This window comes from Mobula birostris, chromosome 1, assembly GCF_030028105.1.
Source record: "Mobula birostris isolate sMobBir1 chromosome 1, sMobBir1.hap1, whole genome shotgun sequence".
NCBI lineage: Eukaryota > Metazoa > Chordata > Chondrichthyes > Myliobatiformes > Myliobatidae > Mobula > Mobula birostris.
Window position 1 is genome coordinate 80,487,713 of NC_092370.1, and position 52,437 is coordinate 80,540,149.

Genomic DNA, 52,437 nt, shown 5'->3' on the forward strand with positions numbered 1-52,437 from the left:
TTCCATCTCTCCCTCCTTCCCATTTGAGAACAGATGCTGTAAAGTCTCTATATTGCACTGAAACTTTTACTTAGCACAACTCTATGCCAAGACACAAGGAGTCATCAAATCAAATTACTGGATTAAGTGAATCTCAAGGGGAATGCACCTTCAATAAATGTGTTGACTTTCCTGTGAAAATCCCAAGTGTAAACTTGGAGCACGCTATTAAAAACTTGAAACAGTTTTGTCTTTTTACTGAACGCCTTTATTTGTAAAATATTTCAGTGTCATAAGCAATTTATTTCTCACTGATCTGTTCCGGCATACTTCTGATGATGTCAGAATCACCTGAAAGAAAAGAACCATTAAATGGCAAATTAATTTCACCGTTCTCTATCAGCTAAGCAGGTAATTATACAGAGGGAAAAAAAGCATAGCAAGCAACTCAAGCCCATTTACATTTGTTTGATTCCTTTTGCAACTAAAGCTTTTGCCCCATAGACCAGACAGTTTCATGGCATAATGCAATAAACCAAGTTGTCGCTGGCAAATATTACAACAGAACTTGGTGAACAGTTCTGTGGACTATAAACACAGCATTAATCTAGCGAATGACTAGCCTGACTTGACTAGAAATCAAAATCAAGCCAGCGAGAATATTCGCAATAACACAGTAACTAATAATTAACTGTGCAAGAGCTATTACCACATGCAGTTTTAACACACTGAATTACAGAATTCAGATCCAATCACATGCATCTGAATGTAGTCTTAGTATTGTATAATTACCTGGATCAATGATGGCCAGTGTGCACACCCTGTAGTATTTACCACAAGCGGTACCCAGCTCAATATTGTTGCCACTATAATGATGTACACCAGTCTTAGCTAACATGGCATAGTACTCAATTTCTGATTTCCTGCAACAAATATAATACACCATCAAAACAGTAAGAAATACAACCTTCTATCAATACAAGACTGCCAATTAGCCCAATGGAAAGCAAAAAGCAAAATGTACCAACTACACGTGAATGACAAATTGACCAGGCTTTATATCTGAAGTTAATTTCTTCATTTGAAATATTTTAACATGATATTACATAACGGAAGCAAAGACATCAATCTGCCTTGTTGGTATAAATTACATACCAACATATGCAGGTAGAGTTGCTTACCACGAAGTCATGATAATGTACCATTTGTAACTTATACCATGAATGCTAAAATTAACACCGAAGTGCAACAAAACAGAAATTTTAAGTCAATTCCCCACAACAGCCAAATCAGTGGAGGTCTTTCCATACTACCAATTTCTGAATTCTAAACTGAACTTTATTAATGAACTATTTACAATCAATATTAAAGACTCAAGTGCACAAGAAACTGGGTGCACTGCAGTCAAATTTGCTGGTGACACCAAGTAATTGTGAAGGCCAAGTAATGTTGGCCTTTACTAGAGTATGGAGTATAAAATTAAGGAGGTTTTAATACTACTTTACAGAATGCAGGCAAGACTGCACTGGCATTACCGCATTCAGGCTTATTCTCTATAATCAAAGAATATAGGCTTCTCCCGCTATCCGAATATAGAGCGTTCACGTGAAACCGTTCATAAGCCAAAATGGCATAAAGCGAAGAAGCAATTACCATTAATTTATATGGGAAATTTTTTGAGCATTCCCAGACCCAAAAAATAGCCTACCAAATAGCACATAAAATCTAAAATCACTAACATATAGTAAAAGCAGGAATGATATGATAAATACACAGCCTATATAAAGTAGAAATAAGGTATGTACAGTGTAGTTTCACTTAACAGAATCAGGAAGCTTGAGCCAAAATCAATTTGTCACAGTCATAGTCATACTTTATTGATTCCAAGGGAAATTGGTTTTCGTTACAGTTGCACCATAAATAATTAAATAGTAATATGTAAATTATGCCAGGAAATAAGTCCAGGACCAGCCTACTGGCTCAGGGTGTCTGACCCTCCAAGGGAGGAGTTGTAAAGTTTGATGGCCACAGGCAGGAATGACTTCCTATGACGCTCTGTGTTGCATCTCGGTGGAATGAGTCTCTGGCTGAATGTACTCCTGTGCCCACCCAGTACATTATGTAGTGGATGGGAGACATTGTCCAAGATGGCATGCAACTTGGACAGCATCCTCTTTTCAGACACCACCTTCAGAGTCCAGTTCCATCCCCACATCATCACTGGCCTTACGAATTGTCCAAAAAAAAAAAAAAATCCACAAGTACACACATGTGCACACACCTGTTCACGCAAGGCTTCATGGTCATGGTAGTCTTTCTCCGGGTAAACACAAGTTTAAAGCAAGCGTCTTTTTTCATAAAAGCGAAATGTCATAAAGAGAATGTTCGGAAAGCGAGGGACACCTGTATATCTGAATCCACAGAGTCTCGAGAAAGCATTCAGCCCCAACTATTTTCACAATTTACTGTCTCATTTTCTAAATTTAAAATTTATGTAAGTAGGATTTGTTTGAGCTAATTGATAAGACATTGTGCATCATGTTAAGTCAAAAGAAAAAATTCAAAGCCTGTCAACAATTTACTAAAGTTTAAAAACCATAATTGTGAGGTCCTTTTGTAATCCTTTCTGCAATTATGCCAACTTTCCTCAGGTGCAATATACAGTATTACCTTACCAACTTGTTGAAGTAGAAAATTGGAGCATCACCTGCTTTCAATGAATTCATAAGACTAAACAACACCCCCCCCCCCCCCACAAAAAAGGTATAACAGTATGGTAAATTTTCAACAGACGAAACCAAAAAGACAAAACAGCATTCAAGACAAGTCAAGGAAATGATTAAGAGAAGTAGAAATCTGGAAAGGGTACAAGACCATCTTAAAGGCACTGAACATACCTCGCAGCTCAGTGCAGTGCATCATGAAAAAAAAATGGAAAATATATGAAACCACGGCCACACTACCTAGGTCAGGCCACTCCTCTAAACTTCAGTCTCCAAGGAGGAATGGCATTTATAAGTCAGGCTACTGTGATGCCAACACTCATTCAGTGAGCTGCAGAAGTCAGTGGCTGCAACTGGAGATGAAGTTCATGGCTCCACAATCTCTAAAGCCTTGCACAAAAACAGAACAGTGGCAAGGAAGAAGCCCTGGCTTAAAAAAAGCACATCCTTACCCATAAAGATTTTGCAAAGCATCTCTTAGAAGATACTGTAAAGATGCAGAAAAAGATCTTATAGTCAGATGAAACCAAAGTGGAACCACGTGGTCTCAACTCAAGGCAGTATGTGTGGCACAAATCTAATCAGCCAGGGAACACCATCCCTACTGTAAAGTATGGTGGAGGTAGCACCATGTTATGGGGATCCTCTTCAGCAGCAGGGACTGGAAATCCAGTCATAGAGTTGATGGGAAGATGAATACTGCTAAATACAGAGATCTTAATCTTTAAAAGAGTATCTTTTATCTTTGAAATGTTCCTGCTGATCCTCTCTCAGATGCTGCTAGATAAGCACTTTTTAATTTCAGTAACTCATGGGTCTTTTCCTCTTTTTACCTCTACCATTTTCCCCTTTTCTAGTAACTTGAGAATTTGTACTCTTCCATGTACTGTTCTTGCAGTGAGGCCTTTTATTATCCCCATAACACCACTTGACTGAGCATTACCACTATTCAATCTTCCCAGATCTTCATCCTATCACAGGCACCTTGTTCTTGTTCTACTTCACCTCCCTCTCCACAGTTTTAAATAATTTATTTGTGACTTTTGAAAGTTCAGTGGGCATTCAACATGTATTTCCCACTCCAAGTGCTGAGAATTTTGTTTTTGTTTCTAAATTGCAACAATGTCAAAAATGAGACAAAAACAACTAACATATGATATATTGTGTTATTCATCTCAAAATGCTGTAACTCACCTCAAGGCTGCACAGTTGTTAGCAAGAATAACCAGCTTGGCTTTGCCTTGACGAATCATTTTCAACGTCTGTTTGTAACCGAGCACATATTTACCACTCTTCATTACCAGCTGAAGCCTGGAATTGATGGATTCCAAAGACTTTTTCTGCATTTAAAAAAAATGTCACTTTAACTACCAAAACAATCAAAAATGCAAAACAGAATGCTCAACCAACTCCAAGGCACCTGAAGTACTTCAATGGTTTGATGGCCGATATCGGTCAAAATTCAGAGATGAAATCTAATAAGTTACTGTCCTCAGATATACATCCAATTTCAAACAGAACTTTAGGAAATGTCATTATTTTTAGTCTATACTGCTATTTTACATGACTTAATTGCTCCAAATGCTAGTTATTTTAAAACTACAATGCCTTCTGGTGTGCAAAACCACCAACTTTTCCACCTTTCTAAGCTTAACAAATAAGTGCCTGCAGCAGGGCCTTAATATTACCCCACAAGGATCTTGTTGCTGGACAAGGTTACGAACAGCCAGAGATGGGCCTTTTGCCAGATGTGCCAACACTATGAACAGTAACTATGGCTTATTAAGATCCTAGCCAGTATGTTTAATACACACACACAAAAAAAACGATTCCTTACATCATTGGACCCATCGTGCCTGGAAAGAAATTGATAGGGAAGCCACTAACCCAGCTCCCTCATACCCTAAACATACAGGTAACTTCTGCAGTTATCAAACTCTCAATCACCACTTCTGTATCTATTTTGGATGTCCTAACCCTATTAATGTACTGGGCTAGAAAGATTGATGCATCTGATTTCTCGAACAAATGGGGTGACTTGAAGCAATGTACATCCACCGTAACTTGCAAGAAAGACGGATTATTGAAACAAGAACTCAAGGGCTGTTAATAGCGTGAATTGTGAGAAGCTGTCTCCTCAGCAGAGGTTTCAGAATTTGGTAGCATTATTTCAGAATAAGCACTGCCTGGTTAATACAGATGAGCAGGAATTTCTTTCCTTGAAGATTAATGAAACTTTGGAATTCTCTATACCATAAAACTGAGGAGGAAAAATCATTAGAGTATCTTCAATGAACAGTTTAACAGAAATGTGAACTACAAAGTGAAGGTGCCTGGGAAGAGCATGATGAAGTGTTGTCAAGGATGTGACTGAGAGGTGACTTGAAGGATTTGGCTACTCCTGCTGTCTGTCACCACCCATACTTACACTAGTTTTACAGGCAGCCCAACTCAATTCACAACAGGTGAGGCAAAACAGCTAGGATTGGCCCTTCACCACCAGCCTTGGCTACATCAATAGTCCTTTTCCCTTCAAACTAAACACCACAATGGTCCATGATCATTCTAGTCCATAAAGACTGCTTTCTTCACTAGTAACCATCACAAGCATCACCCTCACTTTCAAAGAGCTGTCTCATTTTCAAACTGCCCCAATTACCATGTTCAGGCCTCTGTTCAGAATTCTCATACAAAGTACCAAATTAACTCTCAATGTTACAATTAGCAAACCATGCAATTAAGAGAACAGTAATGTGTCATACTCATTCTTCCTTCTGGATATTTCCCCATTTCTAACTTCCATTTTCCTCTTGCCAATCAGAGCCACAAAGTAGCCTGCAATTACTTTACTTCGTGTCATTACTACAGGTGACCTGTAAAGATTTATCTTGGCCTTCATTTTTCACTTGTGCTTACCAAATATGTGGTTTCAGATAGACAATAAGTTTCAATTCCTTTCATGACCCTTCCACTAACAGTTTCCTGTTAAGTCACAATTTCAAGTTCCTGGGTGTCAAGATCTCTGAGAATCTAACCTGGTCCCAACATATCAATGCAGCAATAAAGAAGTCAAGCCAGCAGCTTACTTCATTAGGAGTTTGAAGAGATTTGGTTTGTCAATTAATACACTAAGACTTCTACAGAGGTACCAGGTCCACTTACTCTGATGAGGCTGCAACACCATCTGGTATGGGGGAGGGGGCTACTGCACAGGACCAAAAGAAGCTACAAAATGATGTAAAATCAGTCAACATCTAAGACATCTTCAAGGAATGGTGCCTCAGAAAGGCAACGTCAATTATTAAGGATCCATCACCCAGGACATGCCCTCTTCTCACTGTTACTGTCAGGAAGGAGGTACAGAAGACTGAAGGCACACACACTCAACAATTCAGGAACAGCTTCTTCCCCTCTGCCATCAGATTCCTAAATGGACATTGAACCCATGAACACTAACTCATTTTAAAAATATTATTTGTTTTGCACTATTTTTTCATCTAATTATTTAATACACATATACATTTACAGTAATTGATTTACCTTTTTCTTTATATTACTAAGTATTGCATTGTACTGCTGCTGCATTAATCTTCATGACACATGCCAGTGACAATAAAACTGATTCTGATTAAGTTAATGACATCTGCTCCCTTAGCTTCTGTACAACCAAACTTACGATAACTTTACTGTATGAGCCAAAGATTAACTATTTTACACCAATACCTCATGAAGAACCACCTATGTTAATTGAGCCTATCCTACTTAGAAATACCTATTTATACAAGTTCTGGCTAGACTACCACCTTATTCGATCTTATATTTTCTTCTTCATCCATCTATTTTCTTTGTTGACCTACCTGACTAAGCAACAACCTATTTTAAAGTTCACACCCTTGATTTCAAGAAGTCCACAGAACCCAAATGTAACAAACTGGATTCAAAGCTGACTCAGGAATAATATGCAAAGGAAGATGATCAACAAACATTTTGATGATGGAGTGTTGTGGATTGCAGAGTTGTGCCAGGTTCCTCAAATTTTGTGATGTATCAATTATTTGGCCAAATGCAGGGTGCCACAATTATGAAGCATGCAGACAATAAAGTGCATTTCAATAACAGAGAGGAAAAAAGTTAAACAATTCAGAATAATCCAAGAGTGCTGCATTCACCAGCAACTTTTGTGTGTTGCTTCAAATTCCAGCATCTGCAGATTTCCTCGTGTTTGCAAAAGAGTAATTAAACGGGCATAAAACAATAAAATCAAAAAATTGGAAATACTTCAGCTATGCAACCTTAGTGAACAGATGATGCTTTTGGTCAACAGGCTTAATTCAAAAATTTCAAGCATCTGCATGACTTTGCTCTCAAAAACAGATCACTATGATTTTAGGACATGGATAGAAAAGGTTGCTGGGTTAACAGGAAATAGATGGATTGTTTACTGGTTGTGGAGAGGTGCTACTGAGATCAGCACAGGCAAACTAAATTTTTATATTTCATATAAATGATTTGAAGGCACCAAAAAATAAAATGAACACGATATCAAGTAAAATAAACACGATATCTAAACGAGAGATTGGGATCTGGGAACGTGGTGGAAGTAAACAGTAGATTCATCACTAATTTCTCCAATACAGGACTAATGACCTTACTGACTCTTCATGGGGCTGCAAGGTGAAGCATAAGTACTTGTCACTCTCAACTTGCTTTGTTGCATTATCACTGTTGTATATAGCACAAAACGTGTTTTGTGGCAGTAGTACAGTGCAGACATATTACCTTGGACCTTTTCCTGCATTCCTACCGATGGATGAAGATTAGCCTTTTAGACAAGTTTCAGGGAAGCCATGGGAGAAACACTGCACACTTTGATGTAGGTAAGAAACAACTTCTATTTGGGATTCAGAAGAGAAGCCTCAAGCTCACCTCACTAGCCTCAAACAAGGTTAGCACTTTTTGTGAAGGTCTAACAAGGAAAATCAGTACCAGTTTTCCAAGATCCCTGGTTAAATTCAGTCTGAAGGTCAATGACCAAACAAAGTAATAAAAAAATCACCCAATTTAAACCACATAAATATTTTTGTCAAATCTACTAATACATTTTGCACCAAAAAACACCTCTATGCATAAATTAATGCTCACATGCTTGAGACTACCTCAATAAATATATTCTGCACCAGTAGAGGCCTTGGACAAAATTCAGCAGAGTCTTTGGTTAGTGATATGCAAAGTACCGCGACGACTACGGCAGTGGGACTCCCATCCTGGATCTCAAGTATTAATGCCAGTTATACAGCATAGAAGCAGGCCTTTTGACCCAACTCCATAATGCCAAGCAATATCAAATACTAAAGGAAATGCACTTAAGTTGTGAGTGGTGAAGTTTAAAATTGTGCAGAGCAAGCTTTTTTTTTGAAGAGACTGATAGTAACGGACTGCCAGAGAAGGAGATTTGCTAATGGCGTTAAAGACCTTATAAATATGTAGATTATGGCAGAATATGTATGGTGTACAAGCATAAAACATTTCCTTTTTCTTGGCATCATATTCAGTGCAGACGTTGTAGGCAGAACTCATACCTGTGCTAAAATGTTTCATGTTCTGAAATATTTTTAAATGCTAAAGGAACGATGGACATGGTCACAGCCAGAACAATCATCCTTTATGGATCCAGTACTGATCCGACTCACTGTCCCCTCACAGCCCCACCTTCCCAGGGTCCCAGGATTCTTCAGGCACAAACGCAGAGCCGACTGCCTATGTAGGGACAGATGGGCGAGATCCGATTCCCGGGCCCTGGAGCGCGCCACCGCCTCTCCACGTGAACCAGGCCCGAGGCCAACGAACCCACGGTCGGGGAGGGACTCACCGTCTTCTTTGCCGCCACCATCGTATCCGCTGTGGTTCCCGCCTGAACCCTCCGGCGATTAGATCAACGTAAAGTGCGAGTGTGAGTCGAGGGAGCGCGGCGGGAAGCTAGGGAGTGACCCGCGAGGCGGAGGGAGCCGAACGGCGAGCTAACCCCAATATGGCTGGAGAGAGAAAGGAAGGGCCTCCCACAATCCCTTGCCTTTCAGCCGGCGGCCATCGCGAGACTTGGCAAGAGACTTGCGCATGGGCGAATGGGGGGGGAGGGGTGAAGAATCATATGTTACACCGCGCTCCATGGTAACCACAAGTCAAGGCCCAAATTTTAACCTTAACGTACTTTTAAATGTTTTATTTATATTTCCTCTTCATAGTTTGATGTTCCTTGGTTTTAAGGTTTAATTTTGTTACAAAGTACACCAATGCTACTCGCGCACATTTAATTTTACTTTTAAGTAAAATGTGTTGACTGAATTTATCAAGAACAAGGTGCAAAGCAACACACAAAAAGCTGGAAGCATCATCTGTGGAAAAGAGTAAACAGTCAACGTTTCGGGCCGATACCCTTCATCAGGTCTGCTAAAGTAGATCTGCATATGAGGACAGCCAGGACACTTCAAAGTGCATATTGGTACACGTATGCACAGGTACAATGTAAAACTTATTTGCAGCAGAATCACAGGTACATAGCATCACATAAGCAGCATTCACAAGATAACTGTAAATTATATAATCGTATGCGTTCCTAGTCCAATCCAGATGGTACTGCAAACCAAGAATTGTGAACTTGCTGCAGAGTTGTGGACACAGGCCAATCCATCATAAAAACAAGCCTCCCCTCCATGGACTCCATCTTATACCATCAGGCTCAAGGACGACTTCTATCCCATCATAGATAGGAGCAGAATTAGACCAGTCTTCATATTGAGTCATCCCGCCACTCGATCATGGTTGATTCATTTTCATTCTCAGTCTTATTCTCCTGCATTCTCCCCATAATCTTTGATGCCCTTACTAATTAAGAACCTATCAAACTCCACTTTAAATATTCCACAAATTCACCACCGTCCGGCTAATGCAAATCTTCTCTATTCTAAAAGAACTTACTTGTATTCTGATGCCCTTTGATCCTAAACTCTCCCACTATTGTAAACATCCTCTGCATGTCCAGACCCTTCAATATTCGGTAGGTTTCAAACTCCTGTAAGACCAATATATATAGGAATGGAATTAAGCCATTCAGCCCATTGAGTCTGCTCCACCATTTCATCATGGCTAATCCGATTTTCCTCTCAACCCCAATCTCCTGCCTTCTCCCCATATCCCTTCATGCCCAGACCAATCAAGATCTATCAACCTCTGCCTTAAATATACACAAAGACTTGGCCTCCACAGATGCCTGTGGCAAAGAATTCCACAGATTCACCAAGCTCTGGCTAAAGAAATTCTTCTTCATCTCCATTCTAAAAGGACACCCCTCTGTTCTGAGGCTGTGTCTTCTGGTCTTAGACTCTTCCACCTTAGGAAACATCCTCTCCACATCTACTCTATCAAGGCCTTTCACCATTTGATAGGTTTCAATGAGGTCACCCCTTATTCTCCTGAATTCTAGTGAATATAGGCCTATAGCCATCAAAGTTCTTCATATGACAAGCTATTCAATCCTGGAATCGTTTTTGTAAACCTCCTCTGAACGATCTTCAGTTTCAGCACATCCTTTCTAAAATATGGGGCCCAAAACTGCTCACAATACTCAGACATCCCACCTCTCCCGGAAGTTCCAGGAGTCTCCCACATATTGATAGTGGCTCCCTGACGTCTGGAAATGATATACAATATCCTGGAAATCGATTTTTTTGAGAGCGAGAGCGAGCATCCTGATTGGTCTCTCTTCGTGCTAAGTAGACCTATCAGTTTTCTCTGTGGGCGGGCTTTACAGTCGACCTCAAAAATAATAACAGTGTTGCTCGCTGCACTGTTTGCAACGGTGACTTTTCTATTGCCCACGGTGGGTTAAGGTGTAAAAGACATGTTCAGGTGAGTTTAACAGGTGTCATTCATTCATTAGCATAGCTAACGTTATTTAAACTAGCTGGCTGGCTGCTAAGGAGCTATGCTATTGATGTCAAACAAGATGAGGCCAAACTCCCTGTAGACTTGCTTAAAGTTGTAACAGAATAAAAAAAATGACTCCATGATAATATAAGTACGTATTTTAATGTGGCATTTTCTGTATATACTCAACTTGGTTTACAGATTAGATAAAATCACGAAACAAAAGTATTACATACACCCTTGGAAGTTGACCAGTGGGGGGGGGATATGGGGTTGTGGGGGGCGGGGATGCTACCTCCCTGAAATGAGTTTTTGCAGGGTGGGATGTCTGCAACACTCCAAGTGAGGCCTCACCAATGCTCTATAAAGTCTCAACATCATATCCTTGCTTTTATATTCTAGTCCTCTTGAACTGAATGCTAACTTTGCATTTGCCTTACTCACCACAGATTCAACCTGCAAATTAACCTGTAGGGAATCCTGCATGACTCCCAAGTCCCCTTGCACCTCAGGTTTTTTGTATTTTCTTTCCATTTAGAAAATCAGAATCAGGTTTATTATCACCAGCATGTGTCGTGAAGTTTGTTAACTTAGCAGCAGCAGTTCAATGCAATACATACTATAGAAGAAGAAAAAATGAAATAATAAATAAATAGATAAATTACAGTATATGTAAACACAAAATACTCTGCAGATGCTGCAGTCATAGCAACATGCTCAACACGCTGGAGGAACTCAGCAAGTCGGGCAGCATCCGTGGAAACGAACAGTCAACATTTCGGGCCGAGACCCTTCGTCAGGACTGAAGAGGGAGGGGGCAGGGGCCCTATAAAGAAGGTGGGGGGAGGGTGGGAAGGAGAAGGCTGGTAGGTGCCAGGTGAAAAACCAGTAAGGGGAGCTGGTTTCACCTTTCCTGCCTATCCCCTCCCCCACCCCTTGATCTTTCCCCTTACTGGTTTTCCCCTTGACCAGATTTACAGCCTTCTGCAGGCTATTTATTCTATTAGTTATTGTTTGTCAACATTTTTTATTGACTACCTTTGTGGGGTGATTAGCCAGGGATATGAGCAGATCTGTATTAACATGCCAGGATCTTTCATTTGTAAATGTAAAGAAGGATTCATCCTCAACACGAATCAGATCTTGACACCCAGGAACTTGAAACAGCTCATTTTCTCCACTTCTGCTCCCTCTATGAGGATTGGTATGTGATCCTTCATCTTACCCTTCCTGAAGTCCACAATCAGCTCTTTTGTCTTACTGATGTTGAATGCCAGGTTGTTGCTGTGAAAGTTCCTGTCCATTCCCCTACCTGACGAATTTCCTATCATCACAGTGTCTGTTCTCCCCACTTTCTTTCTACATCACAGAGGCAGACTCAGTGCAGGAGACCCGACCACTTGACTTTCCTTTTTTATGTCATACCCCCTGACAGTACCCAAAGTTATAAACTTGTAGTTGAAGGGGATGGCCACAGGGGTACTCTGCACTGGCTCCTTTCCCCTTCCTGACTGTCACCCAGTCTCCTGTGTCCTGCACCTTGGGTGTTACTACCTCTCTATATGTCCTAACTACCACCCCCTTGGCCTCCGGAATGATCCGGAGCTCATCCAGTTCCACCTCCAGCTCCTTAACGCAGTTTGTTAGAAGCTGCAGCTGGATTCACTTCTCACAGTTGTAGTTGTCAAGGATACTGGGAGTCTCCCTGTTCTCTCACATCCTGCAGAAGCCTCAAAGAGCTAAAGCCACAAGATCACCACCCTGACTCTGTCCTCCCGGACGATGGCCACTGCGCTTGCCCCCGCCTTCCTTTCATTTGCTCTTGTTAATCAATTGTAAACGTTGAATGGCCACTGGTCAAAGCACTTTCTCACTTTCTCACCCACTGCTGCCTTTTGTACTCGAGCAGAGGAACTGACTGAAGTACCCTTATCTCAAAACTTCTGATGTCCGTGTATGAAGAATGAACTAGCAGACCTCTTGTACAAACAAAATGAACTCTTGACCTCACAATCTACCTCCTCAAGACCACTGCATGCTGCTTTCCTATTTGCACTGCCCTCTGCAAATATAACACTACATTCTACATTCCATTATATTTTTCCTTTTTATATTAACTCAGCCAAGGTGTGTCACCACTGCCACAACACCTTAAAGCTGAGAGAAAATAAGGGTTTTGTACATATGTAGTTTATCACAGGGGTGTATGGAGTGTCCAAGGAGGGGTAGCACCTCTGGTGAGGGGGCTTGTTGTGTCCATTCCGGGGCAGCTCACTCATCTTTGGTCCCCACTGGACACTCAGCTTTCGTCTGTGGGTGCAAGTAACTGTTTGCGTAGGGCAGGGGCCACACCCTTCCACGGGCAGGCTAAACCAGGTGAGGATAGCCAGTGGCCTCACACCCTGGTGAGATAGGGACATTTCTGTCCCACCATGCGAAGTCAGCTCTGGCAGACTGGGCGGATGAGATCCACAGTGAGAAGGCAGCACTGCAATACTCCGTTGAGAGTGAAGGGCATGACAAAACACAGAAAATGTCATGGTCATCCCCTGCAGCCAAAGAAGACCCCTGTTTGTGACGTTTGTTTGTACCTCTGGACCCAGACTTTTGAGGTCGAGAGAGTGGAACTTCCCCTGTGCAATGGCTTTTCCACTTTAAAAAACACTCCACACAGGTTTCCTGTCATCATCAGATACAATCAACAACCACCACAGCTTCATACAGAAATCCTGAAGTCCCTGTCACTGGATCTGCACTGTAATCTTCAACTGACATGAATCTGGAGTATTTCTAAACCGGATTCACGATAAAACACTCCAAAAATCTCGTAGCACAGCTTGAGTTTTTAATGGCATTGCAAGCCTTAATTAGTGCTCAACAAAGTATGCAGTGGTAAAATTTCATGTTTATTTAATGTAATTTCTACAGTGAATATATAAGGTTTTATATGGTTCTAGAGAGGAGTATTTTATTCTGGCAGACCGGAGGTTTGGGGTTGTTCTTCCAGAAAGGAAGATGAGAGGAGATTAGAATACATGATAGGTTTTATGGAGGACTTTTTTTGTGTTTTGAGATTTATGATTACTAGTATATCATAGGGATCTTTGCTGAGATCCTTGCTGTTTATTATATGATACAAGGTATACGTTACCAATGTGGATAGAAGTGAAGAAGATATGAGTAGTAAGGTTGCAGGTGACACCAAAACAATGCTATTTTGCTATGTCACCAAAGATTCTAGCAAATTTCTATGTATACTGTGGAGTGCATTCTGACTGATTACACCACTGTCTTGTATGGAGACATCAACACACAGGATTAGGAAGAGCTGCAGAGGATTATAGAGTCATCTAGCTCTCGCCATTGAGGATAACTTCAAAAGGCAATGCCTCAAGAAGGTGGCATCTATCACTATCCAGGACATACCCCCTCTTCATTAATACCGTCAGGAAAGAGGTACAGGAACCTGAAGACACACCATTCAATACTTTAGAAACAGCCTCTTCCCCTCTACTATTAAATTTCTGAACGGACTAAACCCATGTACAGCATCTCACTATTTTGCTCTCTTGTTTCACTACTTTATTTATTTTTTATATTTCTTGATGAAGGGTTTCAACCCGAAATTTCAACTGTGCATTTCTCTCCACAGATGCTACTTGACCTGTTGGGTTCCTCCAGTAGTTTGTGTGTTGCTCCAGGTTCCAGTATCTGTTGTTTCTTGAGTCTCGAGAACGAATATAATGAATGGTAGAGCCCTGGGGAATAGTCATGAACAGAGGACTCATGGAGACAAAACCAAAGATCCCTGAAGGTGGCAGCACAGGTAGATAAAGTGGTCAGCCTGATGGCATGAACTTTGATTTCTCCCACCACCAGTGATTTCTTTCCTCCTCTCCTATCAGATTCCTTCTTCTTCAGCCCTTTACCTTTTCCGCCTATCACCTCCCAGCTTCTTACCATCTCCCTTCCCCCACCCACCTGGCTTCACCTATCACCTTCTAGTTTGTACTTCTTATTCTGGCTTCTTCCTACTTCCTTTCCGGCCTGATGAAGGGTCTCAGCCCAAAATGTCGACTGGTTATTCCTTTCCATAGATGCTGCCTCATCTGCTGCACTTTGTGGTGTTACTCTGGAATTCCGGCATCTGCAGAATTTCTTGTGTTCACAATCTTGTCATTATCACTTTGTGGAAGTTTATTAGATTTCCTGCTAAATAAAATTATCTACACTTATTACAAGATAATAGATGTTTTAGACATTAGACACTCAGCAGATGCTGGAAATCGGGAGCAACACATGTAAAATGCTGGAGGAACTCAGTAAGTCAGGCAGCATCTATGGAGGGGAACAAATAGTTGACATTTCGGGCCAAGACCCTTCATCAAGGCCTAATGAAGGGTCTTGGCAAAAGTATCGTATGGATGTCTTGGGGTGTCTAAAAATCTTGAAAGATGGTATATAGCTGCAAGCATTTAGTTTGTTAAGCATTTCTACAAGTCAGAGACTAAATACCCCTGCTAACAAAGTACAGTAGAAGTAATTAGCTTTGTCATTAATTATCCATCCATGTTAACTCGTTGATAATGGTTATGAACCTCTAATGTCATAGCATTTCAATCATAATGTGTAATTTCAGAGCTCAGCTGATTGGTCTGACAACTTAATGTGAAAAGCAGGGTGTTTGCTACATTCAATGTTTCTCGCCTGGGATATTAGAAGTGACAACCTTTGTTGGTAGGCAGTGAAAAAGCTCAGAAGTTAATGTGAATAAATAACGTATCCTGTCAGAAAAAAAGCAATGAGATTAATGACAAAATAGTTGCTTCAGAATATGTTCAGTGCAGAAAAATCTCACGGACTTCTTACTTCCCACATCATTTGGATAATCCTGATTTGCTTCTTTAGTGGGTGTAAAATATTTTGTTGAACTTTTCAAGGAGTCATCAGTGGGTCTCACCATCTGGGACATGTCCACTTCTTGTAACTGTCATTGGTGAGGAGGTACAGGAGCCTAAGGTCCCACACTCAATGATTCAGAAATAGCTTCTTCCCCTGTTTCTGAATAGTTTCTGAACAGGGGTGGATGGGTGGTTTGTTAGGTGGTCTATGACACATCTGCCAGACACCATTGTGTTCTGGGTTGATGACCTCCAAGTTCTCAATATGACCCTGAATGTTCCTTCTCCTTAGATTAGAGATCAATACAGTACTCAATCAGGAGTTGCTCTCACTGCAGCATTCCCTGGGTACATCTCCAACAGTACAATACTCTGTCAGTATGACTCTGTCATTAGAATACTCTCTGAGTACATAGAACACACGTAGAATAGTACAGGCCTTTTATCATCTTATACACCTCTATCAAGTCAACTCTCATCCTCCTTAGCCCCAAAGAGAAAAGCTCTAGCTCACTCAGCCTATCCTCATAAGACATGCTCTCTAATCCTGGCAGCATCCTGGTAGATTTTCTCTGCACCCTCTTTAAAGGTTCCCCATCCTTCCTATAATGAGGCGACCAGAACTGAACACAGTACTCCAAGTATGATCTAACATTACCTCACTTCTCTTGAATTCAATCCCATGACTAATGAAGGCCAACACACCATACGCCTTCTAAACCATCCTATCAACCCGCATGGCAACTTTGAGGGATCTACTGTCATGGACCTCAAGATCTCTCCATTCCTCCCCACTTCTAAGAACCTTACTGCACTTTTCTGGATTGAACAACTCCAACAGTACAGTGCACCGACAGTATAACCCTCTGTCACTGGAACGCTCAGTGGATACAACTCCAACAATGCAGCACTCTTTTAATATTGCTCATCTGACTGAGCAATGTTCTCTCAGTACAGCAATTCACTCAGAACCTGTTATTGTTTCAGAAAAATCATCTACAAAATCCTCTGCCCTAATGGCCAACAGTACTGGCCTCACTATCATAATATTTCTTTTCAGCCGAGCACTGGATGAAGATTAAAACCAAAAGGGAACAGGGAACATTTTAGGTAAAATATTGATAGTGTACTGGGCTGCCATTCCTAGTGTGCACTTCATGCTAACAGTTCATTATCAGTCAAGGCAATGTAAGTCAATCCATCTTTAGTCAGGCAGATTATATCCTGCTCATATGGCAACCGATCACAACACAGTGCACATCACTGTGTCTCTGCTGAAGCGGAGACGAGGTTAATGGGGGATAAAGTTGTACGGGTGTTGAGAAAACAGCTTGTCTTTCTGAACAACTTGCTCCAAGCAGCTGGACAATTCCCATTTGCTGCTTCTTCCCCCAGGTATAGTAACGATAAAGCAAGGCACCGCCACCTTTATGAGGTTTTATTGAATATTTTTGTTTGCCAAGTCAAATTCTTTGGACTGATTCTTTTTCTCTGGCTGGCAAATCTGCCTATTTGCTGTCACAGTCTGTTCTTGGAGCAGATTCAATGGGTTGTTCAAGCAGCACACAGACCCAACTGCAGGACTCTAACAGACCAAGCTCCAAACAGGAGAGGAATGGAGCCAGCAAAAGTGGTAAGTACTTCTCCGTAGACAGATTTACCGGAGCTCACAGAGGCCAGTGATAAAACACACCAGTATTTTGTGCTTGCCATACATTTTCTGATACGTGTAGTTTATACAGTTTTGGACTGTTGTTAAAAGTCACTTTTTTTGTAATCTGTCAAAAATATTCTCTTAAAAATGTTTTTTCCTGGCAAGTTTTGTTATTAACCAACAGCAATTAATAGATTATTAGGTTCCTTTAAGTTGTTATAGCTGTGGGTGGTAGTGGGGGTAAGCTTCCTCTACCTATTAAGTGCTCCCGATGGCGTGCGTCTCTGATAACCAAGTCCAGCTCTCGGCCTTCATATGTGGCTACTAAGCCCAACAGAGCTATTTCTACTTACAGAAGTGGCAAAGGCAGTTTACTGGCACCTTGAAATTAGTCGCTTTGAGCAGATGGGGCTCGACAGCCGTGATTGGCAGCTCATCTAGCAGAAGGAAAACTCTGACCTGAAACCTCGGGTGCCTTGTGGCTATACCCACTCATTGGGAAGACTTCAGGAGCAAACCCCAAGGAAAAATTCAGAGCTGGAGTCCCTAAGGCAGTACTACGTTGAGTTCAATGCTGACTGGCAACTCCTGCAATGCTGCTGGTGCCAAACTATATTGGTCTCTTCTGTTCCTTGGATCCATTAGCTGCCACGGAGGGGAGGAGCCTGCTACATGGGCAACAGCTCGCTCTCCATATCATATTGCCTTGACTTGCATACTGGTTTGCAGATCACATAGATAGCTGGGCACAACATCCATGGCTGACCATGATTAACAGAGGGCCCGGCTTCACGTAGGATGAGTTGGGAAGAGGTTGCAGAGGAGAGTTACAAGGATGTTAACAAGACTGGAATGTCTTATTTATGGGTAGAGATTGAATAAACTCGGGTTCTTTACTTTGGAACAGAGGAGGCTGAGAGGAGACTTAGGTGTATAAAATTATGGAAGGGCCTGGAAAGGTCAAAAACAAAGGAGCACAGATTTGTTAGGATTAGAAAAGAGATGAGGTCAGTTATTTTTTGAGTCAAATCAAATTTATTGTCATATGCACAAGTATAGTGAGGCATGGTACAATGAAAAGTTTACTGTATATTAATTATCAAAGTAGGTATACTATATATAAGCTTGAAATTCATCTTCTTACAAGCAGCGACAAAAACAAAGAAGCCCAATAGAACCTATTAAAAAAGACCGTCAAACAGCCATGTGAGCAAAAAAAAAGAACAAATTGTGCAAACAATAAAAAGTAAACAGATAACACTTAGAACTAAAGTTCATGAAACTGTGAACTTCACAGCCACCAGTTCATCAGGGCAGCTAGTCCAGGAGTCCGTTAGTTGCAGGCCACAGCTCAAGTTTACTGCAGAGATAGTAAACCTCGTTTTGTAGTGAGCTGAACACTGGTCTGTCCCACACCTCCGGCCCTGACACCTGACCTTTTCAATCTGGCCCTGTGCTTAATTAGGTCAAACATAAGCTCATTCCTTGGTCTCAGGCCTGGCACTTCAATTCGGTTTCAAGTCTGCTCCAGTAATAGCCAAACATCAGCTCATTTCTTGCTCTTGGGTCCAGGCACATCACTTCCATTCAGCCTGTATCTGCCACGCTGCTGCAACTGTACTGCACGCACAAGACTCCAGTTCATCAAATCTCACAGAACACTGAAAAAATGCCAGCTTGTACAGGCAGCTCAAAACTACAACTCTGAAAGGGAAGTTACAGGCTATTAACTGCAGTGATCATTGTCTAGAAAAAGTGTGATTACTGGAGTAGTTAGTAGATTTGTTTACTGCCAGTAAAGCACTGCTGTGTCTCACCAGGGCCTTCTTAAAATGGGGCAAAAACAGCTTAGCAGGCATGTAGGTACAGTCAATGTTGCACAACACAGTGATGAGAGAGAAAGAAGGTGTGCAAAAACAAGGCATTCGCGCAATAAAAAAGGAGCACTTGACGTCAGTGGTTGGCAAGATGTTAGAGTACGTTATTAAGGATGAAGTTTTGAGTTACTAGGAGGCGCACAATAAAATACACAAAAGTCAGCCTGGTTTCTTGAAGGATAAATGTTGAAATTCATAGAGGAAGCAACAGGCAGTATAGACAAAGGAGAATTAGCAAACATTGTTTACTTTGATTTTCGGAAGGCCTTTGACAAGGTGCCACACGTGAGGCTGCTAAACAAGAACCCATGGTATTATAGCAGAGATACTAACATGGGTAAAAGATTGGCTGACTGGCAGCAGGCAAAGAGTAGGGGAGAAAAAGGGGGTCTTTACTGATTAGCAACCAGTGACTACTGATATTCTGCAGGGGTTGGTGTTGGGTCCACTTATGTTTCACATTATATCTTAATGATTTGGATGATGGAATTGATAAGTTTTGTGCTCTTCATTCTCTCCACGGCAGAGCTATTGATATGCAATGGAGAGCGGTTGACCTGCACCTTCCTGAAGTCCACAATCATCTCTTGTGACATATCCACGTTGTTGTTCTCACACTGTTTGACAAGCCTCTCTACTCTGTATACCAACTTATTATTGTTGCCGATGAGGCCAACCACTGCTGAATCATCAGCAAATGAGGATGCGGTTTGAGCTGGATCTGGCAGTGCAGTCATGATTCAGCAGCATGAACAGCAGTGGGCTGAGCCCACAGCCCTGCGGGGCACCAATGATCAGTGTGATGAGCTTGAAATATTGCTGCCAATTCAGACTGTCTGGAGTCTTTTGATCAAGAAGTCCAAGATCCAGTTACAGAGCTTGGTGTTGAGTCCCAGTGACAACAGTTTACCCAGCAGCCTCTGAGGGATGATTGTGTTAAACACCAAGCTGAAGTTGACAAATAATGTTCTGGCGTATGAGGCATCATTTTCCAGCAGGGACAGGATGAAGTGGAGGGCTGAGGCTGTGGCTTCATGAGTGGACTGGTTTGAGTGGTGGCCTAACTGGAAAGGATCCAATGTAGCTATAAGGTAGGATTCTATACAATCCGTACCAACTGCTCAAAGCACTTCATGATTATTAAGGTCAGGGCCACTGGGCGGTAATTGTTTAGGTAAGTTACCATCGCTCTCTTTGGTACCAGACTAATGGTGGCTGCCTTGAAACCTGCAGAAACAGTGGGCTGTTGCCAAAAGATGTTAAAGAGGTCTATTAAGACCTCTTTTAGCTGAGCCACACAATCATTCAGCACCTGACTAGAAATGGGTATGTTGCCCGGCTCAGCTTTGTGCAGATTTACCCTGGCTAGGATCCTCCTCACCTCGGCTGCAACCAGACAGAGTGCCCGTTCCTCAGGGGGAGAGGGGTTTTCTTGATGTCACAAATCATGCATGGAAGGCATTCAGCCTGTCAGGGAGGTGTCGCTGTTGTTGACGCGCTGGGTGGACTTGTAATCTGTTATGGTTTGTATACCTTGTTTGTATACCTTGCCACGTGCGCTGTGTGTCCCTGGTGTCACAAAAGTGACTGTGAATTTTCTGTGAGTACTCATGCTTTGCCTTCCTGGTGGCATAGGAGACCACGGCTCTTGTTGACCGTAGAGCCAGACCCACCAATATCTTAATGACTCTTGGAATTAATCAAGCAAGTCATCCAGTTCTGGAACAATCAGCATGGACAATAACTTCCAGCTTTCCAAATGTTTTTCGCACCAGGTGAACAAATATTTAAGAGAACTTTTGAACAATAGTCAGTGTTGTAACAGGAAATGCTACAGCTAAATTTCACAGTCTCTGGAGATGGGCTGTTCAGCACAACCTGTCTATGCCAACTGTGTTGCCTGCAAGCTGTCTCATCTGCCCACGTTTGGCCCATAGCCTTCTAAACGTCTTCTTTCCATGTACATACCTCTCCACAGAAAAATGTCACAAATAGCACAAGATAATCACGAGCTAAGACCCCAATCCCAATATTTAGTAATTAAAATTACTTTTCTTTATATTTTTAGTGATGCTGGTTTAGACATAAATAATGGCTCTCTTGCTCTTCAAAACAATGTCATTTAATTTTACATTTCCATTTGAGAAGTCAGCTGATTTAATGTCACACTTAAAAGAAAATTCTTCCCACACTGCAGAATCCTTTTCTAATTAAACAAGATATTTCATGGTTTTTGCTGGAGTCTCTGGAATGGAAATTTGAATCCACAACTTTCTGATTGGGGCCAATGGACTGGAACTCACTGAGTCACATTAGATACTGACTAGGACATGATAATCCTGAAGAGAATCTGCATGGTGAGAAAATGATCACTGACTACAGAGAAGATGACATTAAACAAGGTGTAAACAGCTTTTGGAAAATATCTACATTATTCATTGTGGAAGCAGATCACAGAATAAGTTCTCTAAGGAAAAAGGGGTAGGTGAGAGAGGAAGGAATGGAGGAACAGCAACAGTTCACTCAACATGAAATAAGATTTGGAGATGGGGTGAGAGAAATTGATGAATACTAAACTAAAATGAATCAGGAGCAGCAAACATCTGCTGGAGAGACTAAGTGGGTCGAGCAGCATCTGAGGAAGGAAAGGATCCCAGCTGCCGCCGGTAAGGAGTTTATACGTTCTCCCTGTGACTGCATGGGTTTCCTCCAGGTGCTCCAGTTTCCTTCCACAATCCAAAGACAAACCAGTTAACAGGTTAATTGTTCATTGTAAATTGTCCCATGATTACGCTTGGAGTAAATTTGGGGACGGGGGTTGGGGGGTTGCTGAATAGCACAGCTCAAAGAAGGAAGGGCCTGTTCCGCATTGTATTTCAATAAATAAATAAAAATAAATTGGCTGCCTCCATCTATCACCCACCTGCTTCTGTCTCCCATCTCCACCTATCCCCCTCCCTTAACTGGCACAACCTGCCTATCATCTTCGACCCCTGCCCAGTTCACCAATCATTTCTTGTCCTGTCTCGCCATTTCCTCTCTCCCCTTTCAGTCCTGCTACACGGTTTTGACCCAAAACGTCAACAGTTCCTCCCCACCCCACCCCATCCCACAGATACTGCTTGACCCACTGAGTTCGTCCAGAAGATTGTTTTTTTTTGCTCTAATTTTTGCATCTCTAGAACAAATCATGGATAGCAGTCATCCCCATAAATACATTTTCCCCATGCAATGTACAATCCATTTCTATCATAAATTAGTCTCAAGCATGACTTCACTTAAACTGTGTATTAAGAGGGAGTCAGTTTTATCAGCTCTAGTATATACTGAAACTTGAAGCATATATTTTAGTAATAGTTTTTTATTGCTCCATTATCAACAGCCATGCTTTCAGCTGCCTGTGTCCTAAGCCCTGAAGAATAATGAAGGTAAATCACACTGACAGTACTTCCAGAGAAAATTCTGCCCATTTTCCTCCTGCCTGGCCTCCAGACCTCTTCAAAAAGCAGAGCAAAAAGAAATAGGGGCAGGAGCACCAGCATGGTTGAGTTGAGCTGAAGGGACTGTTTCCATGTTGTATAACTCTACGAGGAGGCTCCCTGTTCCTTCAAACATGCAACCATTCAATGTGATCATAGCTGATCGATTTCAGTTCCCCCAAACCTTTGATTCTCTGATCTTATCTGCTTCTGGCAGTAAATACCCCCAGTAATCCAGCCTCCACAAACATTAGGGGGAGAGAATCCTAGAGATACACCATAGTCAGTGAAATGAAATTTTTACACACTATGTTTTAAATAACCAGCCCCTTCGTCTATAGTTATGTCCCCTTGTTCAGATTCTTCTGTGAGTGGAGATGTCTCAACATCGATCGTCATGCTTACTCAGGATATTTTATGTTTCAATAAGATCACCCTTATTCTTCTAAACTGCGAAGAATGCAGGTTTAATTTTTTTAATCAGTTGTAATAAAGACAAGCATCTATCATTCTTATTTATTATGTTTTTTTTCTTGATTATGTATTGCATTGAACTGCTGCTGCTAAGTTAACAAATTTCACGTCACATGCCAGTGATAATAAACCTGATTCTGATTCTGTTACAGTACATAGACAGGATGAGAGATAGTCAACATGCCTTTCTGCATGCTAGGTAGTGTCTAACTTCTCGTGGAGGCTACCAGGAAAGTTGACGAAAGAGGATGTTGTGTATGTGGATTTTCACAAAGTCCTGCATGAAAGGTTTAATCTCGTGGCTTTCAGGATGAAGTAGTGAGTTGGATTCAATGTTGGCTTAGTGGGAAAAGCCTAAGACTGGTAGCAGATCGTTGCCTCACTGACTGAAGGCATGTGTGCCGCAGGGGTCGGTGCTGTGTCGGTTATTGCTTGTCATCTACATCAATGATTTAGATGATAATGTGGTAAACTGGATCAGCAAATTTGCTGATGCAACAAGATTGGGTCCACAGTAGACAGCGAGGAAGGCTATCAAAGCTTTCAACTTAATCTGGACCAGCTAGAAAAATGTCAGACGGAATTTAATGCAGACAAGTGTGAGATGTTGTACTTTGGGAGGACAAACCAGGATAAGATATACATGGTTAACCTTGGGCACTGAGGAGTGCAATAGAACATATACAAATCCATGATTCCTTGAAAGAGGCATCACTTGTAGAAGGGGTCATAAAGAGACCCTTTGGCATATTGGCATTCATAAATCAGAGTATTGAGTACAAGAGTTGGGAAGTTATTTTAAAGTTGTATAAGATGTTGGTGACACCAAATTTGGAGCCTGTTTGTAGCTCTAGTCACCTACCTACAGGAAAGATTTAGTAAGATTGATAGAATACAAAGAAAATTTACAAGGATGTTGCCAGGTCTTGAGTTATAGGGAAAGGTTGAATAGGTTAGGACTTTTTTTCCCCCACAGAGCATAGGAAGATGAGGAGAGATTTGATAGAGGTATGCAAAATTGTGAGGGGTATAAATAGGATAAATGCAAACAGACTTTTTGCACTAGGGTTTGGTGAGACTACAATTAGAGGTCATAGGTTGAAGGTGAAATGTGAAATGTTTAAGGCAAACCCTGAGGAAGAACTTCTTTACTCAAAGGGAGGTACAAGTGTGGAATGAGGTGCCAGTAGAAGAGCTGGATGCTGGATCAGTGGCAAGATTTAGGAGAAATCTGGATAAGTACATGGATGGGAAGGTTATGGTCCAAGTATGGATCAGTGGGACTAAGCAAAATAACATTTTGGCATGAACTATATGGGCTAAAGGACCTGTTTCCGTGCTGTAGTGCTGTGTGACTTTGAGTTTATGACTAATATTGGAGTCATAAGATTACCAGGCAATGGCTTACTCCCATAATGGAGATCCTAAACTCTAACACTTAACATTAAGTAGCAGTCATATTGACTGGCACCTCCTGACTGCAAGAGGGATAGATGGGGCTGAACTTGTCAGGTGTGTTCAAGGAGGATTCCTGACACAGTATGTGGACCAACCGACGAGAGGAGAGGCCATACTGGATCTAGTTCTGGGTAATGAATCTGGTCAGGTGACAGACCTCTTGGTGGGGGAGTATTTTGGTGAGAGTGACCACAACTTCCTTAGCTTTAGCATAGCTATAGAAAAGGATAAAAACAAACAAAATGGGAGAGTGCTTAACTGGGGAAGGGCTAACTATGAAGGAATGAGGCAGGAACTAGTGAGAGTAAATTGGAAACAGATGTTCAAGGGTGAAAGCACAGAAGTAATGTGGAGGAAGTTTAGGGACCACTTGTGCTGGGTTCAGGATAGGTTTGTCCCACTGAGACAAGGAAAAAGTAGTAGGAAAAGGGAACCATGGCTGATGAAACACATGAGGCAACTCATCAAGAGAATGAAGGAAGCATATGTTAGATATAAGAAGCAGGAAGCAGGAGGGGCTCATGAGAAATATAGGGTAGCCAGGAAGGAGCTTAAGAAAGGACTTAGGAGAGCTAGAAGGGGGCATGAGAAGGCCTTGGCATGTCAGATTAAGGAGAACCCCAAGGCGTTCTATGTGTATGTGAAGAACAGGAGGATGACAGGAATGAAGGTGGGGCCGCTAAAGGATAAAGAAGGCAACATGTGCCTGGAGGCGGAGGAGGTTGGGGAGTCCTAAATAAATACTTTGCTTCAATATTCACAAGTGAAAAGGACCTTGATCAGGGTGAGGTTGAAATAGAACAGGCCTGTGTGCTGGACAATGTGGAGATTAAGGAAGAAGAAGTGTTGGATCTTCTTAAAAACATCAAGATTGATAAGTCCCCGGAGCCAGACATGATATACCCCAGGTTGCTGTGGGAAGTGAGAGAAGAGATCGTTGGAGCAGTAGCTATGATCTTTGAGTCCTCTTTGGCTGCAGGGGAGGTGCCGGAGGATTGGAGAATGGCAAATGTAGTTCCCTTGTTTAAAAAAGGTAATAGGGAGAATCCTGGCAACTATAGACCAGTGAGTCTTACGTCGGTGGTCTGCAAACTATTGGAAAGGATTCTTAAGAATAGGATCTATGAGCACTTGGAGAAGTACAGTCTACTCAAGAATAGTCAACATAGCTTTGTGAAGGGAAGGTCAAGCCTCACAAGCCTAATTGAGTTTTTTGAAGAGATAACAAAAGAAATTGATAAGGGTAGGGTGGTAGATGTGGTCTACATGGATTTTAGCAAGGCATTTGACAAGGTCTCCAATGAGAGACTCATCCAGAAAGTCATGAGGCATGGGATCAGTGGAACCTTGGCTGTTTGGATAAAAAATTGACTTAAGGGATGAAAGCAGACGGTAGTAGTGGAAGGAAGGTATTCTGCCTGGAGGTTGGTGACTAGTGGGGTGCTGCAAGGATCTGTCCTGGAACCCCTGCTCTTTGTGATTTTTATAAATGACCTAGATGAAGAGGTGGAAGGATGGGTGAGTAAGTTTGCGGATGACACAAAGATTGGAGGAGTTGTGGATGAAGCTGTAGGTTGTCGAAGGTTACATGAGGATATAGATAGGATGCAGAGTTGGGCAGAAAAGTGGCAGATGGAGTTCTTAAATGATGTCCATGTACCTGGTCAACCACTTCCTCTGGCAGCTCATCCCGTGTTCTGAGTACCATCTGCATGATGAAGTTGCCCTTCAGGTTTCCATTAAGTCTCTCCCCTCTGACCTTAAACCTATTCCCTATAGTTCTTGATTTCCTGTCCCTGGGAAAAAGACTGAGTATGCACCCTTTCTGCCCCTCACAAAATTACACACCTTTATAAGATCGCTCCTTATTTTCCTCCTCTATAAATCAAGTCCCAGCAACAGCCTTGTAATTTTTTTCTTCAGTCTTTCTAACTTAATGGCAGCTTTCCTACAGCAGAGTGACAAAAGCTAGACACAATAGTCCAAGCGGAGCCTCACAAATATCTGGCACCACTGCATTGCCTACACCACTGATGAAGATGGAATACTGGGAGCTTAGTGACATTGTCATGACTACATCCTTTTCCTCAATGTCAACAAAAGAACAAACCATTGACTTCACAAAGGGGTGTTGCACATGCTCCTGTCTGCATCAGCAGTGTAGAAGTTGAGAGCTTCAAGTTCTTACATAGGTGTGAACATTACTAACAGCCTGTCTGACGAGATGGACTCAGTGGGGTGGTTCCCTGAGCAGACTGTCCAGTTCGTCTGGCAAAATGCCTCATCACCAGACCTCACCAACAGGCACAAAGATCTCGCCTGGCTGGCGGTGAGAGGGGCCCTCCCAGTCAGATCCCTCCTGTACGCCCGGAATGTCGTCTCCGCACCCCACTGCCCACGGGAGGACTGTAATGGAGTGGAGTCGGTGGCTCACCTCTTTGCACACTGTGGGTTCGCAAAGAAGGTGTGGAGGAGAATGGAAGGGACGGTGCTAAGATTCATGCCCAGCAGCTATTACCGAGGACTCGGTGATCTACGGGCTGTTCCCGGGGACGCACATGGAGGCAAACATCCGGTGCTGCTGGCAGATCATCAATTTGGTGAAAGACGTGCTTTGGCCTGCCAGAAACTTGGTGGTCTGCCAGCACATGGAGATGTCTGTGACTGAATGCTGCCGACTGGCTCACTCTCGCCTGCAGGAGTACGTGCTGAGGGATGCACTCAAGCTTGGTGCGGCCACTGCGAAGGCCCGGTGGGGAAGGACCACAGTTTAAGATTCATCACCTGTGGGAGTGTGAGGAGTTGGGTGGGGAGGAGACTAACCCTCATCAGCGGTGTGGACAGATAATCAACATGGTGCCCCAGGAGTGGGTGGAATTGTTAATTTGGAAAAGGAATTAGAGCCAACGCCTGCCTTTATTGTTGATAATTTTATTGTTAATAAGTCTTAACTCTTGACCAAGGGTTGAGAGTAAATGAACGGTTTATAGTAAACATCTTTCATTTGTATATGAACAGAGAGTCAACGCATAATTTTATTGTAAATAACTTTATTGAGTAAGGACTCAGAGTCAACGAATGTTTTTTCTTATATGTATATAACTTTATTTTGTAATAATTCTGAATAAAGTATTTTTGGAGGAAAAAAAAGCCTGTCTGAGTTGAATTACGTTGATGTCACAGCCAAGAAAGCTTATCAACACCTCTACTTCCTCAGGAGGCTTAAGAGCTTCAACATGCCCCGATTGACTCTTCGCAATTTTTATTGATGCACCATAAAAACGTTGTCTGGATGCATAATGGCAACTGCTTTGTACATAAGATACTACAGAAAGTTGTTTACAGAGCTCAGTACCTAATGGAAACCAGCCTCTCCTCCATGGACTCTGTCTATTCTTCTTGCTACTTCAGTAAAACAGCCAGCATAATTGAAGACCCCACTCACACAGGACATTTTCTCTTCCATCAAAGAAGATACAAAAGCCTGAAAGCACATAGCACCAGGCTTAAGGATAGTTTCTATCCCACTGTTATCAGACTCTTGGACATATATATAGGCATCCGTTAGTCTTAGAAGGTTTCCAGGGTGCAGGCCTAGGCAAGGTTGTATGGAAGACCGGCAGTTGCCCATGCTGCAAGTCTCCCCTCTTCACGTCACCGATGTTGTCCAAGGGAAGGGCACTAGGGCCGATACAGTTTGGCAATGGTGTCGTCACAGAGCAGTGTGTGGTTAAGTGCCTTGCTCAAGGACACAACATGCTGCCTCAGCTGAGGCTCAAACTAGTGACCTTCAGATCACTAGACTGACACCTTAACCACTTGACCATGTGCCAACCTCTGGACAGACCTCCTATATGATAAGATGGACTCTAGGCCTCATAATCCATCTAGTTATGATCTTGCTCTTTGTTGTTTACCAAAGCTGCACTCTTTTAGTAGATGTTACACTTTAGGCTGCCTTGTTATTGTTTTACCTTAATCTAGCTCAATGCACTGTGTAAAAATTTGATCTGTATAAACAGTATGCAAGGCAAACTTTTCACTGTATCTTGGTACATGTGACAATACCAATAAATGTGACATTACCAATAATAAACCAATACCACCTTTTACCCATCATATAACATCTTTGGTTCAAAGAAATATGAAATACATTTAATTGAAAATAAGTGCTTTTCTACAAAAAATGATATATCTCAAATTTCATAATACTGTCAAAGCTTTTTGCTTTCATAGATAGAGGGTTTAATATTGGCTAGGCTCCAGAGAATTACCCCTATTCGGCTTCAAAATAACACCCTTGAGATATATTACTACTTTTAGCAAGGTTGTAACCTGATCTGTTGTGAATTTCCTGTTTGTATTTCAACATTTATGTCTTAATTTGGATTTTATAAGAGAGAAGGAGGACCTGGGTTCGTACAAAAAGACAGCAGAAACACCCACGTTTCCTGTTTGGACAGAGGGACAAAACTTAACAGCCAAGATTTTATGGTTTGAGTCCTGATGGAAAGTCACACATGTAATATTAGCCTGTCTCTTTCTAATAACCTGGTGTATATTTCAAGATCTTAAAAAAATCTCCAGTACATTTTAATTCAATCTATTGCATCTGGCAGCAGAATTAATTTGATGACCTGGTAGTTTTCTAATTTCAGTGAGGGTTCTTAATTCATTTTGTGAAATCAAGCACTTGAAAATGGACCTTTGAGCATTGCTTGTTGACGAATGTGTGACCTTTACTGGTTTGTTACAACTATAATAAGGAGGATCTGACTCCAGAAAGGAGGTCTTCCATTAGATCACATTACACAATGAATTATTCAGTCTCTCGCTCTCCCTCTCAAAGAACTGCTGTAATTTAATTTGAAAATTCTGATTCCCTATAAACAAAAATCAGACAGTTTTGTCTTCTATTGCCCTAACCAAAGGGGTCAGAGATCATACAATCTTCTTAATGATGCTTTTGCAAAGTCTGTTTGCAGTGGAGTCTTTGCACAAACGCTACTGTCCTATTCTTCACCTGCCTCAGCCTTTATCTCAATGTAACATAATACCCACTTTCTGTTTCAAATCCTGCCACATTCACCTGCATAATCTGGACTAAAGACTGGAGAATGGTTACAACTTTGAGGTCCTTGTGTCCCCAATTCTGCTTTCTGGCATATTCCCAATCATTACACCATTGTTGATCATGCCTTTAGCATTTTAGGGGAAAAGTCTGAAAATACCTTCCTAAACTTATTTATTCTTTAAAACCACTACCCTTGCCCAAACCATTGTGCTTCCCCCTAATGTTCTCAGTAACAATTATTTTGTACACTGTGGCCATTTTATTAGGAACACCTGCTAATTAAAGCAAATACCTATTCAGCCAATCATGAGGCAGCAACTCAATGCATAAAAGCATACAGACATGGTCAGTAGGTTCAGTTGTTGTAAAGACCAAACATTAGAATGGGGGAAAATGTGACTTTGACCATGATTGTTGGTGCCAGATTGGGTGGTTTGAGTGTCTCAGAGTCTGCTGATCTTCTGGGACAGAGGATGATGTGAAAAACAAAAACATTCAGTAACTGATAGTTCTGTGGCTAAAAACGCCTTGTCAATAACAGAGGTCAGGGGAGAATGGCCAGACTGGTTCAAGCTGACGGGAAGGTGACAGTAAATCAAATAACTATGTTACAACAGTGATGTGCAGAAGACTACCTTTGAACAGACAACATGTCGAACGTTGAAGTAGATAGGCTACAGCAGCAGAAGACCATGAACATACAGAAATACACTCAGTGGCCACTTTATTGAGTACCTCTTGTAGCTAAAGCAATATGAATTATAGAATGATAGTATTAGTATGGGAAAAGACCCTTCAGCCCCATGTGTCCATGGTGACCAAGGTACCCATCTAACCTAGACCCATTTGCTGTGTTTGACTGATATCCCTCTTAACCGTTCCTATCCATATACCTGTACAAATGTCTTTTAAATGCTGTAATTGTACCTGCTTCAAAAACCTCTAAAAAACTTCAAAAAAGCTTGTTCTATAATCTCACCACCATCTGTGTGAAAAAGGTGCCTTTCAGTTTCCTTTTTAATCTTTCCTCGCTCACCTTAAACTTAAGCCCACTAGATTTCCATTCCTTTTTCCTGTAAAAAAGACTGTGTTCACCTTATCTATGCCCCTTATGATTTTATACACCTCTATAAGGTCACTCGTAAATCTTCTATGCTCCAAGGAATAAAGACCTAGTTAGCCCAATCTCTATATATAACTCAGGCCTTTGAGTCCTGGCAAAATTCTTGCATATTGTAGGAGTGTCAACAAAAATTATACACTTTATTCCCACGCAAACAAAATGGCAAAGTCGTGTGTGTGTGTGTGTGTATATATATATTCTTTCTTCACAAATGTACCCCCCTCAGAATTCACCCTAGCAGACAAAGTCCAGTAGTCCACAAAACTCAGCTAAACCTACTCGTGCCTTCGTGGGCAGGTGCTGGTGGGGGGGGCGGGGGGAGGAATTGTCAATGTCAGAAGGTGGAGGTGGAAGGCTGGCCCCTTCATGGGGGCTACGCCACTTCCACTGAACAGTCCAGGTTCCAAATGGGCAGGCTTGAGACGATCCACAGAAACACTCTCCAGGATATCTCCAAAATCTAGCTTAAAAGACTTATCCCCCGCTTCCAACACACAGAACAGGCCTTCATAAGGTGGTCACAAGGAACCCCGATGTCCACCATGATGCACAAATGCATATTTCACCTGCTGCAGATTCAGCAACAGGTGCAACCGTGACAGGCCATGCTGCGTCGTGGGCAGTGGAGCAGAAGTTTTAGTGCTATCCATAAAAGCCAACTGCTGCTGCGAAGCAGACCATAGGACCATGGATGTTGGGAGAAACTCTCCTGGCACCCACAGGGTTGCCTGAAAATGAGCACTGCTGAAGAGGACTGAAGGTCCGCCTTAGGCACCGTCCTCAGGCCCAACATGGCCCATGGCAGTCTGTCCCCCAGATCACAGGCAACTGCATCGCAAAGCTCGGATGTAAACTGTGTCCTTTGGTCTGAAGAGATATCCATTGGATGCTGAATCGAATGATCCACGAGCCAGCGAGCGCTCGCAACACATCTGCAGCTGAAATGGATGGCAGCGGTATTGCCACTGGCCAACATGTTGTCCTATCAATGATCGTGAGGAGGTGAGGAACCCGCAGGATGGAGGCAACAGAACGACCAAATCCACATGCACATGGTCGAAATGCCACTCTGTGAAAGGAGCCAAAGGAGCCTTGCATGTCAATGCCCTTTCGTATGTTGACATGCTAGACAAGCACTGGCCCAGTTCCTGATGTTCTTCTTAAGGCCGTGCCACACAAACTTTTCTGTCACCAGTTTCTGTGATGCTATCTGGCCTGGGTGAGAAAGCCCAGGGACCGCATCGAAAACGTGCTGTGCCAGCTTGCTGGCACGGCCGGCCTGGGACGCCCCATTGATACATCACACAGTAGTGGAACGCCGCTGGCACTGAAAGCATCATCTACCAATTTCAACCCTCTGTCTGCTGAACACAGCGCCTGCGTGCTCAGGTCCAAAGCCTGGTCTGCTGCCATCTGAGCGTAATCCATGCCCAAATGGACAGCACCTGTGAAGGACCGGGAATGGCAGTCAGCTACAAGGTTGTACTTCCCTGCGACATGCTGGATGTCCGTGGTGAAACCTGAAATAAAAGCAAGATGGTGCTGCTGTCGAGCAGACCAAGGTTCAGAGACCTTAGGCATGGCAATTGTTAGGGTCTTATGATCCATAAAAGCCATAAATGAACGGCCCTCTAGGAGAAAACGAAAATGCTGCACAGCCGAGTACGGGCTGAGAAGCTCACGGTTGAACGTGCTGTACTTGCACTTGCGTGGATGAAGCTGATGCCTATAAAAGGCGAGAGGCTGCCAAATGCCGTTGACCAACTGCTTATACACCGTGTCGACTGCACAATCTGATACATCTGTGGTGACAGCGATCAGCGCGTCTAGAAGGAGATGCACCAGCAGCATTACATTAGACAATGCCTGCTTAGTGTCCGAGAATGCCTTGAACCTTTCCACTGTCCAGCCCACAACATGCTTGGTCATATTGCCCTTAAGGGCCTCATACAGGGTGTGCATGAGCTGAGCTGCTTTGGGACAAAACAGTGATAAAAGTTCACCGTGCCCAAAAACTCCTGCAGGGCCTTAACAGTGACTGGCCAAGGGAAGTGCTTAACAGCTTCAACCTTAGCCGGCAGGGGAACTGCCATTGCTGGATTGACACAGTGTCTGAGGAAATCAACCATGGGTTGCCCAAACTGGCACTTCACTGGGTTGATGATAAGACCGTGCTGCCTAAGGCATTTGAAAAGAGTTCTCAAGTGTAAGAGATGTTCAGCTCTAGAAGAGCTGGCTACCAAAATGTCATCTAGGCAAACAAACAGGAATGGAAAATCCCTGAGAACACTGTCCATGAGGCACTAAAAGGTCTGGGCTGCTTTTTCAGCCCAAATGGCATTCAGAGGAACTCAAACAAACCAAACGGTGTAATGACAGCAGTTTTAGGAGTGTCACTCGGGTGGACAGGGACCTGGTGATAACCACGAACGAGGTCCACCTTCGAGAAATTAATTTTCCCTGCCAGGTGGGCAGAGAAATTCTGGATGTGTGGGATTGGGTATTGGTCAGGGGTTGAAGTGTCGTTGGGGCGTTGGTAATCACCACATGGACATCACCCGCCTCCTGGTTTTCACACGATGTGGAGAGGGGAAGCTCATGGACTGCTGGATTGCCTGAAGATACCCAGGTGCTCCATGGCTTCAAACTCAGCCTTAGCGACAGCTAGCTTCTCCAGGTCGAGGCACCTGGCGTAAATGGGTGGGGTGGTAGTGAGGATATGGTGCTCCACCCCGTGTTTAGCAGTGGAGGAGGAGAAGGTGAGCTCGGTCAGGTCTGGGAACTCAGCGAGGAGGCAGAGGATGTTGACGGAGGTGGAAAGGACGCTGGACAACTTTGAAGTGCTGGTGGTGCTGAGTGTGCCAGAGAGGGAGTAGAAAGTCTCTGCGTTGACGAGGCGCTGGTTCTGGACATCAAAGAGAAGACTGCTGGTGCAGAGGAAGTCAGCCCCCAGCAGGATCATAGACACCGCCACCAACACAAAATTCCAGTGGAACTTCGGCCTGCCAAAGCACAACGCCATCTTACACTTAGCAAAAGTCCGGATGGCTCTGCCATTCACAGCCTCGGGAGATGGTCCATATTCCCCAGTTTGTATGTACAATTTAGAGACGGGCAGGACGCTCAACTGAGTGCCCATGTCACAGAGGAATGAACAACAAACTGTCTGACCTGCCAACGCCCACAGCAGCTAAAAGGCACCAGCCATTTCCATTTCCCGATTCCTTGAACCTGCAGGGTGGGTGGTATTTCTGAGCTCTCGGCCCAAACCTCACGTGGCAGAAACACAGGGAAGGAAACTGTCTTTGAGCCACGGTGATTGTCTTATGTTCAGTCATCCAGCCGCATGGTCACACAAGCCTTCTTGGTGATGGAAAGCACCTTGTCAGCCTCTGACAAGAGCCCGGAGGTCTTTGGGGGGAGAGCCAGCCAGAGCCAACCGCATCTCACCTGGTACTTGTTGCAGGAAAAGTTCTCCGAAGGTGAAACACGGCTGATGTCCGTATGGAGGGAAAATATGTGGCCCATCAACTCCGATGGCTTAGAGATGCCTAAACCGGGCAGTGAGAGGAGCCGACAGGCACACTCAGACTCGGAAAGTTTGTAAGTCTCTAGGAGTTACCTAAGAGTCTCGTGCCTGCTGACTTCGAGGGGGTGCTGGAAGACACTCATCACCATGGTCGCCGTACAGCTGTCTAATGCTGCGACAATGTAGTAATTTTTCGTGTCATCTTACGAGATTGCCCACACTGCGAACTGGGCCTCTGCCTGAGCAAACCAAACGGTGGTAAGTTCCTGCCAGAATTCAGGGGGCTTGAGAGCAAAATGAATGAAATCACTCTGAAATCATCCGGAAATCTGTCTAATGAAATTAAGGAGTCCCCACAATATCTTTTTTTTGCACTTTTTCCTACTTAATGACATCTTTTCTATAACAGGATGACCAAAACTGTACATGTTGTGACTTCGAGTTTCGTTTTAAGGGTTTATTAACGTGATATCATGGAGTGTCTGCAGCAGCCTCCACCGCCGCCAGAACTCTGATTTTTTGATTATACCAAGCTCATATTTATACAGCAAGACAAACAACTTCACGTAACTTTGTTTGACATCCCACAGCCAGTACATGCTCAATCATTTAAAAGACATGTCAATTATCTCTAAGCGCGAGTCTAACAGTTCTTCCTGCTTCCTGTTATCAGGACTCATAATTTACCTCCTGGGGCCTAGTATCTTATTACTCGGAGTTCCTGATACCGCCCTTATCATCCAAGGTTATTCTCCACTCACATCAGCAGTCTTAGGCCCAGCTGTTCCAGAATGGTTAAGTATCCCATCATATACTAGTTTTAACCATTCCTACCACAGTACACAATACTCCAAATGTAGCCTCACTGTCTCGTACAACAACAATATAACACCCCAATCCCTATACTCAATCTCCTAATTGATAAGGCCAGCATGCCAATCCCCTTCTTCATCACACACAAAATGCTGGAGGAACTCAGCAGGCCAGGCAGCATCTATGATTGGGAATAAACAGTTGATATTTTGGGCCTTCATCAGGACCCTACACCACTCTATCTATCTATGATGCCACTCTCAAAGGAATTGAATATCATAGAAATCTACAGCATATGAGCCCATTTGGCCCATCCTGTCCTTGCTGACTGAAACCTGGTGTTCTGTCTCCGAGCTCTCAGACTAGTTCAAGTTACAGCGGATCAAGTTCTCTCCAGGTGCTTTTTAAAGGGTGCAAGGGTTTGTTTCCCCACCATTCTTTCAGGCAGTGATCTCTATACCTCCATCATTCTCTGGGTGAGAAAATCATTCTTCAACATTCCCACGCAATGCTGGTGGAACACAGCAGGCCAGGCAACATCTATAGGAAGAGGTACAGTCGACGTTTTGGGCCGAGACCCTCCGTGTGTTGCTTGAATTTCCAGCATCTGCAGACTTCCTCGTGTTTCCGTCTTCAACATTCCGTTAGTTCTTAGACCAGTAAACTTACATTTTTGTCCCTGGTTATTGATCTTCTGTGAAGGGAAATACATCCTTGTGCTCACCAGGAGCTCTTATGCATTTACACACTGGGAGTGAAACTGCTGGCAATTACAAAGCCAATCCAATCTAGCCAGTCTTCTTTTGTAAATATAATTCAGTATTTGTGGCCTCTGCCCTCTCTCTAGTACCATAAATGGAAATGTATGGAATTGTATGTAATCATTTAGTTGCAGCCTAATACATAAAGCTCTTGAATTCTAAGCTTTGACCTCAACACCATATTTATCTACCTTACTGCCTTTAAGGACCTGCACACTGAATCAAATATATTGGTACAAACGCAAGAAACATCTCATGTTTGTGCTACTATACTACTACACTGTTAAATCTTTTCAGGGAATGACTACCTTGAAGAAGTTTAAATCTTCCCTTTCGTAAACACAAAATAATCTGCAGATGCTGGGGTCAAAGCAACACTCACAACACGCTGGAGGAACTCAGCAGGTCGGGCAGAATCAGTGGAAAAGATCGGTTGACGTTTCGGGCCGGAACCCTTCGTCAATTCTGAAGAGGGAAGGGGCAGAGGCCCTGTAAAGAAGGTGGGGGGAGGGTGGGAAGGAGAAGGCTGGTAAAACACAATGGGTAGTAGGAGGCGGAACCAAGAGGGAGGCTTCCAGCCCCTTGGTATGAACATAGAATTCTCCAACTTCCAGTAATTCCCTCCCCCTCCCTTCCCCTATCCCTATGTCACTCTGTCCCCTCCCCCAGCTGCCTACCACCTCCCTCTTGGTTTCGCCTCCTACGACCCATTGTGTTTTCCCCTATTCTTTCTTCACCTTTCCTGCCTATCACCTCCCTGCTTCCCCTCCCCCACCCCTTTATCTTTCCCCTTACTGGTTTTTCACCTGGAACCTACCAGCCTTCTCCTTCCCACCCTCCCCCCACCTTCTTTATAGGGCCTCTGCCCCTTCTCACTTCAGTCCTGACGAAGGGTTCCGGCCCGAAACGTCGACTGATCTTTTCCACGGATGCTGCCCGACCTGCTGAGTTCCTCCAGTGTGTTGTGAGTAAATCTTCCCTTTGATGGGAGTTCAGTGAAACCCTCTCTCACTGTTCCCCCTCTGTGATCTCTGCTGCCTCCAACTCTTTGACCATGTGCTCACCCAAACCCGCTACCACAGCCATGTATCTTTCCTGGGAACATGTTTTTGCTGCCATCTTGTGCCACATGGCTTCCAGATCCATTTTCAATCTTCTCAATTCAGACACTCTGAGGAACACAGATACTCAGCTTCAATTGATTGCTTCTCCCATCGATTTCTACGTGCCACGCTTTCATTCTGCCATCTCCAACAGGATCCCACCACCAAGCACATCTTCACCACACTGCCCCCCCCCCACTTTCTGCTATCGCTCCCTATGCAACTTCCTTGTCTATTTGTCCCTCCCCATTGATCTCCCTCCTGGTACTTATCCTTGCAAGCGGAACAAGTGATACACCTGCCCCTACAACTCCTCCTTCACTACCATTCAGGGCCCCAAACAGTCCTTCCAGGGGGAGGCAACACTTCACCTGTAAGTCTGTTGGGGTCATCTACTGTATCCGGTGCTCCCAGTGTGGCCTCTTGTGTATCGGTGGGACCTGAAGTAGATTGGGACACCTTTTCGCCGAGCACCAATGTTCAGACCATGAGAAAAAGTGGGATCTCCCAGTGGTCACCCATTTTAATTCTACTTCCCCTTCCCATTCTAGAATCTCAGTCCATGGCCTCCTCTACTGCTATGGCGAGGCCACACTCAAGTTGGAGGAGCAAGACCTCATATTCCGACCTGACGGAAAGAACATCGATTTCTCAAACTTCCAGCAATGGCCCTTCCCCTCTCCTTCACCATTTCCCATTCTGATTTCCCTTGTTCTTCTTCCACCCCTCCCATCACCTTCTTGCTCAGACTTCTCATTTTTTTCCAGTCCCGATGAAGGGACTTGGCCCAAAGTGTCGACTGTTTTACTCTTTTCCATAGATGCTGCCTGGCGTATTGAGTTCTTCCAGCATTTTGTGTGTGTGGCTCAAATATATTGGTAATAGTTTTTTTTATTTTATTATTGTCACATGTACCGAAATACAGTGAAAAGTTTGTCTTGCACACTGTTTATAAATATCAAATCATTACACAATGCATTGAGCTAGAAAAAGATAAAATAAGAGCAATGCAGAATAAAGTGTAAAAGCTACCAAAAGTGTACAGTGGAGGTAAAAGATAGAGCGGAATATCGTAACAAGGTAGACTGTGAGGCCAGGAGACCATTTTATCATTACACTCAACACGCTGGAGGAACTCAGCAGGTCGGGCAGCATCCGTGGAAACGATCAGTCAACGTTTCGGGCCGGAACCCTTCATCAAGACTGTAGAGGGAAGGGCCAGAGGCCCTATAAAGAAGTTTGGGGAGGGTGGGAAGGAGAAGGCTGGTAGGTTCCAGGTGAAAAACCAGTAAGGGGAAAGATAAAGGGGTGGGGGAAGGGAGGCAGGGAGGAGATAGGCAGGAAAGGTGAAGAAGGAATAGGGGAAAGGGGCAGGGAGGAGATAGGCAGGAAAGGTGAAGAAGGAATAGGGGAAAACACAATGGATAGTAGAAGGAGGCAGAACCATGAGGGAGGTGATAGGCAGCTGGGGGAGGGACAGAGTGACATAGGGATAGGGGAAGGGAGGGGGAGGGAATTACCAGAAGTTGGAGAATTCTATGTTCATACCAAGGGGCTGGAGACTACCTAGACGGTATATGAGGTGTTGCTCCTCCAACCTGAGTTTAGCCTCATCATGGCAGTGGAGGAGGCCATGTATGGACACATCCGAATGGGAATGGGAAGCAGAGTTTAAGTGGGTGGCTACCGGGAGACCCTGTTTGTTGTGGCAGACAGAGCGGAGGTGCTCCATTTTATCACACAAGAGCTCCATTCAAGAGTCTGATATCTGATAGCATTAGTCCTGTTTCCCAATATTGGAGTCCATATGTCACTTTTATGCCCAATTTAATTTGGATAAATATGAAGCTATCCGATTTTTTTTTCTAAAAACAGCAAGGCAGTTGGGAATTTAGTGATTTTTCATTTCTCATGTTCTTTTATGAGCCCAAAAATGAGTGAAAACTTGCAGCTTCACAGTCTTTTATTTTAAAGTTTAAGCAAAGGAACAGATACAGAGCGTATGAACTGGAGCCAAAGACAAAAGACCAGAATAAAGAGCAAAGATGGTGATTTTTGCAGAGCCTGACACTTTTATACTCAGATAAGACAAATTCCTGAGACAAGGAAGTCAAAAGATTCAGTCACAGCACATGTCATGTGCTGATACATAGCCAATGAAAAATGAAAATGTGACACTGTTATGTAACTGCTACACTGCTTTTTTGCCAGCACGTGGAAACAAACAGCACATAGTGTGAAAATATATGCTTTAAAAGTACAAATTGTGTGTTGGGAAACTACAATTTTAGTCTTGCATTAATTCAACTAATACCTTAGCAAAATAATTAAAAATCTGGTTCCAGTAGCAGGTAATTATCTAGATGGTGTCAGCGTGGGGAAAGTGCAGGTATATCAGGCCCTTGTAGACCAACCAGTCACTGAGCGAAGTGTTCAGGCGCAGCAAGGAGTTGGGGAAGGAAGATGATTTGAGAATGGGAACAAGGGTGGTTTTCTGCACTTCTACAGAGTTTCTGTCAGACAAGAGTTAGGAGTTTTGTGTGCAGCTTTGGTCTCCTTATGTTCTTGCCATGGAAGGAATGCTGGAGGTTGACTAGAGTCCTTCCCGGGACGGTAGGCTTACCAAATGAAGACAGATTGGAGAACAGCAGAATGAAAGAGGATCTTACAAAAACCCTCTCAAATTCTACCTGGAAGCTGCACACGAAGGATGCTCCTGTTGGTTGGTGAGTCCAGTCCCAGCTCACAGGACAGGAGGATAGTCCATTTAGAAAAACTGTGTTCACCCAAATGCTGGTGAACCCATGGAGTTCTCTACCACATGAAGCAGTAGAGGAGGCCATTAAATATATTCCAGGAGGTAAATATGTTTCTTAACATTAAAGGAATCATGGGTAGAAAGTAGGAACAGGGTACCCAAGCAGATGATTTCCCATGATCACTTTAAATAAGAAGCAGGCCCAACTCTGGATTTTTGCACCTTCACCACTTCCCTTTTGGTTCCTCCCACTTTATCCACCCATCAGGAAGGGTTCAGAGATTTCTGGAAACAGACCCAATCTTTCCCTTTCCACCACCAAGCTCCTCTGTCTGACAGAACCTGTCCTTGTATACAGCAACTTCTGCTTTGGCCCCTCCCACTTTCTTCACTGACAGTTCCCCAACACCACATTGTCCGATTCCACCTCCTACCAAAGATTCACAAACAAAACTGCCCTGGTGGGGGATGGTTTCTGCCTGCTCCTGCCCAACCCAACTCACCTTTTCATATCGACTCCATCTTGTCACCTCTGGTCTAGCCCTTTTCTACCTCCACCACTTCATCAACAACTTTCAGTTCTCTGGCCCTGACTGCTTCGTTTTCTCTGTTGGCTTCAGCATTCCTGAATTCAGCTGAAGCTGCACTCATCCAGGCAGAGGAGGGAGGGAGCATCTTCTGGGACAGATGTTGCAGAGCAGTCATTTGACGAGTTGGAGATGTTTGTGGGCAGCTATGTATGAGAACATTTGCAAACTCTTAACACCAACTCCAGACCCTGTTCTGATAGCTCAGATTATGGCTGACACGTTAATAGTGCAATGCTGAAGGAATTCATTGGGTTGAGCAGCATCTGGGGGAAGAAAAGACTTGTTTGGGTTGGAAACCCTGCTTCAGGACTATAGTGGGGAGATGGCTGGTATAAACAGGAGGAGGGAATTCAGGAATCCGAGGAGACTGGTGGACAGGAGGGTTGTAAGATGATGACAGTTTGTGCCAGGAAGAGGAGGGGAGGGAATGAAGTTGGAAGACAGTAGCAGCTGAATAATTGATGGAGTTAGATAGAGGGAAGGAAAACAAAGATGAGAGGGTGATGGAGTGAGCTGGGGGGGAGGGGAGTGTGAATGTTGGAGACAGAGACTGGTGGGAGATAAGCAGGAATACAAAGAGCCACCAGTATTGAACTCTGATACATAAAGGAGGTGAGAATGGGAACTATTAAGGAAGAGGTGAATGGTAGATGGAACCAGAATCAGATCGTGGAGGGGGGAACCTTGGGTGAACTGTGTGTATAGTGAGTGAATGGTACCAGCAGAGGGAGGGATCAAAGATGGATGATGAGTGATTGGGGGTGGGGGCGGTTGAGAAAAAGGGGGACAGAAATGGAAGAAGAGAGGCAGGGGAGAGAATGGGAGTGGAGGCAAAGGAGGAAGAAACTAAAATTGAAAAACTCAATGTTAATACCATAGCATTGTAAACTACCAAGGCAGAATACAAGGTGTTGTTCCTGTATTTTGTGTTGGGCCTTATACTAGCAGCGGCGAAGGCTAAGAACAGACACGCTGGGGTGGGAAGAGGTGTTGAAATGGTTTGCAACTGGGAGCTTGGGATGGCCACTATGGACTGAGTGTGGGTTCACTGTGAAACAGTCATCCAGTCTGTGCTTGGTCTCAATTATGTAAAGGAAGCCATGTTTGGAGCACCAAATACAGATTTAAGGAGGCGTCTGTCATGTTAAGTGTGCTGTATTGTTGTGTTAAAGTTGAGAGCATATAACATTTACTGATCAAAATAACATTTTGCCTCTCTTTTGATGGGATTCTCACTGGTGAAATAAACACAGCTCCAGATGTAAATGGCCCAATAACCAATGAAGGGGAAACAATTCCAGATCAAGCCCAAAGATTGGAACCCAGGGCAGCCGACCCTGGTCCTGACGAGGTTATCACCAATGAGCCAAGCCCTTTAGAAGATGGAGCGCGTTTGACCACAGATACTGAAGACAGTTCAGCTCATGCAGGGGTGACTTCTGAAGAACAAGCGGTGTCAGCAGCTCCAGTGGAAGAGACTGCACTCTCTGATGCTGATGATATTGAAAAAGTTCATCCTTCTGAGGACCGGATTGAAGGTAACATATCAGTTGTGATCTGAAACACTGACCCATATTCTGCAGTCAGTGACAACACTTGTAATTTTGTAATTGTCCTTGTAAAGATGCCCACAAATGTTTCACATAAGACATAGGAACAGAATTAGGCCATTCAGCCCATTGAGACTGCTCCACCATTTCATCATGGCTGAACCATGTTTCCTCTTAACCCCATTCCCCTGCCTTCTCCCTGTAACTTTTCACACCCAGACTACTCAAGAACCCATCAACCTCGGCTTTAAATACACCCAAAGATCTGGCCTCCATAGCTACCTGTAGCAATGAATTCCACAGATTCACCACTCTTTGGCTTAGAAAATTCTTCCTCATCTCCATCCTAAATAGACATCACTCTGTTCAGAGGCCATGCCCTCTGGTCCTTGACTCTCCCACTATTGGAAACATCATCTCCGCATGCACTCTATCTAGACTTTTCAACATTCTATCGATTTCAATGAGATCCCCCCCCTCCCATTATTCTAAATTCCAGTGAGTACGATAACCCCTTCATTCTTGTAATCATTTTTGTGTACCTCCTCTGAACCCTCTCCAATATTGGCAAATACTTTCTTATATAAGGGGCCAAAAACTGCTCGCAATACTCCAAGTGAGGCCTAACCAGTGCCTTATAAAGCCTCAGCATTACATTCTTGCTTTTATATTCTTGTCCTTTCAAAATAGATGCTAACATTGTATTTGCCTTCCTCACCACCAACTCAACCTGCAAGTTAACCTTTAGAGAAATCTGCATGAGGATTCCCAAGCCTTTCTGCACCTTGGATTTTTGAATTTTCTCTTTGTTTAGAAAATAGTATCTGCCAATGTGTCTGCCTTCTTCCAAAGTGCATGACCATACACTTCCTGACACTATATTTCATCTGCCACTTCCTTGTCCATTCTCCTAAGTACTTCTGCAGCCTCCCTGCTTCTTCAACACCATCTGCCTCTCCACCTGTCTTCATATTATCTGCAAACTTGCCTACAATGCCATCAATTCTGTCAAATAAAGCTTTGACATATTACATAAAAAGAAGCGGTCCCAAAATCGACCCCTGCAGAATACCTCTAGTCACCAGCAGCCAACCAAAAAAGGCTCCCTTTATTCCCAGTCTTAGCCTCCTATGAATCAGCCAATCCTCTATCTATGCTAATATCTTTCTTGTGATACCATTGGCTCTTAATCCTGTTAAGCAGCCTCAGGTGCGGCACCTTGTCAAAGGCCTTATGAAAATTCAAGTACACAATATCTACTGATTCTCTTTTGTCCATCCTGGTTGTTATTTCCTCAAAGAACTTCAACAGATTACTTGTTCCTTAAGAAAACCATGCTGAACTTGGCTCATTTTATCATGTGGAATCTTAACAATTGACTCAAACATCTTCCCAACCACTGACTATAGACTAACTAGCCTATAATTTCCTTTCTTTTACTGCCCTCCCTTCTTGAAGAGTGGAGTGACTTTGGCATTTTTCCAGTCCTCCGGAACCATGTCAGAATCTAGTGATTCTTGAAAGATCATTACTAGTGCCTCCACAATCTCTTCAGCTATCTCTTTCAGAACCCTAGTGTGTAGTTCATCTGGGTCCAGGTGACTTACCTACTTTCAGTTTACCAGGCAGCTTCTCCCTAGTAATAGTAACCGTACTCACTTCTACCCCCTGACACTCTTGAACTTCTGTCATACCACTAATGTCTTCCACAATGAAGACTGACGCAAAACAGTTATTCAGTTTGTCTGCCATTTCCTTGTCCACCATTACTACAGCATCATTTTCCGGCAGTCCAATATCTACTCTCGCCTCTCTTTTACACTTTATATACCTGAAGAAACTTTTGGTATCCCATTTAATATTATTGGCTAGCTTAACTTTGTATTCCATCTTTTCCTTCTTTATAACTTTTTTAGTTGCGTTCTGTTGGTTTTTAAAAACTTCCCAATTCTCTAACTTCCCACTAATTTTTGCTGTACTTTGGCCAGCTCTGCTCTCATAGAAACATAGAAACATAGAAAATAGGTGCAGGAGTAGGCCATTCAGCCCTTCGAGCCTGCACCACCATTCAGTACAATCATGGCTGATCATCCAACTCAGAACCCTATACCTGCCTTCTCTCCATACCCCCTGATTCCTTTAGCCACAAGGGCCTTATCTAACTCCCTCTTAAATATAGCCAATGAACTGGCCTCAACTGTTTCCCGTGGCAGAGAATTCCACAGATTCACCACTCTCTGTGTGAAGATGTTTTTCCTCATCTCGGTCCTCAAAGGCTTCCCCTTTATCCTCAAACTGTGACCCCTCATTCTGGACTTCCCCAACATCAGGAACAATCTTCCTGCATCTAGCCTGTCCAATCCCTTTAGGATTTTATACATTTCAATCAGATCCCCCCTCAATCTGCTAAATTCCAGAGGGTATAAGCCTAGTCGATCCAGTCTTTCATCATATGAAAGTCCTGCCATCCCAGGAATCAACTGGTGAACCTCCTTTGTACCCCCTTGCCTCTGTAATTCCCTTTGCTTCAATGAAATAGTATACATTTTACTCTAGCTTCTCCCTCTCAAATTGCAGGGTGAATTCTATCAAATTATGATCACTGCCTCCCAAGGGTTCCTATATTTTAAACTCACTAAGCAAATCCGGTTCATCACACAACACCCAATCTAGAATAGCATTTCCACTAGTGGCTCAACCACAAGCTGCTCTAAAAAGCCACCTCATGGGCATTCTACAAATTTTCTCTCTTGGGATCCAGCAACAAACTGATTTTCCCAATCTTCCTGCATATTGAAATCCTCCATGACTATCATAACATTGCCCTTATTATGTGCCTTTTCTAACTCTCGTTGTAATTCTGGCTACTGTTCAGAGGCCTGTATGTAACTCTCATTAGGGTCTTTTTACCTTGCAATTTCTTATTTCTATCCTCAAAGATTTTAAATCTTCTGAACCTATGTCACCTCTTTCTCACGATTTGATTTCTTTTATTTTTACCGATAGTGTGGTGCGTGGCCAAGCGGTTTGGGCGTTGGACTAGTGATCTGAAGGTTGTGAGTTCGAGTCCCAGCCGAGGCAACGTGTTATGTCCTTGAGCAAGGCACTTAACCACACACTGCTCCAGTCCACCCAGCTGAAAATGGGTACCGGCAAAATACTGGAGGGTTAACCTCACAATAGACTGGCGTCCTAGCGGGTAGGGGGAGTCTCGTACTCTCAGTTGCTTCACGCCACGGAAACCGGCATAAGCACCAGCCTGATGAGCCTATAAGGCTCGGGACAGAATTTAACTAACTACCAACAGAGCCATGCCACCCCCCTTGCCTACCTGCCTGTCCTTTCCTTGGATGTTTAGCTCCCAACTATGATCCTCTTTCAGCCACGACTCAGTGATGCCCACAACATCATACCCGCCAATCTCTAACTGTGCTACAAGTTCATCCACCTTATTCCACATATTGCATGCACTCGAGTATAACACCTTCATTCATTACCCTTTTCGATCTTGTCCACATGTTACACTTCAACTCACCCCGCTGACTGCAATTTTGCTCCGTCATCTGCTGTCCTTCCCAACAGTCTCACTACACACTGCATCTACTTGTATAGCAAATAACCCATCGCTCCGGTTCCCATCCCCCTGCCAAATTAGTTTAAACCATTCCCAACAGCTCTAGAATACCTGCTGACAAGGATATTGGTCCCGCTCGGGTTCAGGTGTAATCCGTCCTTCCTGTACAAGTCGTACCTTCCCCAGAAGAGATCCCAATGATCTAGAATTCTGAACCCCTGCCCCTTGCACCAGGCATGCATTCATCTGCCAAATGATCCCATCTTACTCTCACTAACACGTGGCACAGGCAGCAATCCGGAGATCACTACCCTGGAGGTCCTGTTTTTCAGCTTTCTACCCAAATCCCTAAATTCTCTCTTCAGGACTTCCTCCCTTTTCCTACGCATGTCATTGGTACCAATATATACCAAGACTTCTGGCTGCTCGCCTCCCCCCTTTAGGATGCCATGGACCCAATCAGAGACACCTCTGACCCTGGCAGTTGGGAGGCAACGCAACATCTGAGTGTCGCTTGCAAGTAAACAGAATCTCATGTCCCCTCCTCTAATTATGGAACCCACTATCACTACTGCAGCCTTCTTTGCTCCCGCACCTTCCCTTTTGAGCCACAATGCCAGGCTCAATGGCAGCAACACAGTTGCCGCAGTTCCACCCGGTAGTCATTCCCCCCCAACAGTATCAAGGGTGATATACTTATTATTGAGGGGGACAGGAATGACCACAGGGTACTCTTGCACTGGCTGCCCATTTCCTTTCCCTCTTCTGACAGTCACCCAGTTACCTGCCTCTTGCAATTTAGGAGTGACTACCTTCCTGTAGCTCCTATCTATCGCCTCGTCATTTTCCCAAACAAGCTAAAGGTCTGTCTCTATGACATAGACTTCCCCGAATTCCAACACTAATTGTTGTCTAGCATTAATTCTAAGACTGGAATCCCTCGCACTCCACCCCACCTGAATGAATCTAGATCCAACAATATTCAAAACACTTGACACTGTGCAGAATGAAGCAGCCTGTTTGATGGACACCTCATCTATCACTCAAGATATTCAGTCCCTCCACCACCAGCATACAGTGACTGCAGTGAATACCATGTGCAAAATGCACTGGTTATTCACCTACGCTATTCAACCACCATCCCCAAAATTGCCATAAAAGCAGAAAATGTTGGAAAGGCTCAAGCAGGTCAGTCAGCATACATGGAAAGAGAAAAAAAATAGTTTATTTAGTAGCAGAGTTGGGTTGGGGTTGGATGGGCAGGACAAAAAGAATATATGTGTATTAGGATGAGGTTAGGATTAACTGTGGGAATATGTAGAGATTGATGGGTTAAAGTTGACAGATAGTTATAGATCAAAGGATTGGACTAGATTGGAGCAGCACACACAAGATGCTGAAGTAACGAAGCAGGTCAGGCAGCATCTATGAAGAGCAATAAACAGTCAACGTTTCGGGCTGAGACCCTTCATCAGGACTGGACTGGAAGAGGCAAGGAAGTCAGAATAAGAATATGGGAGGGGAGGGGTAGGGAGTACAAGCTGTCAGGTGATAGGTGAGACCAGGTGAAGGGCAAGGTGGGTGGGTAGAGGAGGGACAATGAAATGAGAAGCTGGGAGGTGATTGGTGGAAGAGGTAAAGGGCTGAAGAGGGAGGAATCTGACAGTACAGTAGTTCATGGGAGAAAGGAAAGGAGGAGGGGCACCAGAGGAAGGTGATGGGCAGGTGAGAAGAGACAGGGTGAGAGGGGAGCCAGAATGGGGATGGAAAAAGAGAGAAGGGGGCAGGGGGATAAGTTAGAGAAATCAAAGTTCATACTATTTGAGGTTGGAGACTACCCAGACGGATAACAGGTTTTGCTCTTCCAACCTGAGAGTGGCCACGTCGTAGCAGTAGAATTAGTTTAGATTATTTGTCATATACTTCATGGTGCAATGAAATTGAAATGAAGTCCATGGAGTAAACGGTATACATGTAATAATAAATACGAGTGCTGAACAACAGAAATGGTACAAAGATTGTAGTGCAATCTGAAATAATGCAAAATGCAACCCTTACGTGATACTGTATTGCAAGTGATAATAGTGAAGTCGACCTTCACTAATCCAACTACCTGTAATCCGGTTCCTTCGATAATCCGGCACTGATTATGCTTAATGTGATCCTTCTGTAATTCAGCATTTTCACTAATCCGGCACTCCTCAAGTCCCAATGGTGCCGGATTAGTGAAGGTCGACCTATAATATCAGGATGTACCAGTGGAAGGAGCTAAACTGAGCCAATATCACAGATGGTTGACTGAAGAACCAGACAGTTCTGCTGCAGCCAAAGAATGTGAATTACCTAAAGTTGTTGAAGTTGATATTGAGTCTGCAACGTGCCCAGACAGAAGAGGCATTATTCCTCAAGCTTACATTGGATTGCACTGAAATAATGCGGGAGGAAGACTCAGTATCAAATCATATAACTTCCGGTAACTCATTTTCTGATTTGCTCACTTCTGTTGTTCTCATCCGGATAGGTGACTTGACTCAGATTTCATGGTTTCCATGTCCAGGTGAGACGGGAGAGAAAATGGAGTGCAAGATAGCCATCAAAGCCAATGATGAAAAGGAAAATGAAGTGGAGACATCTGAAGACCTTTTGCCTCCTGAGCCGATAGAGCCAAGTATGTTAGAAATAAGGTTGTTTATTAAATGTGCAAATCCCTCACCAGACTAAACATGTGCTGAACAATAGGTTAACAAGGAGAAACCATCTTATTGCCCATCTTGAATTTCTTATGGTCTTGAGGCCCCTGATCCTAAAGTTTCATCCAACTGTGCCCATACGTGCTATTTGTAGCATCTCCAACCTAACACTCCTACAACATTACAGAATCAGAGATGCAAGCTGGTAACTAGATAACCATGGCCCAAGATATATCCACTAAACCCCCTTCCTTGGTAGTTTCCAGCACTGTAAACGTTGTGCTTTCCACTGAGAGACTAGATTAAATAACAAGTCTTTGTTACCCTTTAACAAGTAAAGTAAATTTTCAGAACCTGAATTCAGCTGGAGAGCATGTGCTAATAAGGTGAGGCTGGTATTGGTAATGGTATTGGTTTATTTTTGGCACGTACTGTACAACGATACAGTGAAAAGCTTGTCTAGTATACTGTTTATACAGATCAAATAGTTACACAGTGCATTAAACTAGTAAAACAAAATCAATGTAGAAAAGCAATTGAAAAGTACAAGATCATAACAGGGTAGATTGTGAGGCTAGGAGTCCATCTGGACAAACTTGGGCTGTTTTCTCTGGAGCATTGGAGGCTGAGGAGAATCCTGGTAGAAGTTTATAAAATAATGAGAGGTAGAGAGCATAGGCAATCAGAATCTTTCTCTCAGGATCAAAATGGGAAATTCTAAAGGAAAACGTTGACTGTTTATTCCTCTACATAGACGGTGCCTGACCTGCTGAAGTCCTCCGGCATTTTGTGTGCATTGCTCCAGATTTCCAGCATCTACTGAATCTCTGTCTTTCTGGAGGACATGCACTTAATTCGCAAGGGGGAAAGTTTAAAGGAGATATGTGGGACAACTTAAAGAAGATTTTGTTTATGTATTTTACACAGAGAGTGTTGGGTGCTTGGAATTTGCCTCAAGGAATAGCAGAGGAAGTAAATATGCTAGTGGCATTAAAGAGGTTTTTAGATGTTACATGAATATGGAAGGATATGGACTATGTGCAGGCAGAAGAAATTCAGTTTAATTTGGCACCATGTTTGGCACAGCTATGATGGGCCAAAAGGTCTGTTCCTGAGCTGTTTTCTGTCCTGTGTTCATTAATAAGTAAATTAAATTTCCAGAATCAGTTTTGGTAAAAATCCATACAAGGCTATTAAAGCATTAGTATTTTCCAACAGCTTTACTCCTCAGCTATCCACTTCCATGCTGACTTCCAAGGAAACCTCAGCATTATCCAATGCCATCTGATACAGTTCACAGGTGATGTGCAGGCATGCCTCATATCAGAAGGTTTCTAGTTGAATTCTTGTACAATGTGAAGTAAACCAGAAATGGCTGATACCAAGCTTCACTCTAATAGTAAACAAATATCCAAATGCGAAATACTGAAATAAACAGCGATATGTGATCTAACTACTAATAAATAAAATGTGCCAGAATATTTCTAATACTAGAGTTTATGGATGTGGAGAGGATGTTACTTTTAGTAGGAGAATCTAGAAAGAGAGCACAGCCTCAGATAATTGGACATCCATTTACAACTGAGATGAGGAAGGAATTTTTTCTGCCAGAGAATGTTGGCTGAAGAAATTCCAGTTACAATTCAGCCAGAATCTGTGGAATTTGTTGCCAAGGCTGGATATGGAGGCCAAGTTATTATGTATATTTAAGGCAGAGATTGACAGGTTGTAGACTAATAATTGGGTCAAGGGTCACAGGGAAATGGTGGGTATGGGATTGAGAAAAATAAATCCACTGTGATTGAATGGCAGAGCAAGTAGCCTAATTCAGCTCCTATATCTATAGTCTTAAATTAATCATTTTGTTGATATTTTGCTGCTGTCTACATTGTGTAGATATCCAATTCAAAGTAATACCTACTTTCAATATTTTCTTCCTTTTAGTAACAAAAAATAAAGAAGATTAAACCTTTGCTTGCTACAATTTTGAGAAGCTCTCCCATTAATATTCTCCTCTCACCTGGAACTTATCCAGCTGCTTCAAATTTTGCAATCACTCTCCTTGAGAGGTTTTAAGAGTCAGTATCAGCCATCCTGCCGAAGAAAGAGGAAGCTGCTTTTACTCAACTTTGGTCTGGTGTTTCTACAAATATTTGCCAAGCTATACCCAACCAATACATTCAGCTGGATAACTCGGTGTGCTGTTGATCTGCTTAGACAATACAGTTACATCACTGTACAGGTGAGAGGCAGGGACAGGTTTTTTTCTCTGCAGCTGGTACTTCTCACTCTACATTCACCATGAAGTCAACAAAATCTCAGCATGTGCCGATCTTTCTAACGTGGGACTGGAATATCACAACTTAAAAACAAAATTGCTTTAAAATTTATTCAGAAGAAAACCAGCAAACTAAACAAAAGAAAAAATTGAGACAAAACAGCATTGAATAGTCAACTTGTAATTAAAAAGAGGGGATTGTAACAATCTGGTGGTATTATGTAACCTCAACTGTACGAAAGTAAAGCATCATTTTAAAAAGGCATTCCTTGTTTTGTAACACTAATGATTTTATAGGAGGCTTCATAGTATGAATAGTTCTGTCGGAGTATGGACTTTGAGAGCTCCACCAAGTTGCTTGTAATACTGGGTACTGTTGGTCAGCTGAGATGGCTTGATTAGGTTTTCCACCAAAGTGGTCATTTTAATGTTCATTGCATTGTGTAGATAAAAATATAAATAATTTTATGATTGGTCACATATGTAAAACATTTATATGAAATTTGTTCTAACAGATCAAATATGATTTTTAATAAGATATTTTTGTTTTGCAAAGATACTATGAATTATGGTTTATGGACTCGGCTGGGTAGATGGATTTAAGAAACAGAAGAGCCCAGATCCAACTGAAATAAGTAGCAGCCTGGAAACGCTTCCTGATCTCTACATATTGTTATGTTGAGAAGGGAGATGATGCATCACAAGAGCTATATACTTCCTTAAAATGACCTGTGTTTTGATTTGCTTAGGTGTCTATGTTGAAGGATGTGAAATATATAACAGCTTTCAAAAATACCACAAGTCTTCATGTGGCTTATTCTTTACTTGCATTTCAACCAGGCTTACTAAATATGACAAGGCATTATGATCACACTTTACATGGTTTCCCAAAGAAATAGCAATTGCAGTTACTGTGCAGAGCAAGGGAAAACTTATTGAGCGCATCAGGTCGAGATCTCTAGTTCTAATTCTGGCCCAATCTCTGGTTTAAGACTTTGACCTAGTTTTATTTTTCAATTTTTCGCTTTACCCAGGATTCAATAAACCAAGCAACACATGGTCTGCTGGAGGAACAGCATAATGAACATGTAGCTCATATAAGATGGCAAAGTTACTCAATAAATCCATAATAGAATAATAACCATAATAGAATCAATGAAAGATTGTAACAACTGTGCAAATACAAAAAGAATCAACAATAATAAATAAGCAATAAATATCAATAACATGAGCTGAAAAGTCACTGAAAGCAAGTCCATAGATTGTGGGAACATATCAATGGGACAACTGGAGTGAAGTTATCCCCTTTGGTTCAAGAGCTTTATGGTTGACAGGTAATAACTGCTCCTGAACCTGGTGGCGTAGGTCCTGAGGCTCTTGTACCTTATCCTACTGTTTGTAGGATTTTTCGTTTAAGAGCATTGGTGTTTCCATACCAGACTGTGATGCCGCCAGTCAATATACTCTCCACTGCACATCTATAGAAGCTTGTCAAAGTTTTAGATGTCATGCCAAATCTACACAAACTCCTAAAGTAGTAGAGGCACTGCCATGCATTCTTTGTAATCACATTTATGTCCTGGGCTCAGACAGGTCCTCTGAAATGACAACACCGAGGAATTTAAAGTTGCTGACCCTCTCCACCTCCGACTCTCCAACGAGGACTGGCTCGTGGACCTCTGGTTTCCTCCTCCTGAAGTCAGTAATCAACTCCTTGGTCTTGCTGACATTCATTGAGCGGCTGTTGACACCACTCAGCCAGATTCATCACCACATTCAGCCTATGAGAGTGGTGTCATCAGCAAACTTGAAGTTGGCATTGGAGCTGTGCTTGGCAACACAGTCAGAAGTATAAAGGAAGTAGAGCAGGATACTAAGCACATAGCCTTGTGGTGCATCTGTGCTGATGGAGATTGTGGAAATGTTGTTGCCAATCCAAATTGACTGTATGTGAGGAAATTGAGGATCCAATTGCACAGGGAGGTATTGAGGCAAAGATCTTGAAGCTTATTAATTAGTTTTGAGGTAATGATGGCATTGAATGCCAAGCTGTGGTCAATAAATGCATCGTTGCTGTCCAGGAGTTTCAGGGTTGAGTGTACAGCCAATGAGATGGCAGCTGCTGT

At 43.0% G+C, this 52,437-nt stretch overlaps 2 protein-coding genes and 1 non-coding gene across 5 annotated transcripts; 1 reads left to right on the forward strand and 2 right to left on the reverse strand.

Moving 5' to 3' along the window:
* Positions 1-224: 224 nt before the first annotated feature.
* rpl30 (ribosomal protein L30) lies at positions 225-8,762 on the reverse strand. Its single transcript, XM_072257971.1, has 4 exons — positions 8,572-8,762; positions 3,897-4,042; positions 772-902; positions 225-330 (listed from the first exon to the last, which is right to left on the reverse strand). Exons 1-4 carry the CDS (start codon positions 8,590-8,592, stop codon positions 281-283), a joined length of 348 nt encoding a protein of 115 aa, XP_072114072.1. The 5' UTR covers positions 8,593-8,762; the 3' UTR covers positions 225-280.
* LOC140206753 (small nucleolar RNA SNORA72) lies at positions 518-648 on the reverse strand. The gene has a single exon (XR_011888379.1). It is a non-coding gene; the product is annotated as a small nucleolar RNA SNORA72 (small nucleolar RNA).
* Positions 8,763-14,400: 5,638 nt separating the features above from the next.
* LOC140200854 (uncharacterized) lies at positions 14,401-51,106 on the forward strand. Of its 3 annotated transcripts, none has more exons than XM_072264522.1 (5): positions 14,401-14,451; positions 17,067-17,159; positions 41,473-41,757; positions 47,865-48,011; positions 49,978-51,106. In XM_072264522.1, exons 1-5 carry the CDS (start codon positions 14,412-14,414, stop codon positions 49,998-50,000), a joined length of 588 nt encoding a protein of 195 aa, XP_072120623.1. In that variant the 5' UTR covers positions 14,401-14,411; the 3' UTR covers positions 50,001-51,106. The 3 variants fall into 3 exon arrangements, with proteins under 3 accessions (XP_072120623.1, XP_072120686.1, XP_072120740.1); XM_072264585.1 differs by lacking the exon at positions 14,401-14,451 and adding an exon at positions 16,829-16,921 and having other exon boundaries at positions 17,051-17,159; positions 50,868-51,106; XM_072264639.1 differs by lacking the exon at positions 14,401-14,451 and adding an exon at positions 16,829-16,921 and having other exon boundaries at positions 50,868-51,106.
* Positions 51,107-52,437: the final 1,331 nt, after the last annotated feature.

What these genes read in the sequence shown, in the direction of transcription:
- rpl30 (XM_072257971.1), bottom strand. Translation starts at nt 8,592, where the DNA reads ATGGTGGCGGCAAAGAAGACG. An exon ending in TGGTGGCGGCAAAGAAGACG is followed by an intron (nt 4,043 to 8,571) that starts GTGAGTCCCTCC and finishes TTTTAAATGCAG; the next exon opens with AAAAAGTCTTTGGAATCCAT. An exon ending in AACAACTGTGCAGCCTTGAG is followed by an intron (nt 903 to 3,896) that starts GTGAGTTACAGC and finishes TATTTGTTGCAG; the next exon opens with GAAATCAGAAATTGAGTACT.
- LOC140200854 (XM_072264522.1), top strand. Translation starts at nt 14,412, where the DNA reads ATGGAGACAAAACCAAAGATCCCTGAAGGTGGCAGCACAG. An exon ending in GAATGGAGCCAGCAAAAGTG is followed by an intron (nt 17,160 to 41,472) that starts GTAAGTACTTCT and finishes AAATAAACACAG; the next exon opens with CTCCAGATGTAAATGGCCCA. An exon ending in TTCTGAGGACCGGATTGAAG is followed by an intron (nt 41,758 to 47,864) that starts GTAACATATCAG and finishes TCATCCGGATAG; the next exon opens with GTGACTTGACTCAGATTTCA.